Genomic DNA, 62,984 nt, shown 5'->3' with positions numbered 1-62,984 from the left:
GAAGTTGACATGAGGTTGTATAAAGCTATTGTAGATTTTGATGTGGTAGAAGCAGCAGCTGATCATATTAGTGATGATGATGGTTTAAATCCTTGCATGGATACCTATGAGAGCTCTGATGATGAGCGCTTGAGTGTCTTGAATAGTATGCTAAGAAAGTTCAAGGGTAAGGAAAGGAATAATGATGATGAGTCTCCATTTTATGTTGGTCAGTTAATACCATTAAAGGAAACATTGAATGAAATGGTAAAGAGTTATGCTATTCATGCTAGAAGAGATTTGTATATCAAGAAGAATGATCCTTTAAGGTTTAGGGTGATTTGTTTGGGGACCAATCCTAATTTGGTTGCTGGTGAAGGATGAAATGTGTTAAGTCAGGAAAAGTTGAAGGTAAAAAAAAAGGGAAATGAAACCCACTTGCCCTTGGACGCTGCACATCTCAAGACAATCTGTTGAGGATAATTGGTGTGTGAAGGCCATTCCTAGAAAACACGACTGCCTCAGAAGTAGAACAATTGGTTTGTACACAATGTCTACTATTGCCAAAGAGATTGAGGTTGAGCTACAAACCACCCCCAACTTATCTGCCAAGGAATTGAAGGCCAAATTCCAGCAGATGCATCAAGTACAACTTTCTGAATCGAATATGAGAAGAGCAAAGACAATAGCTTTGCAAAGGAAGGATGATGACCACACTAAACAATACACCCACCTCAGATCCTATATTGATGAGCTTCTTAAAGCAAACCCAGGTGGTACCATTAAATTAGATGTTGAACCATGTGCTAACCCTAACCTTAAAACAAGGCAATTTAGAAGGATATATGTGTGTTATCCTGCTTTGGTTAAAGGATTTAAATTGCTTGGTAGAGAACTTATTGGGTTGGATGGTTGTTTTATGAAAGGGAAATACCCCGGACAGATTTTGACTGCTGTCAGGACGGACGGTAACAATTACTTGTATCCTGTTGCCTTTGCAATAGTGGAAGCCGAATGCATAGACTCACGGAAATGGTTCTTAGATCTCCTTGGAGATGATCTTGACTTGCCTCATGATGCCAATTTTACTTTCATAAGTGACCGACAAAAGGTATGTACACGTAGGATATATTTGTAATAGGGTAACTCATGTACACTAATTATGGTGATTTGACTGTTATAGGGACTTATTCAAGTAGTTGAGAGTGTTTTCCCTAGGGCAGAGCATCGGTTTTGCTGTAGACACATCCATGAGAACTTGAGGCAAACCTGGAGGGGAGATTTGTATAAAGGCTTGTTTTATAGGGCAACATCGGCCACTTCTGTCCCTTACTTCAACATGGCAATGGAGGAGATTAAGAAAACAAATCTTGATATGTTTCTCTGGCTTAGTGAGATCCCGGCAGCTAGATGGTCAAGATCACATTTTTCAGGAAGGGCAAAAAGTGATATGTTGCTGAACAACCTTTGTGAATCTTTCAACGAGCAACTTGTTGGAGCAAGAGACAAGCCGATCATTACATACTTGGAGTATATTAGAGAGTATTTGACCATGAGGATTGTGACTGTGAAGAAGATGCAAGCCACTGCAAGGGGCCATTAACACCGCAAGCAACAATAGCATGGGATGAAATCCAAACAGAAGCAAGCAAATTGACGGTTATGATGGTTGATGATGTGACTTACCAGGTATGAAAATTTGCATGACTATGATATTACAATCAATCTTTTGTTAATATGCAAATATGTTCATAGGTTAAAAGTCTGAGAAGCCAATGTGTGGTGAATGTGGGGGATAGAACTTGCACGTGCAGGAGATGGGACTTGACAGGTATGCCATGCAAACATGCCGTGGCAACCCTATATAACATGATAGAAAACAACATGTATGTCGGTCCATTGGAGAAGTGGGTTGACGAAGCTTACTGGTTAGACACTTGGAAGAAGGTGTATAATCACCAAATCAGGCCCATACCAGGCCCTGATATGTGGACACCCTCAAATTGCCCAACAATAATAACTCCTCCTAAACATCATACTCAGATTGGCAGATCGAAGAAGAGCAGGAAGAAGGCACTAGGTGAGAAGAAGAAATTGGCAGCTAACAAGAAGAGGAAGAGGAAGATTGAAGAGGTTCAGGAAGTGTTTTCTGCAGGAGGAAGACTTACCAGGTTGGGGCATGAAAAAAGTTGTGGAAGATGTGGAGGTTACGGACACAACATCAGAACTTGCAGGGAACCAATTCAACAATAATGATGTCAACCATAAAGTTGTGTTTGAGTTAGATTGATGGTGTGTGTTTGAGACTATTTAAGACTTTTGTTTTGAACTTACTGGTACCATGTCATGGTTTGTGTTTGAAACAATTTAAGACTTGTAGCATGTGTGTTTGATTTGGGACATGATGGTTTGTATGCTATGTTTGATTTGGGACATGATGGTTTGTATGCACTTTTGTCTTGGTCAAACTGCACTTTCTCAATTTCATCGTTCCCTAACTCAACATTCTCAGTTTCATCATGGCTGCAACATGACTGATAATGTGGAACACAAATTTAAAGTAAATAGATGAAACAAGAAGCTCTAAAATTTAAGATAAACTTAAATAACAACAACAAAGATTACATTATCCCATACTACAAAGACAGTGTTAACAGCTAATCAATAAAAACACACATAAACGAAGAACAAAAACCAACTAATTCCTAGCAACATCTTCAAGCTTGTTACTTCTTTGGTTTTCATTCTTGCAAAATCATCTTTTTTGTTCATCATCTTCACCATTGCTTGAATTACCTTTTCACAACTTGGGCATGTGGGATCATCAGCCCATTTTAGCCATCCACAACTCCCCTTCTGTAACGGACTAAATATATCAACAAACAAACAACCCTAATTCGATTCACAATTCACAGATTACCCCTAAAATTGACCTAAGCAACACGACAGACCAAATCATCATCGATTAACAGAGTAGAACCCTAATTCGTGAGTAATTAAAACTTACACAGCACAAGAATCGACGCCCCGGGTTTGCATCGGTCCTGGATATCCGGTAACATGTCGCGGCACCACATGAACATCTCACACAAACCTCATCTGCACGGCAAGGCTTGGAATGTGAACCCGAGGAGAATTGACTTGACTTGGATTGAGACATCCGTCAATCGGGTCGCCCGATAATGCCGTTCAATTACAGGTTGAGATAATCGCCGGAGATGGTAACATAAATGGAAAGAGGGTAGATCGAGTAGTTATAAACGAATCAGGGGTAATAAAGTAATTTCCTTTTTTTTAACGGGTCAACGACGGGTCAACTGACGGTAGGAGTCAGAGGAACCCGCCGGAGAAACACAGGGGCCCAAACTTCGCAAAATCTTTTTCAGGGGTAAACCAATAGAATGTGGATATAAACCAGGGAGACAAAATGCAGATTTCTCTATATCTATATATATAATCTGTTGAACATTATTAGCCCGTATTTATTGTTTGTTTGGTTGTTGATTTCGAGTCGATGTTGTTGATAAGGCAATGATGATAATGTAACTGAGCTGATCGTCTACCATTGCACGCCTCCGATTCAGAACTCTTGGTGGTGTTGGAGTCACGATGGCTCGAACTCACCGGCAACGCGGGTCAAAATACTTGTTTTAATAAAAAAGAACTAAAACTTAAATTACCTTTAGGCCATAAACAGGTTGTAACAAATTATTTTATTACATAATCAGAAGTGTTGATTGTATTGCGTATGCAAAAGTCAAACTTTTACAAAATTAAATTTGTTGATCGATAAAATAACTCATTCAATCAGGATGTTGATTTAATTTTGGTCAAATAATATGTGTATTTTTTTTTTCAGGTAAGCTAGACCAAACTTTCTATTATATAATAGTTTATATTCAAACCTTGATTAATCTTTTTGTAGATTCCTCAAGGATGTTTTGCATGCCCGCCTAACAATACATCGCAATATTGAATTCACATCCTTTGTGCCTGATTAGTTTGTTCAATTTAAAACAAACACGTTATAAAATTTTGAAGGTAAAGTTAGATTTTATTTATCTCATTTTCTTGACGTCGACCGATACTAATTTCACATTAAAAATTGTTGCTACCGTTCTTACCTTACACACTATATATTTTTATTGGACTCCCGTTACACGAAAAAAAAACTTAACTGTTAAAATTTTTGAATTTCAAACCGATGCTTTAAACTTTTCGATCGAAAGAAGGGTACATGTCGATTGATTAAACTTACTTGAAAACGGTGGCTCCAAATGACAACACAATGCTTCAATTCAGATGTTTAAACTTCCAATTAACAAAAATCAAGCCATTTAGAACACCGTTTTAAGATAAGATAAGTTTTACGTTAATCGACTCGCATCCATCCTCATTCCGATCAAAAATCATAAAACATCATTTTGAATTTCGGAAAAAACTTAACGAAGTAAGTTTTTTTTACAAGAGTTCATTAATAACAAATAGTGTGAAAGGTGATACATGAGTCAGCAATTTTACGAGACGAGATTATTATCGACCAACTTAAAAAAAGTTGGATTAATAAAATCTAAGTTTTCCTACATCCTTAAGACTTTTGCCCCAAACTTTCTATATGTATTTTCTTGTCCTCAACTTTATATACAAACTTTATTTTATTAGACTTTTGCTACAAAAGTTTTACATATATATTTTTTGGCCCTTCAACTTTGGTAATAAAACTTGTATCACAAACTTTTACCTTAACAAATCGAAACGATACATACCGATCGACTTCCTGCCGTAGAAACACTTGCTTACTATTTACAGCTGTAGATTTACTTTACTCAAATTTTATAAATTATAAATTTCTAGAAATACTTTAGTTTTCTTAAAAAGAAAGATATTGAGAAACAAAAAAAAGTCAAAAGTGAGTATTTGGATCGAAAACCTTAACGTAGATGAGACTCAGTCGCCCAACCAACCCACGCCCACTTTAAACCTGATCTAAACCCTTCACGATTCATTTCATTTTATTTCAACAAAATAATAATAATATCAATCATCATGTCTTTGAGATCATCGATCTGTTTGACAGTAGCAGCAACCCTAGCTCTCGTCTTCTTATTCTCTCCGGCCGTTGCCGACGTCGTCGTTTTAACCGAAGATAACTTCGAGAAGGAAGTCGGTCAAGATCGCGGCGCTCTCGTCGAGTTCTACGCGCCTTGGTAATTATTATTATTATTATTGTTATTATTATTATTATTATTATTAACTGTTTGTTCAATCGATCTGATTAGTTGATTTTCTTAATGATTAATTCAGTTTGTGATTAGGTTTCTAGTGTTTATTCAGCTGTTTGAAGTGCGTTTGTTGATGAAATTAGCTTCTGGTGTCTAGTTTTGAATCCTGTTAGCTGTATTATAATCGATCTGATTAGTTGAGTTGAGTTGTTCATTGTCGTTGAGATTTAGGTGTTACCGATTACTGATTAATTAGGTTTGTGATTCGGTTTCTAATGTTTATGCAGCTATTTGTAGTGTGCTTGATGATGAAATTAGCTTCTAGTGTCTAGTTTTGATTTTGAATCCTGTTAACTGTATTTTAATCGATCTGATTATTATTTGAATCATTTATAAACGTTGCGATTTAGACGTCACAGATTCACAGCTCTTTGATGTGTTTTTTATGATGAAGTTTGCTTCTGGTGCCTATTTTATTTCTCAATTATATTAACTGTATTTTAATTGATCTGATTATTAGTTGAATAATTTATTATCGTTGAAGTTTAGATGTCATTGATTCGCCGGCTAGCAGCGTTGTTTTATTGTTTTACTGATTTTGTTTCTGGTAAATCAAGTATGTGATTCGGTTTCTAGTGCTTATACAGATCTTTGAAGTGTTTTTTGATGATAAAATTCGTTTCTGGTGTCTAGTTTTCATTTCTGTTAACTGTGTTAATCGTTCTGATTAGTTGAATCGTTTATCATTGTTGAGATTTAGATGTCACCGATTTACTGGTTAGCGGTGTTGTTTTAGTGTTTTACTAATTTGTTTCGGGTAAATTAGCTTTGTGATTCGGTTTCTAGTGTTTTTACAGCCTTTGAAGTGTTTTTTGATGATCAGATTTGATTCTGGTGTCTATTTTGCATACACTATTTAGGTGAATGGTTGATTTTATTCCTTTTTTGTGTTGTCGATGTGTTTGGTCTAGATCTGTGTTAGGTTGGAGTGATCTGAGATGTGGTTGGTGGGTAGGTCGGCTGATCCATGTTAGTTGTTTGATTTGTGCTGGCAAGTTACCTAATTTCTTCTTTTGGAAGTTTAAATGAAATTCATATAAAACAATAATTAGGTAACTTTAGTAGTTATGTTTCTCTGTTTCATCATGAGCTTGTTTCACAGCTTAAGATGTGCTGTTTCTTGATGTATATATTTGATTTCGTTTTTAATTACACGTGGTTAATTTTGTACGTCTGCAAAAGTCTCAGTTGCCGAATTTAAATGGAAACTCAAATTAAACTTCATGGATAGAGGGTTATATAGCTTAATGTATTGTTGCATGGGTATAGAGTTAGACAGTTTTTTTCATAAGTTAAATGTACTGTAGTTTCGGTAATGTTCTTTTTGTGTCTTCATCATGTGTTGTATAGTCTTGGAAAGCTTTAGAAGATCTCACTAATCTTAAATACCGAGTGAAGCTTACATGGTTACGTGTAGAGTGTAGACATGTTGTTTGTAAATGATTTTGAGTTTCCTTCCTTGAAATGCTTGCTAAAATATTCATATCCTAGTATGCGAAGACATTGGATTTTGACTTGTTTTATGTGGCAGGTGTGGGCACTGTAAAAAGCTTGCCCCTGAATATGAAAAACTTGGCGCGAGCTTCAAAAAATCAAAATCCGTTTTGATTGGAAAGGTAACACACTTTAAGGCTCTTGTATATCTTTGGAAGATAGGTTTTTCATGATTTTAATTTTCTCACTGCAAGAGTTTGCTCTTTCATTGCTTTCTTCTCCTGTTATAAATTGAGAACATATGTATATCTCACTCTGTGCCCCGAGGCACATATGTTTTTTACTTTACTCGAAAAAAGACCTTCAATCCTGTTTGCAATATTAAAATTTGGTATTAAAACATATTTTGTTATTTATCTGCTTTTTGTGGTGCTTGTTTTAGAGAGAAATTGTTTTTAATCTTATAATCAGCTTGATTAATCTCAATTACTGATTTTGAATCTCAACTGCTATAGATACCATGATTAGTTAACATTAGGAATTTGTTGGGAAGAGATGTTTTTGATTGTTTTTCAATCTAGATGGTCTATTTTTCTTATGGCTAGTGATGCTATTTTATCTTTACTGTTTGTGTTGGCAGGTGGACTGTGATGACCATAAAAGTGTTTGTACCAAATATGGTGTTTCTGGTTACCCCACCATCCAGTGGTTTCCTAAGGGATCTTTGGAACCCAAAAAGTAAGTATTATTGCTATGTTGTTCTTTTGTGCATTATACTCAGACCTTCATTCTGTTGTTCACTAATAGTTAGTTATCATCAATCTTCATGCGCTCTTGACCTTCCAATATTTTAAATACAACTTTTTTGGTTTATTAACACAAGTGTCAAATCTTTCCTTAGGTATGAAGGTGCTCGCACAGCTGATGCACTTGTTGAGTTTGTAAATCTTGAAGGAGGTAGTTACTCACATTAGTCATTTTATTGTTGATTTTCTTTCTTTCCCCTTTTTCTCAGTTTGTAGATTTGTTCTCTGGGTACACATTTGAAGTTAATTGTGTTTAACATCACAATATTGTTTCATCTTCAGGGACCAATGTAAAGATAGCTTCAGTTCCCTCAAGTGTGGTGGTGCTAAATTCTGACAACTTTAATGAAATTGTATTGGATGGCAAAAAGGATGTGTTGGTGGAGTTCTATGCACCCTGGTCAGTCGTGTTTGGTTTTGGTTTACATTTATTTTCTATTATATTCCTGAATCTTAAATAAATACACATGAGCTAATACGGTATTGAAACTTCTTAGTGTCATTCTAATCTGTTTATTTTTTATTGCTGACTTGCATTTTCCAATTTTGTCCTCTGTTGCAGGTGTGGTCATTGCAAGAGCCTTGCTCCTGTATGCATCCGATCTCTTAATAATTAATATTAATTTGTTCACTGGACCCTAGTTATACAAAATCAGTATACTAATTATCCTTTATTTTTGTCAGACGTACGAAAGCCTTGCAGCTGCATTCAAAAGTGAAGAAGATGTAGTTATTGCCAATCTTGATGCTGACAATTACAAAGATTTAGGAGAAAAGTAAGTGACAAGATTATAATGGCTCTGTGTAGACATAAAAGTTATGCTTTATGATTGAGAAATTTAATTGGATTTTATAGGTATGGTGTGAGTGGGTTCCCAACCATAAAGTTCTTCCCAAAGATCAACAAAGATGGCGAAGACTATGAAGGCGGACGCGATATTGATAGCTTTGTGACATTCTTTAATGAAAAGTGTGGTACCAGTCGTGACGCAAAGGGGCAGCTCACATCCACCGTTAGTACCTAATCTTTAACTTTAACCAGGAAATGAGCAATTTCATACCCGTAAAACTTGCAATATTATCATATTTACCCAACCAAAAGTTTAAAATGTCAAATATGCCCTTTGAAGCACTGTGCATTTTCATTAAAAACATTTTATATAAAGACATTTATGCCCTTCTCTTTTTTGTTACACTTCAAACTCTAATAACCTAACTCCTTGCATAAGAGAAGGTATTGATGTCGAAAATATGAAAAAGGGTATATGTGGTATTATGAATTTGATTTTTGTTTTTGTTTACTTCTAGTTTTGTTATTGTAGGCTGGGTTAATCGAAGAATTGAATACCTTAGTGAAGGAGTTTGTAGCTGCTGGTAGTGATGAAAAGGAAGTGCTATACGCCAAGATTGAGGAGGAAGTTGGAAAGCTCACGGGTTCTTCTGCTAGGTTATCTTCTTTATTTGGCTTGTTGGATACCTTATTTTGACTGTTTCACGTGGAATACTTTTTCACACTTGGTTTTTTAATGGAACTTTAGATATGGCAAGATATATGTGAAAGCCGCCAAGACTAGCCTAAGCAAAGGTGCTGATTATGCAAAGAACGAGATCCAACGTCTAGAACGTATTCTTGCCAAGGTAAATTCGATACGTCTCCCCTCAGCCATTCAATATTTAATTGCTACTTTTTAAAAACATTTCACCGTCTGATTGTTTTTTCCATCTATTTCCGCAGTCCAATAGCCCTTCAAAGGCTGACGAGTTCACCCTCAAGAAGAACATCCTTTCGGCTTTTGCGTGATGATCGATACGAATCGTTGTCTACTATGAGTTATCAGAGAGATGTTTGATCGTTTTTCTTTTTGGTATTTGGACATGGTAACGTAGGGGGGGGGAGATTATGGGGCCATTCTGTAGTACCACCAGTAATGTTAGAATTTAATCTTTTTAATACAACTTACAGGAACCGTACATTTGGTGCTATTTCACGACTGTTTTAAATTTAATGTATTTTGCATTTCAATCACTTTTTTTCTCATGATATGATTTGTCATTCGTGCATGTATAATAAATAATCCATGTGGTGGTTTAACGTTACCTTGTTTGAGTTCTAGATGTAATAGGGAATTTTACGAGCATAAAAGTCGACACTAATAATCCACTGAATTATATTAATAAACTCAGTTGTTTATTTGAACTTAATATATTATTGGCTACATTGTCGAATGCAGGCTACATCCTCTATCAGGATGATACCGGTAACGATCTGTCATTATTTTGAAAATGGAAAATTTCTGTACTGGTACGGTAATGATATTGGTACCGGTATTGTGGTACGGTACCAGTATTTCGTGTACAATTCAGAAAATACAAATACCGGAAACTCAAAACTTGATACCGATTTGATACCGACGATGTCAAATCGGTACCGAATATGATGCCGGTATGCTCATCCCTACAATCATGAAAGTTGTCACTTCAAAGTTCAAACCTTCAACCACTGCCTTAATCTACTTGCTTTTAGGTGAACCATTTTTGACAATCGTAACACCTTGTTTTCGAGTTTCATTTAAAAAAAAAAGAAAATAACGGAAAGGAATTAAGAGAAGAAAAAAAATTAATATTATTTTGTGTTTTCTAGTTTAATGAAAAGAAAAAGGAAAGTAAAATAAATATTTTATGTGTTCTATAGTTGGGAGAAAAAAATAGTTATAAATTTACCATTATATCCTCATATATAAAATTAAAGTAAAAAAATATATATTACTTTCTGTTCTCTATTACTCGTTTCTCTACGTGTGGTTATGCATTCCAACTTTTGTAATCTCCACAATAAGTCACAAACAAATAGGGATCAAAACTTTAATTTCTTATATCAGAGATCAAATATGTATATAAACTAGCTTTTGAACCCGTGTATTATACGGGATTTGTTAAATAATAAAATTAATAAGGTTCGTTATTTAAAAGAAATAAACAAAAATTAAAGCTAAAAATAAGATAAAATATATAGCACAAACAATAGAAGTTTAGAATCTCAAATTTACAAATCCGAAAAAATCTCTATATATACAACATTTGTCATAATTGTTTTGACCTACTAACCATTGATAGCTATGATGAATGAGATGAAAGATTAGAGAATTAGAAGATAAATTATAACTCATTTTTCAAAATTGTTTTGACCTATGACCCGTGGATATGTAAGATAAATAAGATAAAAAATTAAAGAATTATTATAACCCATTTTTCAAAATTATTTTGATCAGTAACTCATGGATAGCTTGGATGAATGAGGTGAGAGATTAGAGAGTTAGAAAGAAAATTATAACTTATTTGTCAAATTGTTTTTACCCAATAACCTATGGATATATAGGATGAATGAGAAAATTGATTAGATCAAGAATGAATGTGATATTGTCACATCATCCTCATTATTTTTTTTATTAGTATAGTTAGATAGATTAGATATGCCAAATAAATAATCCATGTAGTTAATTATCACTTACAAATTAATGCACACTAAGCCATTATATATGCAGATAAAGCCCCTAGCACGTTAAATGATGACCATTTATAATAAAGTCTATATGTGTTTTGAAGTGATAATGTTTAAAGAGACATGCTTTTAACTAATTAACAGTTATGCGTGGAATAAGCGAGGTTTTATGTTTAATTATGTAGAGAAACTAGTTATGTTAAAAAGAAGTATAAAAATGTTTTAGAGATTGAAAAGGACAAAGTGAGGTGAGAAGGAAACGTGGGATTGTCAGGGATTCTTTCACCTTAAGATGAAGAGAAAACCAATAAATCAATAATTCCTCTGTCATATTTTTACTAAGGCTGCCACTCTGCATTTCCCATGTGACTTTGTGTTTATTTCTTATTTTATTCATGTGTCTCATATACAAGATCGTTACATCGAGTTTTTTTGGCATAACTGATCTATTTTCGTTGTAATCATGCCTTGATAACATGTGTTAAGAGTAAAAATATTTATGAATTCGTAATTTGTTAACTCTATTGTTATTCTTTGTGTATGGTTTATTATTTTATTTTATCTTGTTCTACAAAAGTTTACGCAAATAATTTCAGGAACTAAGAATAGTCAAACTTCAATTTCACTGTAAACTTTCTTTTTTTAGATTAGATGAGTTTGAAGATCTTAATATTTTCAAGAGAGTATATCAAAATGGTTTTCTCTTTCTTAATAACATACTTAAATAGAAAAATATTAACACCCCCCCCCCCCTCCCCAACAGAAAAAAAAAAGAAGAGAAGTTCATTGCCTCACTCAACTAAAATAAACATCGCCGAAAACAATCAACCATATCGTGCCACATACAGAAACGTGGCTATGTAGCTAATGTTGAGCCATCGCAGATAAACATGAATAAAGGACCACCAAAGAGCCAACTAAAAACAACCTCGCGGAAAGCGAGCACAATGCTAGCCCACGAAACTTATATACAGTTGGCCTGTTCTCAAGCCAATAACAAACAATTGCAGGTGACGATGATTACTTGTTGGTTGCCACCTTACTCACTCAATAAAGACTATCACGTGTTCTGGCCTTTGTTGGAGCCAATATGCCGATATCTCATCTTGAAGTTGGCTTATTTGTCGAGTTCAATTATTTAATGAGTACTTAAATATGTAGGCTGTTGAAAAGTCGGTGCTCCCTGATAGGCTCAATAATGTGTTATCATGGATAAACATTGGCTAAATTGGTAACTTAAAAAAACGAGTAAAACCGTTGACTAATGTACAACTGATGTTCCCTAAATTTCACTAATGTTTGCCACGTCTAAAATTGTAGATTAAGGTAAAGACGTTGATCATATCGAATCATATGTCAATGGTAACGTTGTTATATTTTTATGTCTCGGGTATATATATCCAACTGTCTCCCACTAGCACAACATTCAACATATATCAACGTAGGCGGTGGTGAACGTCAAAGCGTCTAGCAATATTTTACTATCCCAATGACTTAAGATGATACGAATCCGGTTATTTAGATAATTCGTGAAAATAGGAGTAATGTAGCAGTTTAATAACTTTTAATTAGGATTAGTATTCGTAACATGTTTCTTGTTTATTTTCAGATGTCAATGTTTAAGTTAATTGAAATTAGGATTTTTTAACAGTTTTTAAAGAATTATCATCTTGAATCGGCTAATCATCTTTATTAGGCTGAGGGGTGTGGGGGGCTCTAACGGGGGCGCGAGTGGGGGCTCCAGCCAATAATATTGTGACGTGTGGCAGAGAGAGAAACTGGATAAGATGGGTGTTGGAGCCCCCGCTGGAGCCCCTGGCCCTGGTGTGGAGGGGCGCGAGCAGGGCTCCAGCGGGTTTTTTTTTTATTTTTTTATAAATATATTCAAAAAACGTATTATTAAAAAAACTCATAAATTATTAAAAAAAACACACATTAAAAAAAACACATTAATATCTAAAAATAAAATAAAAATTAAAGTACTAAAAAAACATTATTCTTATTCTTCGGCTTGGTCTTCTTCGATCAACCTCTTTCGGATACGTTCCTTTTGCTTTTCCATCAGCATTTGATCGACCGGATTTAGGTTACTGAAGTCTCTTGTAAGGAAGTCCAAATCTCTCATTCGGCTTTTTTCCTTTTTGTCATTAGAGACCACCTCCATGGTTTTGTTGAATTTATTGAGGGATTCAACTAGATCGACGATGTTTACGGCTCCCCCCTCAGCCGGTTTTTTCCCCATGGCGTCCCGTCCCAATGGCCGCCTCCGCGGCGGTGAAGACGTTTCCTCCCCCGCAATGTTTAGGTCGAATCCAACGCGGCAATCCGACGCGGCAGAAGTGCTATACGCTCCAGACGAACTAGTTTTAGTCCGTTTCGGCCCTACTTCCGCATCATGGTCGGGCGCCACCAGCTCAACCCACTTGGCACACCTTTTCAACCTCTCCCACAACTTTACATCGTCCCACGTCTTCACCGTCCCATACCTCCGCAGACACTCCTGCTTCCACTCTTCGACAGTGAAATTGTAAACCGCCAAATCATCACTGCCACTTGGTCTCATACGACCGGCGTTCCTGTTGAAAAGATTAGTAAACAAGCCGACAAATTTTCTGATTTCGGACCACCGACCCGAAATCATATCGGCGTTCCGCTCTGTACTCCCAACGAGCGAATAGAACGTCTCCCTAACCTTTTGTCCAAAAGACCTTGCTCTTTTGGTAGTCGGCTGCAAAATGCATAAATAAATTTGTAAGTCATTTAACTTTTTTATTTAACTTTTTTATTAAAAATCATTTTTAAAAACGTTAAAACAATTACCGCAACGCCGATCCTCAGAAATGACTATCCAAGACCGACACAGGGCTTCCTTCTCATCCGATGACCACGGACTGGTTTTCCGTTTCGTCCTCGGAGTCGAAGCCGAACCCGACCCGTCCGTTGCAACTTGTTTTTTCCGGTGGACGCGTCTCCTTGCTCCCGTAGCATCACCTTGTGATTCTTGTGTCTCCGGAACAACAAAGTTAGGAGATGGTTGTATGTTGGATGGTTGAAAGCCGGATGTTTCTTGCGACCCCGAAAAAAACATCGATTGGTCTGGTGACGACCATAAATCGTCGTAACTATAACCTGAATCTAGGTTTGGGTACCAATTTCCAGCCATGTTTTAAAAAAAAGGTTTGGAAGATGGGTTGATTTTGGGTTTTTTTTGAAGTTGTGGTAATTGTTTTATGTGATTTTGGGTGTGGTATGTGATTTTGGGTGTGGTAATTGGTTTAGATTTATATATAGGAAAAACAGATTTTTTTTTAATAAAATTAAAGAGCCCAACGTCTCTTTTATTCATCCCAACGGCTCCTTCACGCACCCCAATGCTCCTTTACGCCACCTTTCTCCCGCTACCGGCCTTGCGCCTGCTTTGAATTCCGCGCTCGCGCCCCTCTCGCGCCCCTCTCGCGCCTTGGTGGTGTGGTGCTCGCGCCCCGGGGCGCGAGCGGATGGGCTCTCGCGCCCCCGCTGAAGCCCCACACCCCTCAGCAATGTGGGTTTCCTGTTTCTAACATAAGACATTTGATAGAACCATCTAATATATGACTTCTGCATATAGGCAATGGTATACTATTGATAAAGCTAATAAGCTATCGATTGATTGAAAGGAAAACACACATTATTCAAAGGAAAATCCCTGGTTACTTTGTCCATTACATCAACAGACTATCAAACTTGATACTTCCATAAATATTCAAATTGATAATAACCATCTTGTCATACTATTTGTTACAAGTTACAAATAAATCTACGCTGAAGATTTCTAAAAACCTTTTTTATATATATAAATTGTTGTTTTCTTTTATTTCCATTAAAAATACTTTCAGGAAAACCCACATACAAATCTACTCACATATGAGTTATGACAACCATGAAAGAGTTGATGTTGTACTTGCACAGTTGTACTGTAGTCTGTATGTATGTATTTTTACCAAGTATGTAAAAAGAAAATGAGATTGAGTTTATACTATTTAAAGAAAATAAAACATAAAGTTATGAGTTAGGCTGAGGGGTGTGGGGGGCGCGAGAGGGGGCGCGAGAGGGGGCGCCATCCAATAATATTGTGACGTGTGGCAGAGAGAGAAAGTTGAAAAGATGGGTGTTGGTAATGGTGATAGCGCCCCGCGGCATGGTGTGGAGGGGCGCGAGAGGGGGCGCGAGAGGGGGCGCGAGAGGTTTATTTTTTTATTTTTTTATAAATGTATTAAAAAAACGTATTATTAAAAAAACAAGTAATTATTTAAACAAACACACATTAATTAAAAAAACACATTAATATATAAAAAAAATTAAAGTACTAAAAAAAACATTATTCTTATTCTTCGGCTTCGTCTTCTTCGATCAACCTCTTCCGGATACGTTCTTTTTGTTTTTCCATCAGCATTTGGTCGATCGGATTTAGGTGGCTGAAGTCTCTTGCAAGGAAGTCCAAATCTTTCATTCTTTTTTTTTCCTTTTTGTCAACAGAGACCCCCTCCAAGGTTTTGTTGAATTTATTGAGGGATTCAATAAGATCGTTGATGTTTACGGCTTCCCCCTCAGCCGGTTTTTTCCCCCTGGCGTCCCTTCCCAATGGCCGCCTCCTCGGCGGTGAAGGCGTTTCCTCCCCCGCAACGTTTAGGTCGAATCCAACCCGGCAATCCGACCTGGCGGAAGTGCTGTACGCTCCAGACGAACTAGTTTTAGTCCGTTTCGGCCCTACTTCCGCATCAAGGTCCGGCGTCACCAGCTCAACCCACTTGGAACACCTTCTCAACATCTCCCACTCCTTTACACCGTCCCACGTCTTCACCGTCCCATACCTCCGCAGGCACTCCTGCTTCCACTCTTCGACAGTGAAATTATAGACCGCCAAATCGTCACTGCCACTTGGTCTCATACGACCGGCGTTCCTGTTGAACAGATTAGTAAACAAGCCGACAAATTTTCTGATTTCGGTCCACCGACCCGAAATCATATCGGGGTTCCGCTCTGTACTCCCAACGAGCGAATAGAACGTCTCCCTAACCTTTGCCCAAAAGACCTTGCTCTTTTGGTAGTCGGCTGCAAAATGCATAAATAAATTTGTAAGTCTTTTAACTTTTTTATTTAACTTTTTTTAAAAATCATTTTTAATAACGTTAAAACAATTACCGCAACGCCGATCCTCAGAAATGGCTATCCAAGCCCGACACAGGGCTTCCTTCTCATCCGATGACCACGGAGTGATTTTCCGTTTCGCCCTTCCAGTCGAAGCCGAACCCTCCCCCGCAACTTGTTTTTTCCGGTGGACGCGTCTTCTTTGTCCCGCAGCTTCACCTTCTGGTTCTGGTTCTTGTGTCTCCGGAACTACAAAGTTAGGAGACGGTTGCATGTTGGATGGTTGAAAGCCGGTTGATTGTTGCGACCCCGAATAAAACATCGGTTGTTCCGGTGCCGACCATAAATCGTCGTAACCGTAATCCGAATCTAGGTTTGGGTACCAATTTCCAGACATGTTTTTAAAAAAAGGCTTCGAAGATATGACGATTTTCGGTTTTGGGTGTGGTGTGTGAGAATTCTTTTGGGTGTGATATGTGTTATGTATGTGAATATGTATATGTAAATATGTATGTGATATATATAGAGTATATTTAAGTAATAAATTTTTTTTTTTTTTTTTATTCCAACGGCCAAACACCCCCAACGGCTATATTCACGTTTCCCAACCTTCTCTCACGAGCGCAACCTCCCCAGCGCCTGCCTCGGATTCCGCTCTCGCGCCCCTCTCACGCCCCTTTCGCGCCCCGGTGGTGTGGCTCTCGCGCCCCGGGGCGCTATCGCATGCATTCTCGCGCCACTCCTAGCGCTGCGCACCCCTCGGCCTTATATTCACGTAAGGCAACACACTTTGAGAATCCATCCAGATCTGCAACATAGGATTCGCTAGTCATATTAACTTACTTAAATCTTTTTCTGTCTGGGGCTTCTACTCACTCTTAATAATAATAATAATAATAATAATAATAATAATAATAATAATAATAATATATCCATCTAAACTCTTCAGAGATAATGAATGGAAGGATAGTGGTGCTTCTGAACCTACATAAACACCTTCTTCCACCACCACCACCACTAAACAAAAACACAATGGAAGACACAGAAGAAAGCTGCAGCAGTAACAATGGCAGCACAAAGCCTGACATTCATACCACTGCTTCCACTCCATCCAGTCCCGGCCGTGAACCACTCTACTCTCACGCTGGATTCTTCTACAGTGCTCCCTCTAGTCCAATGCACCACATGCTAACCTCCGCTTCATTTACTCCACTAGAAGACGCCGGCGGCTCATTCGAGTTTGAGTTATCCGGCGAGCCAGCTCCATTGGAATCCATGACGTCAGCTGACGAGCTCTTCTTAAACGGCCAGATCCGGCCGATGAAGCTCTCTTCTCACCTTCAACGTCACCAGGATGGATCTCCGTTAACCGATAATGCCGAACACGAGGTCGTATTGGAAGATAATACGGATCGTAAGTTCGGTAGAGGTAGAGCTAATTTTCCGGCACGAGATCGCCGGAGAAAAGCCAGATCTATGTCGCCGTTAAGAAGCAACACCGCGTTTCAATGGCTGGAGGATTTTAAATTCAACGACGGAAGTGAATTGATGGAAGTTAACGAAAGTAAAGCCGAAGAAGATAAACGAAGAGAAGATAACGGAAATGATAACGATAACGATAACGAAACGCCGTCGTCTGGCGCGTCGTCACGGTCATCCTCCGTCGGCCGGAGCTCGAAACGGTGGATATTCCTGAAGGAATTATTATACAGAAGCAAAAGCGAAGGACGAAATAGTACTAATAATACTAACAGTAACCGTAACCTAAAGTTTTGGTCTACATTATCGTTTAACTCTAATTCAAGCAATAAAAACCAGAAATCGGTAGATTCACTGACCTCGAAGGCGGATGAAGCGGTGGTTGATGCAGCGGCAGCGGCGGCTAAATCGACTGGGAAGAAGGCGGTGAACGGATTAGGATTGAATCGGAAGCGAGTAGGACGGTCTGCGTCTGCACATGAAGTGCATTATACTAGAAATAGAGCTCAAGCGGAGGAGATGAGGAAGAAGACGTACCTGCCGTATAGGCAAGGGTTGTTGGGATGCTTAGGGTTTAGTTCGAAGAGTTATGGCGCCATGAATGGATTTGCGAGGGCTTTGAATCCAGTTTCGTCTCGGTAACGGATGGATTTGAGTTGGTGTTGCGACTTGTTGTAATCAATGTTAAGCTATATGTACATAGTTATAATTAATTACCTCTCATTGTTATTAGTTTGAGTGGATACGTTAATCGTTGATTGTAGCTTGTGTAGAAGACGTTATTCGGTTCTTGGTTATACACGATCCGCAGTTGTGTATCATCTTTTTGCTTATGTAGGCATTGGAGTTCATTTCATCTTTTTGATGTTAGTTAAACGGTAAGTAGTCAATACCTACACGGCTTTGAGTTATGCGTCCGATCAGTTTAAACTCAATACACGTTTCGGCCATGACAACTGATGCTTCATGATATCAAACATATTTAAGTGTGCTATGAGAGTTGCAGACACAAGTTGCATATCAGAAAAACTTTCCTTCATTATGAAAGATTGGTTTTAGATTGTGATGCTTGAAGACTAGTTAGAGAGCTTCCGAAGCAATATCGAACGTTGAAGTAATTTCGAAGGTGTTTCTCTTCATATCATTAGTTTTGTGGTTGGATCGTAATGTTTGTGTTAATTACAAGTAATCGCGTGAGTGCTCATTGGCGGTATGAACTATCACTTTGTTAAAATCAGGTTGCATTGGTAAACGATTGGTGTTTTACCCTTGCTGCATGTTAGAGTTGGCCAGAATGTAGTTATGATTTATGTGCATATCTTTCTGTTCATCTCAAAGGCTATATACCAAATACATTTCTAATCAATAGAGTGAATCAATTAAAGTAAGATGTGTTGGTCTATATTACTGTTAATTTGAGATCAACATCTCAAAGCCTTTAAAAACAAGCCACCACTCGAGTCTGTACACTAGAATTCTTTTATGCACAAATGTAGATATGTGATATCACAAAGTGTAGCATCCAATGAAAGTATGAGACTTTTACGCTTCACAAACTCTTTTAACACCCATCGATAATGGTGAATTGTCTTCCCAAGATGGCGGAAGATAAAGCCTCTGTCCCTTCATTGAGTGTAGGTGGTGACTTGGTGCCATATGTCTCCTATGCCACCTTCTCAATGATGCTGATAGGAATTATGATGTAGTATTAGTCTAAATATCATTTGTCTATTTTAGGAGGGGTTAAGTGCTACTTATATTTCTATAAATAGGTATTGATAGCTAATAGGGAGAGGAGGTTATGTTTATGTTGAATATGGCTTTGTCATGGCTCCTGCTTATGCGGTGAGATAGGGGTAGGCCCGGAATCTATTGTAACTTTTCTTTACATTTTCCTTAATACAATCGGTCATCCTTTTTATCCCTATTATCTTCTCTATTATCCAATCTTCACATATATCAAACCTTATCAGATGCCTTCCCCAGAGTCGACGGAATAACAAGCTCAGAAACGTAATCCCCCCCCCCCCCCCTATATTAACTGAATCGACTGTTTAAGATCACAAAATTTATGTTGGAGAATATGAATTGCCTTGTAAAAATCATTTTCCTCTATATGAACAAAACGTGGAATTTAGCAACAAAACTCAAATGAGTATGAACTAGATACACAAAAATGTCGACAATACATGAGCTTAAGTCGTATTGTCGTGTATTACAATGATTCCACATAAAAAGGACATCATTCTGAATTCTGATGTTATGTGAGGATGATACTTTTGACTCCTCAACATGTATAAAAAACATTTATATACACGTAATAATGCTAATATAATTTGATATTGCGTGCAAAAGTAATACGTGATATCACGTGTATCACATGACTAGAGGGTGATTTTTATACGATGATTACACTAACACTTCCAAATATAAAGCTACATTTGTAATTTTCTTCTTTTATGTGATTTCTTTAAATGATATATTATTGTTTTTTTTAATAAAAAGATGAAAAACAGAATTCCACGGATAAAAACACATTTATGTTGGTGTAAAACCTCTAAAACATTGGTCTAGTGAGTTATTTATTGATGACAATAATAATAAACCAAAATATTTCATTTGAGATAATTAGTTTGTCGGGCATTCATTAATCGAAGTAATATAGTTTGAAGTTATTTTTTCAACTTACGTAGATAAAGGTGTTTTGTCATTTGTGGATTCAAATGCCCTTCATCAATGGTATATCATGAGTAAGATTAACAGGGTTTGCCGTTCTCAGCTCATGGTCCAGCAATGTGTGATAGACATCCCTCATGTGTCACCCGTCAATGAGCGCATTTTTTTTATCCAAATCGACAAGTAAATTTCAGGGGTTAACCATTTACCCATCTACAAAATACGGGCATCCTCAAATAGCATACTGTCACTCCTAGTGAAAATTTACCAGTTATAAACAGATAAAAAAAATTATGAAAAAAAGTTTTGATTTATCAAATAAAACATTTTGACTGAGTGAACTCAATTTTATTAAATATAAATAAATCTACTAAATAACACCCGATCACTTGTAGTAACCGTACAAGTCTATTAAACATTGTCTTTTTATAGTTCTTATTTCAAAGCTTACGAATTAGGTTATGCTTTAATAATATGGTTTTCAAAAACATATTAACACATTAATTTTTTTTAAAATAAAACTTGTTAAACAGCAATTGGCCTAGTCCTTTATACGATGCATCTTGAGCCATAAGAGAAGCCTTTGGACTTTTATATTTCAACTTATTTATAAGCAAAGCTCAAGTCTACATAAGCCAATGTGTCCTGCAACGTTTGCATGTCATTCAAATTTCTGTCCAGCCACCTTTCGATTGTGCCGGCAAGTGCCGGAGAATTAGGATTAGGCTTCATGCAGTTTAGTGGGTAGCGAAATAAACTTATATTTAAACCAATGGGAACCTAGTGCCAGAAAACTCAAAGCATTGCTAACCAACGATATCAGCTTTCAAGACTTCATGACAGGAAGCCAACAGAAACGATATTTGAACCCGGGCCTCTGCCAAAGGAGAATCAGGTACTTGCCATCACACCACTCAGTAAAAAGGTAAAACTAAGCTTAACCACCATAACCAACCATTCAAATCATCCCATTATGTACAAATCTAAATCCCATAACATTTCTAGACTTCTACCACTTAAAACCTTTTCTAAAACAGTTATCTTTTTACCTAACTCTGATCTGGTTTATGAGATTCTCTGATTCCCGTGTTACAACCTTTCACCTTCTTTTTGATCTTTGCCGGGTCACCTCCATGAGAAATCTGTATTTTGACATGAAAACATACATCTTCTGTTAATAATACATTCTGTAACATACATCAAACCTCCAAAACCATTACATTTAAAACACAGTTTACTTACAATATGGGATTTCCATTCCATTTGGGTGTTTTCACTTGAAACACCGGTCGATTGTGATTGGCTGCGAACATGCCAGAATATGCGGATAAGCACTGCAGCATCAAGAGCAGCATATTCTAGCTGCATATGTATTCAATTTAATAAAACCTGTGTCAGTTTTACTTTAATGTATAGAAATGGGAGGAAAATACTAACATAAATTAGAAAAAGAAAATTATGAACCTGATTGCGGGTCAAGGGTCGTTCTTCCCAATTACTGTTTCTTCGTGTCTTGTTCAAACCAACACCCAATACTTCCTTTTTAAGATTTATAGTCAACAAAAAGGGAAAGAAACGTGTTTAAGTAATAACTTCATATTAAAGATACTAATACTACACGTATGGTTTTATTCGGTTATTTACCTTGGTCAGACCTGACAGGCCACCGCGAGGCTCTTTGAATACGTTCTGAATATCCAATAGCATTTCAAAGTGCTTAAAGCAATCAAAATCTTCATATGATTGGGCCAGTTGTTTCATGTCACATTGAAAATTATAACCTGTATAATAAACAAAAAAGAATCTTTTAAATGGGTCCACATGAGTTGTATTTTATCTCCGGTCAAGCAAACAAAATTAAGCTAAAAGAGGAATAATAGGTCAAAATGGGTTGAAAGTCACAAAGTCTATTTTTGTGCATATAACCTTCTAATAATTTGTTCAAATATTTAGATTATTACTAAAAATAACTAACGCATTTATAATTTATAAAATGGACACAAAAGTGTTGCAAGTCAACCCAATCTAATAAAGGCAAGCGAGGTGCATTAAACCGAAAGAATCAATCCATAACCCAACAAAAAACCGAACCGGAAAAACCAAACCCAAACAAAAACTGACGATTTGGATGGTGGTTTCGTAAGAACCGAATTTTTGGTTCAGTTTTGGTTTTCCATGTAATTAAAACCAAACAAAATCAAACCGAATTTAAGAATTTTCATTTTCTATTTTGAATGTCAAGTAACAAATTCACTTAAATAGTGTTATTCAAATACTTTAGCCTAAATATATATCATTTGTTAACACAAAGATTTAGGCCAAAAAATTTTTTGGCCAAAAATTTCAAGCCCAGAATAGAACTCTAAAACCAAGAAAACTGAAACCGAACGATTTCAAAAACTCAAAAACCAAATTTCCGGTTACTAGAATCCGTTTCGACTCATACCCAGACACACGCATCTTGCACCCTCTAGTGATGATTATTATGTGTGTATAATGTGTATCATACCAAGTTTCAAGATTCGAGGGGAATGAAAAATACGGATTAGACAGCTGTCAAGAACCGCAGGAGCTTCATTCGACAACTTAATCAAGTCAATGACGAAAACCTTCTTCTCAGTAGCAATCTGCATGATGGAAACCTGTAACATAAACAAACGACGAAAATAATATATAAAAATTCATACACGAATTGAAGTAGTTAATGTATTATGTATAAGTATCTTAGAAGTAAACTCTATCATATTACTAGTCTAATCATACACTTCATGTATCTTAGCATATAGTTAACCAATGGTTAATACCATAATTAAGTGAATCTGCTTAATAAAATATCATCAATGTAAATGGATTTAATTACCTTGTTACTCTTACTGCCCTTCTCATAATTAGGCTTCCATTCACAATCAAGACCAATAACTTTGCATTCCTCAATATGACATGTTGCTTCATGCAGACCAACAAGCTCATCGACCCAAATGATGTCATCAATTGCCAACTCATCAAGATGCAGATACCGAATATGTGGAAGGCTTGCTTCAGTTTCTGTGCAGCATCAAAAAACACTAAATAAAAAGAGCAATTTGTTCCAAAGTTTATTGATTACTGCATATATATAAGCTATCATACCCTTCGCTTTTACGAAACCTGTTAACGAGTATCTTTCACACAGTTCATCAACTTTCTCTGAGTAACCAGCTTCCATTGCCAAATACACCTGAAAAAGATCATTATTAGGCATGTAAACGAACAAAACATTCATGAACCGTTCAGTGAGAAGCCAAGAAGTTCGTTTATATTTGTTTATTTAACAAACGAACATGAACACACGTACCGTTCGTTCATTTATGTTCATAAATATTCTTACATTCATATAAATTCATTTGTGTTCCTTAGTTTACATTTGTTTATGTTAAAATTTTGGCCCATTACAACTTAGACTAGTTTTAATAACTTTCGAGGCTCAACACCCTGTCCTTCACATTACTTATAACTGGGTTTAGCTCAGTTATTTCGTTCGTTTATACTGTTAACGAACACACATAAACCGAACATGTTCATTTTCTTAACAAACAAACATGAACAAAAACCCCCCGCTTATTTGTTAACGAACAAACACGAACATGCTTCATTCGTGTTCGTTCGGTTCATTTACAAGCCGATTATTTTTTAGAATCCTAGAGTGGACCAAAAAACACTATTGTTACCTTTATAACATAACATTTATTGCTTGTTTTTCATGAAAATTAATCAAAGAAAATGTCAAATACTTGAAGTCAACTTACCATATATTCAAGAAGTTGCCTATCAGATTTTGCCCTCATTTCTGCAATGTCCCAACATCCTTTTTCTGCTAGCTTCTTAAGAGAGCTGCAAATATGACTGAATACATTGATTACGTGATAAATCAAAAAAATTAACAAATTAAGTAATTAAAATGATTCACACAAATAAAGTACTACCTTTCTTTGCCCATTTTATATACTTCAGGAAACTCGTCACGCAAATTATTTTTCTTTATAAGTTCATAAGCTTGTTTTAGAAGCTTCCGGTCAACATAACCGCGAATCAGCACACACAGCATTGGCTTCCCCATAAATGCAGCCCATTTTTCAGCTGCTCGATACTCTTGTTTTTCCAACATTTCATGAACAAACGACTCTTCAGAGTGACGAATTGATAGATGTTCTAGAAGAGTGACAGCTGCCATATACGATTGAGATACTAGAAGCTTTGAGATAAACTGGTCAATGAAGGATTTTGCTATATCTTCAAAGCTATCATTCTCTGTATCCAAATGAAACAACACCTCATTGATGTCTGCAAGTCGGATGCCAAAAATTTCAAGCATTTTCACAAGTATTCTGTCATCATGGATTTTAGTACCACGAACAGCAATTACAAATAATTTGGAAGTGAGAAACTTTGCTTCTTGTAAATCTTCCTGTGTGGTCCCCGTTTTTAAAAGACGGCGTAGAGCAGCGATCACCAAGTGACTAAAACCTTCACAGTGTGATTCAAATATAGGCAGTAAAGAGAGACAACGGGCCACAAACACTGCGGGTCCCGGTTTTGGCTTGTTGTGTAAAGCTTGATGGACTTGATGTTGAAGAGCAAAAAACTTTGCAGTTGCCTTGCATGTGCCTGTTATATATAATATCTAAGTATTAAACGTCTTTAGAAGAAACTGAGATAATATAGAAAAGATGAAAATGGGAGCTAAGAAAGCTTTGACTGATGACCAAATACCTGAAATACCCCTTACTATGACAAAGCTAAGAAAGCTTGTGTACAAAAGTGATCCAAAATGCATCTTGTAGTTGCATTTCTTTACAACACAAATAGCAATTGCTGCATTTTCTAATAGGCCTGTAAACGAACTGCACGTTCAGTGAGCAGTCCGTGAACCGTTCGGCAAGAAGTTTGTTTATGTTCGTTTATTTAATAAACAAACGAACATGAACAAAAAATTTACCCATTTAGTTAAGCGAATGAACATGAGCACGTGTCCTATTCTTCATTTAAATATGTTTATGTTCGTTCATATTTGTTCATTAGTTTACATGTGTTAGTTTGTTTACATTCATTATATGTTCACTTATTGTTATTTGTGCCTATTACAACTTTGTATGGATATAATAACTTTTGAAGCCCAGAACAATTTTATTCACGTTAATTTTAACTAGTTTTAGATTAGTTACTTTTTTCATCCATGCTCATTTATGTTCGTTCGTTTATACTGTTAACGAACGAACATAAACGAGCACGGTCGCGTTCATTTTCTTAACAAACAAACACGAACATGCTCTTTTCGTGTTCATTCGGTTCTTTTACAATCCTATTTTCTAAACAAAGAGAGTGATCAGTAACAAGACAAATACATATAAAAAGTGTAGTAACACGGATTACTTATTTTCACATTTACAACCACTTCTTCATATGAACATTTTCATATTTCAAACTTCAAAGCTCTGCTATATAATATTTTTAAGATAACAAGTCTAACTGTGAATTTAGAGGGTCTAAATGTCTAATAAATGTCTAAGAGAGATCATCATGCAAAAATCAGATCTCTAACAAATTATTAACCGAGTGAATAACTTTACCGTAAACATAACACTCTTTCAGAAGATACAAAAACACCAGTGGAGAAACATTTGTAAGATCAGAATACGAGTGCAGGGACATGGTCCATTCTTGGTGAGTCATATTAGCACCAGATAACTTGGTAGCTGTCTCCTCAACTCCCATGATTAAATCTACAAAATTTAAAAAAATGTCATACATGAGAGTAAACACATGAAACATATCACACAATGGTTCCCCAATTCGGTAAATAGTGTTTACCATTACAAATTCACAATCACAATAATAACCGATGAGTACAACACTAACAATAGTTTACTTACATATATCCAAAATCCAGCAGAATTACACATTATCTCCTAACAAACAATTTCATATTCAGTATTACAATTGTTCATACAAGCATAACCTAAAACAATAATCAGTTAAAACCTAATAAACAGTACACGAATCCATTTCACTATTCCATCAACAAATAATCAGCTAAAACCTAATAACCGAACGAAAACTAAGCAATTACACAGCATTGATTCGCATTTTAAGCAACAAAAACTAAACAATTTCAACAATACGATTGGCATTGAAAGAGTAATAATTAACAAGCTTACATAATTTGTTCGCTAAACCGGAACACAAGTGTGTGTGAATTTGAGAGAAGAGTGTTCAATCGATGGAGTCCATAGCTTGAGAATGAATGATATTATTATTGTGTGTTTATGAAATGAAAGGATGGATATGGGTATAGGTATGGCCCACTTGATATCGTTTACCAGAAATGGCAACACGACACCATGTCCTTCCCACTCGTCGTTCCCGTGAACAGGGCCAAATTTAATGAATATTAATTAATTTTTTTATTTTTACATCACCAGGGTCCAAAAGGTTATGCATAGTAATGTATCGACTTTAAATGGGCAGGGGTATGTCTTTAGCAGGTTAGGGTTTGCAATTCAGAAAGGGGTGGCGGCGCAGCTTGTTGCCCGCCTACCTGCTATATTGATGTAATATCTATGTTTCTATATATTGTAGTTGTTTAAAAAAAATATATATTCTAATCCAACAACTATAAATAAATATTAAGTTTTTTACTAAATTTCGGGTTGAACCATAAACACGTTTAGCTAAATGGACGGGTTTATTCAACCGACAGATTGGCCTATTTAATAAGTTTTCTTATATACATTTTTAAATATTTCTTTGTTTTTAGTAGGATTGAGTTTGATATCAAAAAGAGATTACAATGCAGCTTACATGTCACTTCATTGTAAATTATTTGGATGTTTTTTAAGATAAATAAAGAAGAAAATGCAGAAAATAAAACCAATGTATATAGTGCTTGGATTTATCATGTTGACACATAAAAATATTAGAAAATAATGATAGACATAATGCTTAATAATTTACTTTATAGTTGATATTTTGGTTATAGTATGAAGATAATGGTTAAGATTTGTGATTATTGAGGTCTCGAGTTTGAAACCTGATTTAATGAAGTTTTCCACAATATTGGGTTTTCTATTTGATGGTGTTTTTTGGTGATTCAAGTCTGAAGCGTCAAAATCAATATGTACAGTTGACATTTCGTCTCAGAAAGACTCACTCGGGTATTACGGGTAGTTCTAAACGATGTTAAAAGAAGTAGTTTTATAACTATTTATAATTTTTTTCATAAATTTTTAGCTTTAAAGTAGTAATATAAAAGGTAAGATAAATTTGTGTTACTTATAATAAAGACGTATGGTATGTATGTAATGTTCGGAATTAACATAATCTAGTTTGATTTTTGGTTCGTATCATGTTAAAGTAATGTAATTGGCTCTAAAAAGATAAGGCCGGAGATATTTTAGATGTGATATTTTTTGAAATCATAATGATTAGGTTTGAATATTATGAAGTTTTGACACATTTTTGATTATATACGAAATTAACTGATTAATAAATTGTTTTCCAAAAGAAAATATGGGTATCTTTATGAAACGAGAGACGAGTTTTTTTATCCTTGCATATGTTTTGTGTAGTGTCGTAACTAGGAAGTCCTTTTTTTCTACATGGAAAGCATATTTAAGCGGAGATGCAATTGTATAATTAGCATTTATAATGGCATATGTACGTATGTATCACGTTATAATTAACATGTGAATAATTACGTAACGTGTATGCTATAACAGTACGCAATATATTGCAACACTTTTCAATGTTTTTATTTTACGAAAATCTCAATTTTTTAAAAACATAAAAAAACAACTCTATAGGGTAAAGTTAAAATACAAAGGACAACAAAAATGAGAATGGTGAGAAGGAATTCAGTCCATTTATCTTATATTTGAATGACTGAGATTAATTTAATAAATAAAAATTGATGAAAAGGGCATTAAGGTAATAACTCACATTTGTTGACTTTCTCTCTCCACATGCAACGCACATGTCATTCCCCCCATCATTTTAAAATGTCCATAACTTTTTCATACGACATTATTTTTTTAAAAAAAAATCACCATAATAATAAGCGTTTTTATCTTTAATATGAGTACCATATTGTTATATAAAAATAAAAAAAAATAATGGGTTTTTTAATTGTGTTTTTTGTTGTTAATTGTGTCATTGTGTAATATGTTGTTTCCATTGTGTTTTACATTTCAAGTCATTGTGTTATATATATTCACCATTGTGTGTTACGTTTTAGGCCATTGTGTTATACGCATTCGCCATTGTGTCTTACGTTTTAGGTCATTGTTTTATATGTATTCACCATTGTGTTTTACGTTTCAAGTTATTGTGTAACATGTATTAATGGCGAAAAAAGACACAATGATGTGCGAAAAGACACAATGGCGAGAAAAGACACAATGGTGTGCGAAAAGACACAATGACGAAAAAAGACACAATGATAAGCGAAAAGACACAATGGTGTGCGAAAAGACACAATGAAGAAATAAGACACAATGACGAAAAAAGACACAATGATAAACGAAAAGACACAATGGTGTGCGAAAAGACACAATGAAGAAAAAATACAATGACGAAAAAAGACACAATGATAAGCGAAAAGACACAATGGTGTGCGAAAAGCAATGGTGTGTGAAAAGACACAATGACGAAAAAAGACACAATGATAAGCGAAAAAGACACAATGATGTGCGAAATGACACAATGACGAAAAAAGACACAATGATAAGCGAAAAAACACAATGGTGTGCGAAAAAAGACACAATTATAAGCGAAAAGACACAATGGTGTGTGAAAAGACACAATGACGAAAAAAGACACAATTATAAGCGAAAAGACACAATGGTGTGCGAAAAGACACAATGATAAGCGAAAAAGACACAATGATGTGCGAAAAGACACAATAACGTGATTTTTGTTTTAAATTTTATATAACAAAATCATACTCATATTAAAGATAAAAAAACGCTTGTTATTATGATGATTTTTTTTTTAAATATCATACGAAAAAGTTATAGACGTTCTAAAATGATGGGGGACATGTGTCATGCATGTGGAGAGATAAAATATGTACAATTATCTCTATACCCTTTTCCTTTTCGTCCACACTTGACACATGTCAATTATTTATGGCTTCTTACAATTCTCATTTTTGTTACCCTTTGTAGAATAACTTGACCCAAACTTTATATCATACTATTATATTCAAATTAAAGATTAGAGTAAGTTCCAACTTTTAAACCTTGTAGCATGTTTAACTATTTTAGTCCTGTAAGGAAACCTTTAACGCCATGTATCTATATAAGGTTTAACTTTTATAAGATGGATAACATGCTTTCGGGAAATCAAATCGGGTTGATTCAGGTAAATTGGTAGCATAGCTGCAAGTGGCTCGGGTTGGATTTTCAAGTTAAAAACTGGGTTCCCGAACAAAATGATGAAGTTAAAGATGAACAATGAAAAAGTATATTTGGGTTGCAATTTGTGATTGGTTTCTTTCGGGAACATCGCTACAACCCATTCTGGTAAAGTGAGATGCCATTACATTGTTGATTGGTTAATTAAAAAGTATGTTTGGGTATTTTGTGCTCTTTCCCCCTTAACCCTATGTGGTGTCAACCTCATCCATTTTTTATGTTACCTATTGTTTTATCTCGCGCGTTGCGCCGAGACAGGTTGGTAAAACTCGGGCGGTGGTAAAATCTAAGTATTGTTGGTTCTAAGCGTTGAGGTGGTAAGCCAACGCAAACTCGGTCGGTTTCAGTCACGTGCGTTATTGTACCGGAACGAAAAACAAAAAAAAAACAAAATATAAAAATCAAGATGGACCAGTGGGGGTGGCATCAGTCGGTAAAACTCGAGTGTTGGTAGAACCCGGCTGTTGTCAATCCCCGACATTGAGACGATGAGTCTACGCAAATTCAGTCGGGTTCCGTCACGTTCGTTACGGTTTCAAAACTAAAACAAAATCGAACATTCGGTCGGCTTTCATTACGTTCATTACGGTATTGGAACTAAAATAAAACGCGGCGAGTCTAGGCGAATTTGATTGGTTTCCGTCATATTCGATGTCGTTACCAGTACTCACTCACTCCTATGTTACGATACCAGAACTATAACCAAAATTAGATAACAAAAGAAATTGACGTTCAATTAGTTATCATTATGTTTGTTATAATACTGGAACTAAATATACCAGTGGTTCTGTCACATGGCCTAATCAGGGCTATATGACACCAATTTTTATTTTTACTCTATATAGATAATTAGAAATTTAGAAGGGTAATTTAATTATTTTATACCTTTTATCCGGTGAATTCCTTAACAGGTGGACCGCTAGGGGCTTCGTCCGTCCGGACTAGTGGTCGGCTCGGGCTACCTTTAGCCAATGAAATCAGAATTCAACAGTAGTAGTAGTAGTAATAATAATAATAATAAAAATAATATTAATATTATTATGTAGAGAAAATATTATTATGGTGTGTGACTAAAATAAGGTAAATAAAAGCTCTAAGGATACCTTTCTTCCTAAAAATCCTTAACTTTAATTCTACTTCTCCAATAATTCCTATCCTCAACCATGTCCTCGGAGAGATTTAGGTCTATCAAATCATGCTTAATCCTCTCATCCCAAGTCAATTTAGGTCGTCCTCTACCCCTTCTCCCCTCTATAGTAATCTTTTTATTTTCATATATTGTTCACAATAAAATGACACTATGTTAGGCTGTTTGGTAACCTCTTAACAGTGATTAAGATTTAAAGGCTACCTGGTCCGTAACCTCTTAATTGTTAAGAGGTAACCTTAAGTCTGAATGGTTAAGAGGCTACCTCTTTATGGTTACCTCTTAACCATTCAGACTTAAGGCTACCTCTTAACCATTAAGAGGCTATGAGCCATTAAGATGTAGACATGTAGTCTCTTAATGACTGTTAAGAGGCTACCAAACAGCCTCTTAATTGAAACAGGTCTCAAATCTTTTTAAAACAAGCAACAAACTGAAATATGCCTAATTATTTTATGTTAGATGCATGTCATGAAAATTTGCGGCTAGCAACTGACAATATCACTCTAATGAATGACTGATTTTACAAACCAACTAGTAATTTGACCCCCGCGTTGCGGGGGCAGGGGCAGACGATTGAATGTCTTATAGAGTTTGTGACAAAGCAAAACCACTGAAGAATGTTGATGACATATAATTTTTATATTTCTAGAGTTGGTACAAATGTACAATGGTTTAGAATATCAAAATTTACATCACTATTGTCGACTATATGGTAGTAGTTTGTGCATGCATTTGTGGGATTGCTTTTCCATTTGACGTTTTCGGATCACATGCACCACCAGAAGGACTTTCAAAGCAATTATGCTGCTGTCCACAAAATTATAACATGTTAAGGCATAAAAGTACATATAACTTTAAAGTATGTTAGTTTAAATTGCTTATCTAGCATCAAAGAATGCAATAAAAGATAAACACAAATTATGTTTAACTTAAAAATCTTCATTTTTACTTTTTTATTAAACCTGTTGTCATTTTTAAGCATAGTCAATTATCGAAACCGACCCGGAACCACCCAACCCGGACTTGATTACCCGGCCAGAACCAAAGCAACCCAAATACCATGTAAACAAAACCCAAATTATCCAACATACTTGAACCCAATTAAATGTAAATTAAACTACCCAAACCTGACCCAGCGTAGTCCCAAACCCGATTCGAGTCAGTTTCAGTTACCGATTATAGTTAAGAACGACACCGGGTTAAATAAATAAGAAATAAAAGAAACTCGTAACTCGAGTTCGGGATCCATTTAGGTAATCGATTACGGTAAAGAAAATATTAAATGTAAATACAAACTCATCTTTATTCTCAGGTTTCGATTTTCACAGTTTAGGTTGTTCGGGTATTATTTAATCAGCTTCAGACGTAGGTCGGGTCCAGGTAAGTGAAATTTTTTTCTCGTGTTTCTTGTGGCTTCATGTTGGGTTCAGTAATTGAGTTTGGGTCGGGCAGGTCAAGCACTGAGCCCAACCCATCTAAACAAACATAAGCAAAAACTCAAACAAAAAGAATGTTTACAGTTAAGGATAAAACAAAATTCATAAGATTGGAATTGAGAAGTGTTACAAATAGAAAGAAAATACCTTAATTTTTAGCAACATTGCAGTCGTCCTCTTGATGCCTACACAAAAAGAAGATTATAATCAGCTTACAGCCTTAAAAACTAAAAATTGATCTAAAAATGATGTAAAGTTTTCCATTTTTCTTACCATCTCCAGATGATCCAACAAAGGATTATTAGCTATGATCAGCTGCATCAAGATTTGGTAGAAATTCTTCTTTGCAAACTATACAGATATTATCCAATTCAATAACCAAAAGTTGAACATTACAATAAATAAACTATAAACTATAAAATTAGATTCTTACGTCTTAAGCACAATTAGTACCCAAGTAATGTATGACAAATCACTATAACCATAACCAAAAATTTAAATTCATACCTTAGTAACTCTATGATATAAATATGGATCGAACTCATGAGTAAAACTCTCACGCTTGATAAATGTTTTAGTATGAGCAGTAATCAATCCAGATTTATACAATCTAACCTTATAAAAGTTTCCACAGTTTCTGACTTCCTGTTACTTCAACATTTGCTTGTTGAGTAGCAGCCATCTGACCTGTTATAACTGCAAGAACTGATACAAATTCAGGTTTGAAATGGTGAACAAAGTAATGGCATTTAATGTAAAGAAAATACAAAAATAGAGGTATCAATTCATAATTTACAAATAATACATCATTGATAGGTACCCACACTTAGTGCTCTACTGATAAAGTTAATTTATTTTCTATTCCCAGCTCCAATTGGACATTTGCAAGACTTCAACTTCCAACTTGTAGACTTTCTGTTTCCATCTAGTAGCTTCAACTGTCCTCGGTGTAAGGCTAAGCACAAATTGATTGCCAAATATATAATTTACAAATAATAGATCATTGATAGGGGTTATGTTCGATTGAAGCAAGCTATGATCAGTCAAGCCAGTTACAATCGTTCAAACCATCAAAAATAGAAACAAAAAAGGCTCAGCCAACATAACTGGCCATAGTCACAACTTTAAATAGTCTTAGTGAAAATCAAAAGCATAATGTTAAAAGGCATATAGAAATTCCAACACACAATAATAATGAGGTAGCCAGCGCAGACAAAGAAACTGCACATAATCATTGTTTTTTCAAGCGCGTCTGATTGTAGGAGAATGGTGAAGCAACATACCGCTACCACCATAGCCACCTAGGGTTTCGAAATCGAACCCGGCAACGGTAAACGATGAAAAAACCACACCACCGCCACCAAGGGTTCGGAAATTGAACCCGGCAACAGTGAGCGATTAATCACAGAGTGAGCAGAGTAACTAAAGAATCATGGCCACCGCTTCAGAGAAATCAGAGAGATAGAGAGGAGAAAATATGGTTGCAATACCTTACCTTTAGCCAAGGGCCGCGTGCTGGTGTCCGACGTTAGTTAGTTGGCCGTTCAAAAAAAATAAAATAAAATCTGTGTATGCAATTTGTGAAAGAGAAAATACTAACGGATTTGTCTTAATTCTCTTAAAAAGAACCAAAGTGGTAACCTTTTGAAAACAAAAGGTAACAACATTGATAGCAACAACGTTTTAGGGACCTCGAATTCAAATTTGATTTAATTTATCTTTGGTATTGACATTGTACCAAATATATTCAGTACATGTACCGGTATTTTGTTTATTGAGATTTTTGATATCGATATTGATACTGAGCTCATCCCTTACGAGAGTTGTCCAGGTTGTAATGTGAAACGAAATGAACGAATACAAACTGAATGTCCGAGTTGCCCATCAAAGAGCTTGGTTTTGCATGTGCCGTGGCGTTATGAGTTGGTGGGTAATATATGTTATTATCTTTATCTTTTTTAAAAAGCATATTGACATGTGTTTGGTTCGTTTTTTAAATCATTTAATTATACCAACAGACAAAGAATACACAGAAATTGAAGTCGTGCTATGCAAAAAACCATCTCAACATGTGTTTTGTTCATTTGTAGTTTTATTATTTAACTACAAAAAGGTTAAAATGTTTTTTTTTCCTTTTGTGATATAACTAAAACTTGTTATTTTAAAATACAACTAATTAAAAATTAAGTTAATATCAAATTCAACAATTAAAAAGTTATTTGGCTAAATTGCTAAAAGAAAGTTACTTAGAAATCACTCAATAAGAGAAAGGATATTAAAAAAACCTTAAACTAAAACATGAAATAAAAGTTTAGGTTAAATATTTAAAGAAAATAAATAAAATAACATCTAAAAAGTTATGAGAAGTCATGTTGTAATAAATTTGAGTTAAGTAATAAAAATATAAATTCCTTTCAAATGAATTAAATAATAAAAAGGAAGAAAGATGGTGTACAAAAATTGCATAAATAGTCATTAGAGGTAAAATATGTGAAGTGTCTTATTTAACAGAAAAAATAAATAGGATTAGCATTAGCCATTAGGGATGGAAAAGTTATAGAATTTTAATTTTAGAACATGATATTAAGGTACTTCGTTCTCGAGTTAATCTATTATAATTGAAATAATATAGTTTAATCAATTATGTTATTATATAACTTGTAGATAAAAGGGTATAATAGTAAAAGTGTAACATTCTTTCCTTTCATCTCCACTCGAGAACACATAGAATGTTTAATTTTTCTTTCTTTTCCTTTTCTTTTCATTTAACTCGGGAACACGGAATAAAATCATATGTTTTTCTTTCCTTTCTTTTCTATCCTCATTACCCTTTCTTTCTTTTCTCCCTTTAAATGAATCTCTGGAACATAGTGTTAGTGTAAAGCTATTGTGTATTAATATGATATAGTTTACTTATTTGGTGTTTTTTTTTGCAATCATATAGTTGATTCGTCATCTATTATTATTTTTTAAGAATGAAAATAAAAATCTCAAATTAATAGCGATGAAGCTAGGTTAAAGGAACTAAAATTATTGACCTAAATAAAATAAAATAAAATAAAATTTATTGTCAGACGCGAACTTGTTCGTCATGTTAGTCACTTGAAATTAATATGCATTTAAATATTATTACAGGGTGCATTAATAACTATAATGTTTAAATACCTCGCGATTTAGAGCTTGGTTGATACTTCGTTCAAAAGAAACACTATTTTGCAATTGCTTCGGTTTGTAAATGAGCTAGAGGTTGAGGCGTTCGGCAAAAATTGTCTAGCTTAACTTAACCATAACTTTAATATTTTGTAGTACAAATAAAAAACGTTTAATCTTTTATTTAAGTTCAACTCTATATCATTTTAGCCTTTTGTTTTTTTGTTTTGTTTTGTTTGAAAATAACCATTTTAACTATTTGTATTTTACTTAATTTTAAAAAGTTTGAAACATAGCGCGACATATTAATATTGTCCAGTTCATTACATAAAGCCTACTTTGAATATTAATCGCAAACCAAATCGTTTGCTATAGTTTGTACGTTTTAAAGCCGACCGACCTACTTTTATTAAAACTCCGATCATGAAACAAACTCATGACCAGTTTAAACAATTTTATAACTTTTTTTAACGAAAAATGTTATTCCTACTCTGCTTTACACTAATAAATCTAAACTACCAGTTTACTTGTAACCAACTTTTTAAAAGACGTGTACCTCTCTAGCTCTCTACCAAGTAAGCTAGTCCAACGTTAACAACAATTTTATTATTTTAAACCAAACCATAAACAAAACCAACTCGTATTGAACTCATGTTAATGTTTGAGTTGATGGACCCTATAAATTAATATGGACCTTTATTTAGTAAAGACGCGGTAATTAACAAAACAACCAAAATACGAAAATATTGAAAGTCAACACATATTCTTTCTTCCACGCGTCATTGTAACTTCCTCTAATCTTCCACGTAATTAATCCCATGAACCCCCTACGCGTATTCTCTTCTCTATCTCACACACTCATGTCCTACGACAAACAATTACTTGTCGTTGTTTGTGGGCCCAACTAAACCTCTTCATTCCAATTTTTAAACTACCAATAAGCATACATTATATATATCTATATCGTGCCACTAAGACCAAATACGTCACATTAAATAAAACAGGGCTAAAAACTAACAATGACGTGAAATTAAATCTATAAATGCTAATGATATTGTTACAAATTGTGTATATAAAAGGTATGGATTATAATTTGGTGATTTATTATTAGCTAGTGACATGTGTAGACTGCAGAGACATTGATTTTGGTTAAGATATTGTGATAGTGACTACATGTTTAATGTTTTATATTATATGACAAAACCATTAACCACACCCACATTCTAGGTACATAAATTACTTGGAACTTTCAAATAACCTTCCAATCAACTCTCTCTATATATAAGATCACCCATATAATGGTAGTTTACAGTTACATTGATTAGATTTCTAGTTTTAAATATTTATTTATTGGTTTTTGATGGGACCGAAACGGGTATATAGGGATGACGATGAGGTAGGCGATGGCTCGGGTCCTTCGAATCAAGAACCCGAGGGAAGTGGATCTTCCAAGTGAGTTAACTTTATGTTTTTTGTTTACTATTTGGAAATTGTAGTTGTTTGTGAATGTTGATGGTTTGTGCATTGTTTGTTTCGTTTTCAGCAATGCGAGAAACGTGCTGCAGCGATATTCATTTGAAGATCCAACACCAATGTTGGAACCATTAATTCGTCAAGTGGTACTATCATGTGTTTCTTATCATGTCATAATTTGTTATATGTTTGGGTATTGTTTGTTAATAAATGCTTGCATGGTTTCTGTTAGGTGCGAGATGAAATCGAGTGCGCATTTGCAAAGTTCTTTAGCAGATCACCAAGGTTGTATCTTGTTGTATCTTGTCACATATCCATCTCATTTTCATGTATTTAAACTTTATCATATATATATATGTTTATATATTTATATGTTTATTCTTCTTTTTATTACAGATCACCTTCTGATGAACTTCAATCGCGTATTACAACGTCGTTGCAGCTTCGTTTTCAGTCTAAACTTCTTCCTACATATTTCACTGGCAGTAGGATAGAATCAGAGGACACTAGTGCCATCAAGCTAGTGTTATTTGACGCTAATCTTAACAAGATTGTATCAAATGGACCTTTATCTTCAACAAAGATAATGATCATGCCTCTTGATGGTGATTTTGCTGCTGATGATCATGAAGATTGGTCTGAGAGTTATTTTGATGACAAAGTCATAAGTACAAGAGAAGGCAAAAGGCCGTTGCTAACCGGGAGTTCGGTAGTTAGTCTAAAAGAAGGTGTTGCAGAGTTAGGTGATGTAGTTTTTACTGACAATTCGAGTTGGAGAAGAAGCCGGAAGTTTAGGATCGGGGCAAAGGCTCTAAATGCAACGGGTGGCGAGAGAATTAGAGAGGCGAGAAGTGAAGCGTTTGTGGTGAAAGATCAGAGAGGAGAATGTATGTTTCCCTTTTTATTTTCAAACAAGCAAATGCACCGAGGCGGAAAGCGAATTTAACTCTGTTTTTTTTTTTTTACTTTTTTTATTTAGCATACAAAAAGCTCCATCCTCCATCCTTGAATGATGACGTGTGGCGGTTGGAAAAGATAGCGAAAGATGGTGTTTTGCATACGCGATTGACATCACAGAAAATATCCACCTTGAAACATTTCCTACAAGTGTATACTACTAATGAGTCTTCGCTATGCACAGTAAGAGACTCTTAAGTTAATTATATCTTATCTTTTATTAACTTGTCATGTTTGAATCATTAAAAATCTGATGTGGATGATGTAGTTACTTGGTGGGCCCAATAACAATATATGGAAGGCGATAATCAAACACGCGAAAGAATGCGTTTTAGATGACAAGGTGTACATGTACAGCTGCATTGATGGATTCGGGCTTTTGTTTAATTCCATTTTGGAAATTGTTGGTGCAACTTTTGATGGTGAGAATTATCTGCCCATGAATCAACTTGATGATTTTCAGAAGGTAAAATGTATTTTGAAATCTTGTTAAAATCCATTATGTAGCATTCAACTGATGGTTTTTTAATTTTGATATGTTTTTCAGTCTATGGTGGAAGGATTAAAATGTCAGTTTTACAAGGATTTGGATGGAATGATACCGATTGATGATCTGTCATCGGTTGCAACCCCGGTGCTAGGACCCAATCTTCATGGTGATTTTCTTAGAATTGATATTTAGGCATGCAAGATGTTAATATCTCATTGATAATAATAATAATAATAATAATAATAATAATAATTTGAATAAGAATATTACTTTATATTACTGCTTCTGTTTCACAAATTGATTGTTAGTGAACTTCCAAGATGTCAGGTGTAAACGAGCCGAGCCCGACCCCCCAATTAGGCCTGAGCTCGGCTCGTTTGTTTTATGGGGCTCGAGCTCGTTTCCAGCTCTTTCTATAAAGCTAGAGCTCAGGTCGTGAGTAGTTTTTTCAAGCTTAAACTCGGCTCATTTATTAAATAAATTAAAAAGTTTTTAATTATGTTTTAATTCTAAGTTTTATATAAATGATATATGTTAACTGAATTTCATCTAAATTAGGCTCGTTAATGCTTGTGAGTCGGCTTGAGCTCGATAACTGAAACTCGGGCCCGTTTATTAAACAAGCGTATTTTAAGGCTCGAGCTTGACCTGGTTTAAGCTCGGTTCTTTTCGAGCTTTTAACAAGCCAATATGGAGTGGCTTACAGGTCGGCTTGGTACCTGTTTTGACCCGTCAAAGATAAACATAACGTGAATAGCATGCTTTCATTGGGAATCTTTAGATTCTGTTATTATTGTGAGTTATGTTTGCTGCTTATAGAGCCTTAATTTTTTACAGATGAATTGCAAATGCAGATTTCACATCCATATAATAGTAGATTGAATAATACGAGTCAACTGGGAGTTATTGTTGGGTATAATGGTTTTGATCATCATTTTCATGGTGGGATATCATCATGGCAAGCAGATGGACAAAACAATCAAACTATAAGTTTTGCTTCCTCTGACTCGGACATCTGCAACGGATCAGGATCAGCATCTGGATCTCCAAGGGGAAGGTGGTGCAAGATTTGGGCTGCGATGAAATGGGTCTCGGTTTTGAAAGATGTAGCTGCCAAAGGAATGGTCGAATTTGACCCGTTATCTGATTTCTGGGCTTGAAGTTGGTGGTACTTAACTATACATAATATATAGTTGCTTTGCTTTGTTTAGTTTTAGTTTGTTGTGTTATGAAGTGAAAAAGTTTCACTGAAGTTATAGTGTGTGGCTGGTTGTTCGCGATCGCCCTACGTCCAAGTGTAAGTGTATTTGTGAGTTGAGTCGAACAAAGGAAAGTTAGCGTACCAATTGAATTAGTCAGCATTCCTTATTGCAAGTTGAATCAGTAACTTAGTAAGCCCAAAACGCATATCATACAAAAAAATGAGATGCGTTTTGAGGTTGTATTGCTTAAAGTTTCTTGAGAATATTTATAAATTTCTTATAACTAGTACAAAGTACGAAGTTATGCTACATTCAGGTATGCAAACGAGCCACACGTTGGGAATCGTTCAAAGGGGATTTTGTTTATGCAATAAATGATGTAACAAACAAACGAACATAAACAAAAGTTTTTGTTCATCCAGTTAAATGAATGAGCGCGAACATATGTCTCGTTCGTTCATATATGTTTGCGAACATTCATTTTAATTCACTAAATTAAATTTGTAAATGCTCTTTGTTAGTTAGGCTCGCTTAAATTAAGTTTGATTTAATGAAAGTAAAATATCATCCCTTAGCTTAGTATAGTTTAATTATTCAGCAAATTAACGTTCATATCTATTTTTCATAAAGAGAAAAGATAACAAACACGAACACTCATATTTTTAAAAACAAACTTACAAACATGAACATTTGTTGCATTATGGGAAACTTGTTTTTAAAATATGAGGATCTGAAACTCCTTGGAAGTGCTAAATTTGGAATTTTGTTGTTAAAAAAGGATTTATCTTAAATTTCATGCAGATAACAAAATAAAATAAGACATAAAAACAAGTAATGAATAGATGCAAAAGAAGGGAAATATTCTCTAAATCCCAAATAAAATCTCCAAAAGAGGGTCCCATATTACTTTTCCCTAATTCATGAACATTGCAGTGATATTCATTGTAAACAAAAACCTCAAATCACTCCATAAACTTCAACCATACTACAATAGTAAATCTCATAAAAACAGATAGATGCCCGCAAACACTACTTCCTCATCACAAACCGCCCCGACTTCAACAAACCTGAAAAAGTAAAAGTTTATGCATATAAAATTTCGACCATGACATCAAAGTTGATACAAACCTTAACCCAAAACATTGGAAATACCTTACCTTATATCAGTTGAAGCTGAACCCACCATTAGGAACCGAAACATTACCAGCACCAAAATCAAAACCAGGCTGAGCGGTTTCGCCAGGTGGCATTACATCTTCCTCTTCCTCCACCCAATACGTTTCAAGAATCTTAACGGCTTTCTCATAAATCTCATTGTTATCATGACTTTGTAGATTCTCAATTTTCTCCAACCCTTCGGCGTCATCAATCATTTGCGCAAAAATATTTGAATCTCCAGATCTTCCCAAATTCTTATCAGCTTCACCCACTTTAAGAATATTCTCAAGCCCCTCTAGACAAACTGTCACAATTCTAGGGTCCGGACACACAAGCAGATCACATAACGGTCTGATACACCCTTGATCAACAAGATACCTGCAATTATTTTATCAACATTAATAAGTAGGAGCTTTAACAGAACAAACCAAACTATATAATATATAATAACTTTTATTTACAGGGACTTCAATGTGCAAAAGTTATTGAGACTTTCGTAAGAGAAAACTGAACGTATGTGGGTTTTTATGGTATTTGCCTAAATACTAATATACGGATTTACAAGAAAAGTTGAGCCTGATCCAAGCTTGAGCTCAACAACATATTATTGAGCTTAGATCTCATGAATCAAACAAGTATAGCTCAAGCTTAGGTGGGCTCAGGCTTGACACGTTTACACAATAATAAGATAAAAACAAAGGCAAAACGACCGGTCTTACTTAATTTGATCATGGCTTCCACCAGAGGTAGCATTTGAGATGGCCCACGCAGCCTCCTTCTTGATGTCAAATTCGGCATTTTGAAGTAACTGAACAAGGGGCCCAAAGATATTTGCTTCAATTACAGTCTGCAAAATCATAACAAACAAAATTAATCGATGAGTTAATACTCTGATATAGTCCAATTAAGAAAAAGAAAAACAAATCCAATTCAAAAATTTTACCTGAATCTGCTCCTTGTTGCCAGCTGTAATGTTTGATATGGTCCAGCATGCTTCCTTCTTAATGCTCTTTTTGTGATTATTGGTCAACAAGTTCAGAAGACTGGGCAAAGCTTGATTGTTGATGATATACTGCAACACATTCAAACACAAAATTGAATTAATTATAACCAAAGCAAATACATCATGCAATAATAATAATGTAAGACAGGTACCTGAGTTTGAATATCATCACCCGTAACAATGTTGCCAACTGTACGGAGAGCAGGGATGAGTACTGAAGGTGACGGATGACTGAAACAACCAAACAATCCAAATTGCATAACATCATAAGCAAAACAACTTAAAATATATCATAATTCAAATACTCACCTGAGTAACTCAACCAATCTGGGACAAACATTCGCTTCAATTACTGCTTGGATTTTATCATTTGTACCATCTGAAAGATACGAAAGCGCCCAACACGCATCAGTCAAAACTTCTTCATCGTTTGAATGAATGAGTTGTTGAAGAGCTGGAAGCGCAGGCCTTGTCTGTTGAAACAAGGAAATTATTAACAAACAAAATTAGCAAATAATAAAAGACAGTTATCAGTCACAAACCTGATCAAACGAAGGTTGTGGTTTGCCTCTACAGAAATTAGATAGTGTCCAGGTGGCATTTCGCAGCATAGACAGCTTAGCGTTCTGGTTGAATTGAGCCAACAAAGCAGCCAAAGCACCTTGACCGAGTACAAGGTCACGACATTTAGGAGAATCACCAGCAACATTACCAAGAGCCCATACAGCCTACACATATAGAAACAAAAGTGTCATGAAACTGTATACGAACAAAACAAACATTAGCATGCACACGGACACGAATAGGAGTATCTTGTTAGTGTTTGTTTGTTTAAAAAACATATGTATTCATGTTCATTTATGTTCGTTCGTTTACAGTATATAAACAAACAATCACGAACATAACTAAAGTACTGAACACAGATGAACAAACATGACCAAGCTAAAACCTATAAAAGAAAACGTAAGCTAAAACCAATGAAAGCAAATGTAAGCAACAATGTGTCAACTCTAAATTGTAACGAGCTTGAAAAATTTTAAATACATATTAACAAACGTAAGCAAACTAACTAGACACATGTTCATCTTCTTTCGTTTATTCAAATAAATGACCTTCCCACGTAGCGGCCCTCAAACAGTTCACTGAGCGCAAGACTAATATATGCTTAACAGACTGCTTTATGACTCAAATAAAATGCATAAAATACCAGAACACACCTGCTCACGAACATCATCACTAGGAGATGCAAGAAGTTTAACAAATATAGGAACTGCACCATGATCAATCACCACTTTTGTGTGCTCAGATGTCCCCGAAGCAATATTAGTCAAAGCCCAAGCTGCCTCAAACTATAACATATGGAAAATATGAAGTATATACAAATTACAACACATATAAACTTATATCTTCAATATATTAAATGAAGCAAGAAAAATAGATATTACATAATGTTTCATCTCACCTGTAGTTGAGGGAAAACTTCCCTCATAAGAAACTCAACAAAACGAGGAACAACACCGGCTTGAATAACTTCTTCAATAGGCGGGCTGCGTTCTGGTTGAAAAACATATCTCAAATTAGACATGTGTTACATTAACAGTTAATATAACAAAAATTGATAAATACTTCAAAACGCATGACATACCTATTGATAATAGTTTACGAAACTGGGTAGTAGCCTCTAGTTGCATATTACTATCTTCTGAGAAAACCCCTGCAACCATTGCAGGTAGGTTTTCTAACTGCAATAAGCAGCATTACAATTAAAGACAATTTTTGTATAAAAAATTCTTGTGTTCTTCAATAAAACAACAATTATTAGTACAACACGTATTTCTAACAAAAAAACTGTCTCGTTGCATATCCATTATTCCTAACAACAGTCATACCAGTATACTGTAAAAATACAGCGGATACACTGAAAACAAAAACTTAATATTTCTCCTTTCAAAAATATAAGAGCTAACTAAATGGCATTCATGTTTCTCACAACGTGTGAGACATTTCTGCATCACGAAAAACTAATAAATCACACATGGCTGATTTTAAACACCACTTTCAACAACAAAACTCAAAACGGGATTTCATTCAGGGATTACAACATAAAACCATTGTAGAATCAGAAACCATGCTAAGCTATGATATATAGCTAAAACTGAAACAGAGCATACAACCATAGCCAATTGACAAAATATCAACATTTCAATTTTCAAACTTCAAAGCCCTCATTGATCAATTTACATCCAAACCTACATAAACATCAAACCCTAAAAACTCAGACATAACACTATAGATGAAAACCCAATCAAATACACAGAGCATGCAATCATTATTAATCCACAACATATCCTCATTTCACACTTCAAACATCACCAAAATTAGCAATGATCAACCTGCAGGTAAACCTATATAAAAAAAACCCTAAAATCCAAACACAACACATCACAGCACATTAAAACCTAATCAAATACAAATACTAATTAACAAACTATCCACATTTCACACTTCACCTAAATTAGCAACGATCTAGCCACAATTAAACCTACATAAACAACAAATCCTAAAATCCAAACACATCACATCACATTAAAGCCTAATCAAATACAAATACTAATTAACAAAATATCCACATTTCACACATCAAACTTCACCAAAATTAGCAACAATCAAGCTACAATTAGACCTATACAAACAACAAACCCTAAAACTCAAACACAACACAACAAAACGACGTCGTAACAATCTTATACCTTCTTCTCAGTAACGGAAGCAGACTGAGCCGGCAGAGGAAACTGCGTGCCAGCGAGTCCTTCACGTCGCTTCTTCTGCAAACTCTCTTCTCTCCGATTCTTACGGATCTCAACCATGTTGTCTTCTCTCCTCCGGCGGCCCTCGTCGGCGTCAACCGCCACCTTGTAGCGGTTACGGCGGTGCTCCGTACGCTCGCTAGGCCTCAACGACATGGTTGATTGATAGTAACGGAAACCCTAGAGTGAGTGGAGGTTGGTTTATATAACACACTGACTCCACTTGTGTGTTGATGAATGAAATGTTGATGGAGGAGTGAGTATTATTATATAGGACTGTGAGAGATGGACGGGCCAAACACTTCCACTCAACTCAAATAGGGTTTTAGGGTTTCTTCCTTCTTTTTAAATTTCTTTCCCTTTTTTCATGAAAATTCAAATTACGGGGTGATTCAATGGTTAAAAGCTATCGCTATTTGACCTAACCTGGCTGTACAGAGCTATAAAGCGTCTCCAAATTATCTACAGTTTCGGGGAAAACTCACCCGCTCACTAGTGGTAAAAACCTGGACGCACTCATAATCAAAATGGAGATTACAAAGAATATGTATTTCTTCATTAAGCCATCAATGTCCCCTCCAAAATATTATATGTGAGGATTGAACTTGAGTCTCCATTGAAAAACTCAAGCTTCTTACCAGTACAACACTTGAAAAATGGTATTCATGTTTGTGTTGATTTCCAACTTTTTGTAATGTTTTTTATTTAAAACATTGAGTTATATAGTTCTTATATATATATATATATATATATATATATAAGAGTTGTAAATAATTTGTATATTTTATCACGTATTTAATTTTATTATCTTTACGTTTTGTCACTGGTCTATAAAGGATAACTACACCGAGGTCTTGATTATTATTGTGCAACTAAACATGAAAGAGTGGTTAATTACATACAAAATTCAAAATAAAGTTATCATGATTGGTAGTATGAGGAGGTTGGTTGTTAATTTAGGTCCATTTGTGGCCAAATTAGTAACGGGCTTATCAGTTAGAGATTGGTTTTATGTTCATTAGGAAATCATGGTGAGGTTGAAAAAAATGGTAACTAATTCTAATAACTTTTAGCGTTTCAAAAATAAATTAGTTAAATAATATAACAAGTGAGAAAAATATAAAAAATAAAACATAACAGTGAATGGTGTTCACAAATTGTCATGGGTAAAGTGGAATTTGATTTTAGCTAGAAACATATATATGTGGGTTACATGTTGGTAGCCTTTGGAGTTTTAAAGTGAAACGAAGATTTGTGTAGGGAGAAAAAGATTAATGATCAATTGTTATATTCGTTATTCATGAGATAAAGGTTGGTGTGTTCGATGGTCAAATGAGTGGATTCGTGGGTAGGGTCTGAAACCGTATTGTCAAATATAGCAAGATCTTAAGCAATAAAGGTATTTTGTCAAGGTCAACCTTGAAGAAAAAAAGTATGGAATGAAGCGGATAAAGTGTTTTAGACGAAGACTTGGATGGATGATGATCCTTCAATAATAGTCAAATTCTCTAGATTGTTCCATCTAAACTATGACAAACATCTATGTTGGATCATAGAAGTGAGTCAGGTTGGTCTCGGGCTTGGATGCGTTCAGTTAGAGGTGGCAAATAATCGACCCAACTGAGTTGCATGCTTTCAATCATGAATGGCATTACCCTCAATTCAGATTGACCCAATTAGAAAGCATAAATATGCAATGACGCTATCGGATTACCCGCAAGAGACTAGGGATAGTCAATATAATTTATTACTGCGGGATTACCTATTCTTATGAAACATCTTCTACATAAACTTAACTTGATTGATTGGGGGTACTAACCCCCCCCCCCCCTTTTGTGTCATGCCTTGTTTGTAATGGCGTATATGAGACATTGGAGCACTTGTTTGGAGGTACTAACATCGCCTACTCTTCATGGCTTTCTATTTTAAAATGTTGGATATCTGAGCTTCTAGTTTTTTTTACCCATTAGGATTTGATTAAGTGGATGAATTATTTAACGCTGTCTCAAAAGAAGAAATAAGTGATTCATGTTTCCAGTTTGTCTACTTTGTGCATTATTTGGAAATATCGCAATGACACGATATTTGATCACGATGCTCAAAGAAAACGTTGCATTTATATTTTATTTTCATTAATCCTAATTGTGGTTTGTTAATAGAAATACGAAGGTGAGTGGGGGCGGTTGCAAAATTTGTTTCTTGCCATATAATATTTGTTTGCATTATTTCTAGTGTCTTGTTAGTTTGCTTTATAAACCCGTCGTACTTAAAAAACGGAAAAAATAACGAAAGAAAAAAAAACTAAAAAAACAAACAAAACTAAAAGGAAAAGAAAACCAAAGTGAACCTAAGCAAAGTCGGAGTCGAACCCGACACCTTGTTCATAAAAATGGAAAATTTGTGATGTGCGGAGTGATTTGAGTTCAATGAACCCTCTTCGGTACCAGCTATCTCGAGCCAGCATCGTCCCCTCTACGTGTGCATGCCTAATATCCACTCTTTCAGTAACCAATCTCATCCAAGACCACATTCGCAATGGTAACATCAAACATGCACGCCAACTGTTCGACCAAAATCCCGGGTCCTGTGACACCATTACCTGGAATTCCATGATCACAGGCTACATTAATAACAACCAAATGCAGTCTGCCCATAACCTGTTCGATCAAATGCCTGTGAGAGACGTCGTTTCATGGAACGCCATGTTGTCGGGTTTTAGCAAGACCAAAGACCCACACAAACTCTACCAGCTCTTCCTGCAAATGATCAGAGCCGGCGAAACCCCCAACCAGGTCACATTTTCAACCGTGATCACCGGGCTTATGAACACGCTTAGTGTCTTGGTTCCGCAGCTTCATGGTCTTGTAATCCACTTAGGCCTTCATTTCAATGTCTTTGTGGGGTCTGCATTGATGCGGGGCTATACCTATTTAACTGATCGCGAGTCGTTACATCGCGTGTTTAATGATGTTGTTATGAAAGATGTTAGCACATGGAACGCTTTGGTTGTCGGTTACATGGAATTGGGCCTCACAGTTGAAGCACAAATAGCGTTTGACCAAATGCCCGAGGTCAACGTCATTTCTTGGACCACCTTAGTCAATGGGTACATAAAAAACCGAAAGATTGATCAAGCACGGTTAATCTTCGACAACATGCCATACAAGAACGTGGTGACATGGACCGCGATGATAAAAGGGTATGTGCAGTATAATAACCACATGGACGCGATACACTTGTTTATCTTGATGCTTAAATCAGGCACGCGCCCTAACCATTTTACCTTTTCTACCCTCCTAGATGCGTGTGCGGGTTGCTCGACGTTTCTCCTTGGGAACCAGCTGCATTCATGTGTTTTGAAAATGGGTTTGGGTCGTGAAGTGGTTGTATTGACCGCGCTTGTTGACATGTACATGAAATGTAGTGGCATTGAAGCAGCATTGCGTGTTTTTGAGTTTATGGAAACGAAGAACACGGTGTCGTGGAATTCTGTGATTGGAGGGTGTGCGAGGCACGGATTGGGAAAACGGGCGTTGTGTGAGTTTGAGAAGATGATAGAGAGTGGAGCCAAACCCGATGATGTCACGTACGTTAATTTACTATCGGCTTGTGTGCATGGAGGACTCGTTAAAGAAGGCGAATGGCATTTTAACTCAATGGGAATATATGGAGTTAAAGCAGAGATGAAGCATTATAGTTGTATGGTGGATTTATATGGGAAATCAGGTGAGCTTGAGAAAGCAGAGAAACTGGTTAAAGAGATGCCTTTTGAACCTGATGTGGGTGTGTGGGGTGCGTTGGTTAGTGCTTGTGGTTTGCACTCGCATTATGAGTTAACACATGTGCTGGAGAATCTGGCACGCGATCATCCCACTATTTACTCGATGCTAGTGAAGCTACATGGTGAAAAGGGTGAGTGGAGTCGGGCGATTGAGATGAGAAACAAGATGATGGAAAGCGGTGCTAGAAAGCAAAAGGCCGGCAGTAGGACCGATTAACCGAGTTTAAACCCTCTGATTGTTATATATTTGTAGTTAGATTTTATTAATTAAAACGTAACTCAAATGTATCATACACATTTTCCCCTCTCGCGGTTAATGACAATTATAGCCCTCACCGAAAAAAATACGAGGGAAAATTTTAAATTCTGTGTGGGCCCGTTCTATGCATCTGGCGCGCTGATGATGTTTAGTGTTGAAAGATGCGTATCATTAGAAGATAATCTCCTTGAGGATTAATAGAAGCAACATTACTAAGCACATGATTACAAGTACTGAAGCACACATCACCATTCCCCCTTGTTTCTGATTTCTCTCTGCCTGCAAATATCAAACCACCCAATTTACCAGTTTTTGTATAAATTGGTTTCAACTGCAAGCTACAATTAGATGAAATAATAATAAGATTGACGAAAGTGCAACCTTTTGCAGTTGTTTAAGGCCTTTATCCACAGTCACTGCAACATTTTGTACATTGTAGTCTATTCTGTCAATAATAGTTCCCTGCTTGTGAATTTAACATCAGTTAACAAACAGATAAGTTATAACGAGTTATATAAAATGCGTATCGTGTGTTGACCTGGTCAATTACAAGAACCGACAGATCCTTCATGACTTGTGCCAGCTCATTGACCGATTCTGCAACCTTCAGAGGTTAATGAGATCAGTATAGAGGCGATCTTATATTTATTAGTAAGAAACTGTTGATGGACCAACCTGTTGAATCTCTCTTTCCCTTTCAACAGTCAAAGCCTCACTTTTCTTCAACTTGGCCATTTGATGTTTATTAAAACTCTGTCAAGATGATAATCCGAAATTAACTAAAAGTATTGAAACTTAAACAGCTTAATATGAATCATAGTATCATACCATGCCATCAAAACCATCATCATCCTCCCTCAAAGAACGCGTTCCGTTTAAATTCATTTCTAAATCAACACCATCTGAACCCTGACAAAGACGGTTCATGAATATTACACACGCATAATCCATAAGAATTAATAATATTCACATATATAACATTCATCATAGCATACCTCCTTTTGCTGCTGAAGGCGTTTGAGATAATTAGATTGCTTCTTTCTGAGTTCCATTGAAAGACTTTGAAGATCAGTGGCTAGAGACCGCTGCACGTTTTTCCTGATGGTTGAATCTTCAAAAGGCCCGCCAGCAGATAGTTTCCTTAACCGTTTTTCTGATCTCTTTATAAGATCAGTTACTTCATAGGTGAGTGACTCAATTCTGTGCTGATCTTCTTTACCATCACCAAATGAGGGCATCAAAGCCTTGGCATGAGCTTTTGCAAGCTGTGCCATTTTATCGCGTGCACGTTGAATGTATGATGATATTTCTTCAGATACATCCACCCAAGCAGGAGGAAGACCCACTGTTTGTGTTCCTACACTGCAAAAGAACAAACTTCACTACCTGTATAATCTTAGTTTACTACTATCATTATTATTACTTTATGGTTGCTGCTTCGATTTCCTTTGACACATTTTTACTATTTAGATTACTATATCACGTCAAAAATAGTTTTGGAGCCGAGGATCTCACTGGTACTGGCAACAACCTCCTTGAAACAGAGAAAAGCCTCATCTCATCCCACCTCCCATACTAATCAATAACTTAGCTATGAGCGAGATTTTACTGTGTAGGTCCCAAAACGACCACTCGAACGGATTTTGCACTTGATACATATTTCGAGACGGATGCGGTAAATCAAACGACCCACCCAAGGTGAGCTCCCCTTGGGTGGATGATTTACACCTTACAAAACACACACGCATACAAATGACAAATAAAATCATATATATAAACAAACAACTAACATTCTAGAAGATATTCTCCCGTTGAAGCTAAACGTGAGCACCGAAGCTCTCGTCTCGTATCCGAATTTCCCGCTCACTTTAATTATTTATACGCGTTTCATCATTTGATATCGCAAGTCACTAAAATTGTACTTACAATCACCCCCTTGGTACACACTTTCATACTAACCATAAAAACTAATAACACCTTCTTTACATTTAGTTTTGCATAGATGTTCAAATATGATGCAACTTCAACAAAATAGTTATATAAAAATACATTTTTGCCTTTTTTTTGTATCTAATTAACAATTGTATTCTTGTATAATACTATATCTTGTTCTTGAAGATACATTGACAGAACATATACAAAAGACACACAAATCAATCAGAATATACAATATCTGTGTGATTTACTCAAACTACTGTCTTCTAATCTTCTACTTAATAGTTAGTTTCCCATAGAGTGCATGCATGTCTAAATATTAATATTTGAAAAGTGGTTTACATTTACATACATTACACTATAAAGAAAGAAGGGAGATGGACGTACGTGGAGGTTCCAGGATCGTTTGTGCTAACAGGAGCATAAGATCGAGTTTGCTTGAACGGTGTAGCGTTAGACATTTCGATAACCGGACCACCACCACCGGAGCTAGCAGCTGCATGGGAACGACCGGACGTCGGAGCCCTAACGCTCTTCAACGCGTCTCTGTATCTCCAAAATATAAATGTTCTGTTACGTGTAGCCATTTGAAGGACAATATATCTATTACCGGTTCAATGCATGCAATGAATGAACCATTTTTAAAGATCAATCGATTAACATTAATATATTGCTTATTAGCTATCAGGAACGAAGATCTGCTTGTGACGTTAATATCCGAGTTCCGCACTGATGGGAAAAGTAACAATTATTTTTTTATTTTTAGTTTTAATTTTAATCATTTATCATTTGTATTTTTATTTTCATATTCAATCAATCAATTGATCATACCCCAGTGAAATCCCACCAGTAGCATAGCTATAAGTAGGGTCTGGGGAGGGTGGGATGTAGGCACACCGTACCTCTATACACATGGATAAAGAGGTGGCTTCCAGAGAGACCCTCAGCTCTAAAGTACATATGTATGAAGCAGTAGTAGTAGTAATAATAATAATAATAATAAAAATAATAATAATATTAATATTATTTATGTAGAGAAAATATTATTATGGTGTGTGACTAAAATAAGGTAAATAAAAGCTCTAAGGATACCTTTCTTCCTAAAAATCCTTAACTTTAATTCTACTTCTCCAATAATTCCTATCCTCAACCATGTCCTCGGAGAGATTTAGGTCTATCAAATCATGCTTAATCCTCTCATCCCAAGTCAATTTAGGTCGTCCTCTACCCCTTCTCCCCTCTATAATAATCTTTTTATTTTCATATATTGTTCACAATAAAATGACACTATGTTAGGCTGTTTGGTAACCTCTTAACAGTGATTAAGATTTAAAGGCTACCTGGTCCGTAACCTCTTAATTGTTAAGAGGTAACCTTAAGTCTGAATGGTTAAGAGGCTACCTCTTTATGGTTACCTCTTAACCATTCAGACTTAAGGCTACCTCTTAACCATTAAGAGGCTATGAGCCATTAAGATGTAGACATGTAGTCTCTTAATGACTGTTAAGAGGCTACCAAACAGCCTCTTAATTGAAACAGGTCTCAAATCTTTTTAAAACAAGCAACAAACTGAAATATGCCTAATTATTTTATGTTAGATGCATGTCATGAAAATTTGCGGCTAGCAACTGACAATATCACTCTAATGAATGACTGATTTTACAAACCAACTAGTAATTTGACCCCCGCGTTGCGGGGGCAGGGGCAGACGATTGAATGTCTTATAGAGTTTGTGACAAAGCAAAACCACTGAAGAATGTTGATGACATATAATTTTTATATTTCTAGAGTTGGTACAAATGTACAATGGTTTAGAATATCAAAATTTACATCACTATTGTCGACTATATGGTAGTAGTTTGTGCATGCATTTGTGGGATTGCTTTTCCATTTGACGTTTTCGGATCACATGCACCACCAGAAGGACTTTCAAAGCAATTATGCTGCTGTCCACAAAATTATAACATGTTAAGGCATAAAAGTACATATAACTTTAAAGTATGTTAGTTTAAATTGCTTATCTAGCATCAAAGAATGCAATAAAAGATAAACACAAATTATGTTTAACTTAAAAATCTTCATTTTTACTTTTTTATTAAACCTGTTGTCATTTTTAAGCATAGTCAATTATCGAAACCGACCCGGAACCACCCAACCCGGACTTGATTACCCGGCCAGAACCAAAGCAACCCAAATACCATGTAAACAAAACCCAAATTATCCAACATACTTGAACCAATTAAATGTAAATTAAACTACCCAAACCTGACCCAGCGTAGTCCTAAACCCGATTCGAGTCAGTTTCAGTTACCGATTATAGTTAAGAACGACACCGGGTTAAATAAATAAGAAATAAAAGAAACTCGTAACTCGAGTTCGGGATCCATTTAGGTAATCGATTACGGTAAAGAAAATATTAAATGTAAATACAAACTCATCTTTATTCTCAGGTTTCGATTTTCACAGTTTAGGTTGTTCGGGTATTATTTAATCAGCTTCAGACGTAGGTCGGGTCCAGGTAAGTGAAATTTTTTTCTCGTGTTTCTTGTGGCTTCATGTTGGGTTCAGTAATTGAGTTTGGGTCGGGCAGGTCAAGCACTGAGCCCAACCCATCTAAACAAACATAAGCAAAAACTCAACCAAAAAGAACGTTTACAGTTAAGGATAAAACAAAATTCATAAGATTGGAATTGAGAAGTGTTACAAATAGAAAGAAAATACCTTAATTTTTAGCAACATTGCAGTCATCCTCTTGATGCCTACACAAAAAGAAGATTATAATCAGCTTACAGCCTTAAAAACTAAAAATTGATCTAAAAATGATGTAAAGTTTTCCATTTTTCTTACCATCTCCAGATGATCCAACAAAGGATTATTAGCTATGATCAGCTGCATCAAGATTTGGTAGAAATTCTTCTTTGCAAACTATACAGATATTATCCAATTCAATAACCAAAAGTTGAACATTACAATAAATAAACTATAAACTATAAAATTAGATTCTTACGTCTTAAGCACAATTAGTACCCAAGTAATGTATGACAAATCACTATAACCATAACCAAAAATTTAAATTCATACCTTAGTAACTCTATGATATAAATATGGATCGAACTCGTGAGTAAAACTCTCACGCTTGATAAATGTTTTAGTATGAGCAGTAATCAATCCAGATTTATACAATCTAACCTTATAAAAGTTTCCACAGTTTCTGACTTCCTGTTACTTCAACATTTGCTTGTTGAGTAGCAGCCATCCGACCTGTTATAACTGCAAGAACTGATACAAATTCAGGTTTGAAATGGTGAACAAAGTGATGGCATTTAATGTAAAGAAAATACAAAAATAGAGGTATCAATTCATAATTTACAAATAATACATCATTGATAGGTACCCACACTTAGTGCTCTACTGATAAAGTTAATTTATTTTCTATTCCCAGCTCCAATTGGACATTTGCAAGACTTCAACTTCCAACTTGTAGACTTTCTGTTTCCATCTAGTAGCTTCAACTGTCCTCGGTGTAAGGCTAAGCACAAATTGATTGCCAAATATATAATTTACAAATAATAGATCATTGATAGGGGTTATGTTCGATTGAAGCAAGCTATGATCAGTCAAGCCAGTTACAATCGTTCAAACCATCAAAAATAGAAACAAAAAAGGCTCAGCCAACATAACTGGCCATAGTCACAACTTTAAATAGTCTTAGTGAAAATCAAAAGCATAATGTTAAAAGGCATATAGAAATTCCAACACACAATAATAATGAGGTAGCCAGCGCAGACAAAGAAACTGCACATAATCATTGTTTTTTCAAGCGCGTCTGATTGTAACAGGATGGTGAAGCAACATACCGCTACCACCATAGCCACCTAGGGTTTCGAAATCGAACCCGGCAACGGTAAACGATGAAAAAACCACACCACCGCCACCAAGGGTTCGGAAATTGAACCCGGCAACAGTGAGCGATTAATCAGAGAGTGAGCAGAGTAACTAAAGAATCATGGCCACCGCTTCAGAGAAATCAGAGAGATAGAGAGGAGAAACTATGGTTGCAATACCTTACTAGAGAGAGAGAGATGGAGGCATTGATGATATCGAAGGATCTTGGAGCTGGAAGAAAACGATTGGAAGAGAAAACGGTGAGTGGGATACAATTTCAACTGCATGATGTACAACTTTCAATGCTTAAGTTCACTTGAAATTGTATATATAAATTTTTTTTTTTTTTTTTGTTAATTGGAAATATATTAAATGATACTTAAGATTTAAATATAATTTACTATAAAACGATTACAATAAAGTGGCAGGCAAACGGGCAACAAGCTGCGCCGCAACCCCTTTTGAACAGCAAAGCCAATCCTGCTAAAAACGAAGCTTTGAGACCTAGAAGCTGAAGAGGTTCCGTGTACGACGCGCTGAACCCTACTCAAAAATTTCACAGCCTCTGGAGCCAGAAAACCAAATGTATCAAAGGCAAATGGTAGAAAGACATGTTGATTATCTAAACAAGCTTTCTCGTGTTTAACAACTTTGCCTGATTCAGCCTTCAACGCAGCCTGACCCACAACAAACCCACGGTCCCTGAGCCCAACAAGAGGAGACACTCCTGTAAGATCCACACAGGCGTGTTTCCCCCCTGCCCACCCGAACACAAGAATATCAGCTGGTCGTAAAGTAGACCTCCCTTCAATAGGATCCGTGAGAAAGTTAACAGGGGCCTCTTTTTTAGCAGAAATCCCTGCCCATTTAAGAATATCACACAGAACATCCCTAACCAGATCATGTCTGTATTTAAAGCCAGACAATTCTTTGCAATGCACCGCATGGTCACCAAAAGAATCCAAACAGACCTTGCGACAAATTGGGCAAGGTTCATCCGTCGGGAACATAGGGATCATTAACCGGTACTTAAGGATAGCCCGATACTCCAAACCCGACATACGTTGGCCTAATCCTTCAATGGGGACAGCCGTTAGAAAATCCTGAGCCCGAGGAGCCCGAAGGCATTCAAACACCGCCTTTTGGCGAGGGGATAAATCAAACTTCACTTCTAAACTCTTGACGATTCCACTAAATAAGGCACTCGCCACAACATGTTGGGCTTTAGGGGGGGCGGTGTCCTTATTAGAGAACCCGCTAAGATCAAAATCTGGAAGTGAAGTACGTAAACGATCCATCGCACACCCATAATCAGAGTCCAACCTATGAATATCAACCCCGAAGAATATGGTCTTGCAAACACCACGACTGTGCTCTCGAAGCCACAAAAGCATATGTAGATACATCCTCGGCCGAATAGAGACCCAACCCCCCATAACGGATCGGAAGTGACGCCAACCTCCATTGGAGATCCCCAAAGAACGGACCTCCACAAACCACGATGTCCTCAATCGCCCTTCGAAGACCATTATCAAATATAGAAACAGCTTCCCCCACATACATAGGTTGGCATGTTCTCAAACCGAACAAAAGCTTGGCGACTCCCATACATGAGCGAAGCAAAAGAAGCTCGCATTGAGGATCCCGAAGTCTTGGGAGACAGCTCATCAGTTCCACAGCGCTAGATGCCCTTTTCATAGCCAAACTGCTGATAAACCCCGCATCCTGGCTTACAGCACCACCAAGGAGTTTCACGCCAAGCACCGGCCTTCCAATCCCGCAAGGGAACAACCCCTCCTGTGCCTTCACCCCATTGCATGTTGGCCAAAATAACTCTGTTTTCTTAACGTTTAATTCAAGACCCAAACGAGGCCCCTCAGACCTGATAATATCTAATGCTTTGGCTACCTCTCTAGTATCCCCGATAATCGTGCCATCATCCAAGTACCAAGCATGAAAGAGAAGCTTGCACCGATCTCTGATTTGGTGAACAAGTGGGTGCAAAGCTAAGGCAAAAAGGAGAGGCCCAAGAGGGTCCCCCTGTTGAACCCCAGTGGTGGATTTAATGAAAGTATCACCCACATATAACCTAGCCGACTGCCCATATAAAAAATCCACCCAAAGAGAAATGGAAGGACATCGACTCCGAACCTCATGTAGAAGGGTCGTCCTATCTACTAAGTTGAAGGCATTGGAGAAATCAACAGTAAGCATAGCCAATGACCTATCCGAATGAAACTGATTTAGAAACCTGTTCGCGCTATGAAGCACGGCCTCTGCCCCACTGGGGACTCCCACCCCAAATTGAAAGTCACCGAGGTATTTAACCATCTCCTTCCCGACACCCCTCATAGCCACCTTAGAGACCAACCGCCTCCAAATGGCCCCAACGGCAATAGGTCTAATCCCATTGTCCGGTTTAAGCAACGGCGTAAGTGGGGCAGACGCAACAAACTCTGCCAACACCTTAGGACACCTTCCCCCCAAAAATAAATTAACCACCGCAGAGATAGCCTTGAGCAAACCATCCGCAATCGGAGACCCCTCTCCGCACAACGCATCTAAAATGTGTTGGGCTCGCAAACCGTCCCGCCCACACGAAGTCCCTTTAGGGAAAGACTTAATGCACCCAAGCACACTATCAACGTCCACGACAAGGGGAGACTCAGAAAGCAAGGAAGCAGGCATAATCGGAGGTGCCATGATGGGATGCTTAGACAACAAAGCGTTCAAAGTATCCTTACCGAAAGGTGCAACCCCTGAAGAGCATAATACCTTGACCGCAGCAGTGAAATGCCCGTCCGCAACTTTTCGCAAACATTGTTTAACATTGGCGCCCAACCCGGCGTTGTCAGACTCGGGTACAAACGCATCACCACCCGGGGCATCTCCTAGGGGTTGGTTAAAAAGCGATATAAGGAGCTCAAAGAAACCGTCACGGTCACCCCAAGCGGATAGCGACCGTTGAATAATTCGGCATTGCTCAGACTTTCTATTGCCAGACCTGCGTTGCTGACGATTAGAAGGTCTGAAAACTCGTAAGGTGCAACGTGGTAACAACAACAGTTTCACCCACGCCTCAACAGACTCTGGCATAGCCGCCACCTTACCCAGAGCACCCACTAAGGCTTGGGAAAAAGCCATACGACAACTATGAGGAATGTTTTTAACAGTCGTAATAGGAAGAGTGAAGACACGCTCAAGGAGAGCTACATCCACCTCCACCCTTCCCACCGCGACAACTTCCCTCCCAACATGTGGCTTCGCAATCCCCACTATATATTCAAATTAGAATTGATGATTGTGATTTTAAAGTAGTACGTTCTTGATATGGCTAGATCACCATCGATATCGTTTATTTAACACAATGGAATCATACCAATGTATATGTATGTATTATTTACTATGTGCGCGTTCAGGGGTTATGAAATGGTTTCGCGTGTGCATTAAATTCCATCAATAAAAATGTATGTTTTATTGATCATACATGATAATGAGAAGGTAAATTATGAAAGTCTTCTCACATACGATACGATTGTAACATCTTACTTCTAGAATGTACCAATATATAGTTTAAAATTATTGAAGTGGAATAGGTCGTAATTCTTTTCTTTCAAGAAGCAACCTATTAAATAGTTTAGAAATGTTATTTTAAACTTAAAATAGTTACTATAAACATTTTATAGTAATGCTAATTGATATATAACTTGTCAGATACACTTTTTCATGATAACTTGAGTCTTTCAAAAGGTTTTTTTAATCTCATTAAAAACTTTCACTCGTAAAATCTATCCTGCAGACTCGATCGTCATGACTCATGAGCATCTTGATATCTCGACCCAAACTGAAGTTCAAACCATCCTATTCTTCCCCTTGTATATACTTGAAAATTTTATAGTTAACACCATCTTTAATCTTTAAATATTATTAAAGCAATACAATGTAGACACATGGCCTTCAAATAGGTTGTCTACATGTGCAATCCAGTCATCAAACTACCATTTTCAGGAGCTCTAATATTGTGCCATGTGTCATGTTGACCAAACACCAAAATACTTATTTAAACCTTAATATTTTTCATCAAAATCATTTTAATCTCTCTTTCTCTCTCTCTCGGCTTACTATCTCCACCATCCATCATCTTCTATATTCCGGTAATGTAAATCGAGATTAATCGTTTTCCGGTAATGTTATATATTATACTCTAATGACCAACAATGTTATTTGATTTTCCGGCAAGGTAATATCTTTTTCCGGTAAGGTTTTCCGATATGGTTTATATTTATTTTAATTGTTACATGATTTTGTAATAATCTCTTTAGGTTGTATATCAAAATCCAAGTTTGAATTGATATTTTGAAGTTTTTACGATTTTCCGGTAAGGTTTTCCGGTAAGATTTTTATATATTATACTCTAATGGCCAACAATGTTATATGATTTTCCGGCAATGTTATATATTTTTCCGGCAACATCATATTTTCTTCCGGTTATTGTAGATCTAACCTTTTTATCTTTGTTTTCATTGTTAACTGATTTTTTTTAAATCAGTTTAGGTTCTAAATCATAAACGGCGATGAAGCTAATATTTCTACGTTTTTACGTTTTTCCAGTAAGTTTTTCCGTTCATGTGTTATACCTATAACAATGGTTGTTTTATATTTATTTGAAGTTTTATATTTTTCCTATTTTTTTCTTTCACATGGTGTTCTTCTAGGTTCTAAATAAAAAGTTTCATCCATGGACGTTATCATTCGTCTTTTCTGGTAAGGCCAATAATAAATTGTAAATCAGTGGTTTAACATTCCATAACATGTAGCATTAACGCGATTAATTTATTTTTAATTTCTAAAACGATTACAATTTCGAATTTTAAATTCCAAATTTAAGTTTTGTAAATGGTAAGTCAATATTCCATAAAGTCTAAACTTACCATCATTACAATTTATTATTTTCTAAAACGATTTGATTTAAAAAGTTTAAATTTCCAAATTTAAATTAAAGTTGATTTTTTTATTTAATTGCTAGTCAAACGTTTAGGTTGGTAAGTTAAACGATTTGATTTAAAAAGTTTAAATTTCCAAACGATTTGATTTAAAAAGTTTAAATTTCCAAATTTAAATTAAAGTTGATTTTTTTTTATTTAATTGCTGGTCAAACGTTTAAGTTAGTAAGTTAAACGATTTGATTTAAAAAGTTTAAATTTCCAAATTTAAATTAAAGTTAATTTTTTTATTTAATTGCTGGTCAAATGTTTAAGTTGGTAAGTTAAATGATTTGATTTAAAAAGTTTAAATTTCCAAACGATTTGATTTAAAAAGTTTAAATTTCCAAATTTAAATTAAAGTTAATTTTTTTATTTAATTGCTGGTCAAACGTTTAAGTTGGTAAGTTAAACGATTTTATTTAAAAAGTTTAAATTTCCAAATTTAAATTAAAGTTGATTTTTTATTTAATTGTTGGTCAAACGTTTAAGTTGGTCAAACCATTTTAGATTGTCTGGTCAAACATTAAAGTTGAATTTAACTTTTACTTGAACTTTTTAAATGGCCGATTAAACAAGCATTCATAATGTCTAAAATTACCATCACTAAAATTTATTATTTCTAAAACGATGTAATTTAAAATTTCTAAATTTCTAAATTTAAATTAAAGTTGAATTTTATGAATTACTGGGTAAATATTTCATAGCATGTAACATTACTACGATTAAAATTTATTATTTGTAAAAAGAATATTAATATTTAATTTTCTCATTTCAGGTTATGTTTCCAACTTGATATAGTTAATTTCATGGGTTGAAGATTTGTTGATAAGATATCTTATTTTTTGTTTAATATTGATGTATATTTTTGTTATTATTCATGTATTTATGTATTTTTCACAATTCATATAATTTATTTGATTTTTATATAATCAATCATATATAGTTGTTGGTTTTGTCCATTTAATATATTTTAATCAGAACCGATGTATTAAAGAAAATTTTATTTTTGTATCTTATATTTATCTATTTATTGATCTCTATAATTTATAATAATTATTATAATTTTAGTAATTTTGTTATTATTAATTCATTACCTTTTCTAATTAGTTGTTACATCTTATTTTGACAGAAATAATAACATTTACACCTTACCAATTTTATATTTCAATATATTTGAATTAAAACATTATTATGTTATTATATTGTAAGATACATTATATTTTCTATATATAACCAATTACGTTATATATAGAAAACCCAATAAATAAGTTATAAAGTTTTCATGATTTTAATTACAAGATATTTAAACTTATTTTTAATTCGGAAATTGACCAATTTTTCAACAAATTTTTAAAGGTTTTATTTAATACTCTCAATAATTTTAAACTCATTTCAAAATCTTTCCATAATTTTTTTAAGTTTTCAAAGTAACCGATTTGATTTTCATATTTGTAGTTATTTCTAAATTAATTAGTCATATTAGTAAAATAAGAACATGTTTGATTTTAATATTTGTGATTCGGCATTAACTAGAATAAGTTATCATTTTAATATTCAAAAAACTGATTGTCAAACTAAAAATACTTGCCATAATTGTAATGCAATCTTACTTTAATTTACGTGAATATTAATTATTAACTAATATAAATTAATAACCGTGTTATTTTAGAACACAATATTCAAATTGACATAATTTCTAATAATCAATACTTAATATATCATAATTTAAATAACCGTTTTATCATCATTTATAAATATAATTCGTCACATATGATTTAGTGAATATTATTAAACATGACAACTTTTCATAATTTATTAATATTATTATTCCCATGAATCAATATATTTCAAATTATTTATATCTTTACATAGAAGACCAAATTCAAACTTAAAACTACAAATAAAAACTCCTTTTTAATTAACATATTTAAACTCTTTTTAAATTCGGAAATTGACCAATCTTTCAACAAATTTTTAAAGGTTTTAATACTCTCCATAATTTTAAACTCATTTCAAAATCTTTCCATAACTTTTTGAAGTTTTCAAATTAACCGATTTAATTTTCATTTTTGTAATTATTTCTGAATTAATTAGTCATATTAGTAAAATTAAAACCGATTTGATTTTAATTTTTGTGATTTGGAATTAACTAGAATAAGTTATCATTTTAATATTCAAAAAACTGATTGTCAAACTAAAATACTTACCATAATTGTAATTTAATCTTACTTTAATTTACGTGAATATTAATTATTATTATCAACTAATACTAAAATAATAACCGCGTTATTTTAGAACACAATATTTAAATTGACATAATTTCTAATAATTAATCCTTAATATATCATAAATTAAATAACCGTTTTATCATCATTTATAAATATTATTGGGCACATATGATTTAGTGAATATTATTAAAAATGACAACTTTTCATAGAATATTAAGGTCACTTTCTATTTCAAAAATTAAATTAATCACATATTAATTTCTTATTGTTATTATTTATAGTATATTCAATTGATTATGAGATTCCACACCCGAAACATAAGTTTTTTTTTATATTCACCGTTTTAAATTTGGTTATGTATGTTCAATATTTTTTTTTGAATCTGTGTTCACAAAATATTAATGTCACTAAATTTCTCAATAATATATAATAAACACGTATTATATTTTTATCCATTTTAACTAAAAGGTTTTTTAAACATAATATAAATCTTCTAATTATAACATCCAAACAATTTGATAGTCTAAGTCTTCATAATGTTTTCAAAGAATATTAAAAATATTTGATAATTTATTTCCTATATGTTTATATTTTGTTTTCATTGATTTTGCATCATATTTTTTCACCTTTAATTATTTTCAAAGTCAACATAAAATTTTTTAATCTTTCCAAAGTTATTTGAAAATTCATTTATTGTAAAATGTTATCAAGTTTTCCAATTTTAACAAAATATCAATGTCAGTGATCATTTAAAAGTTTTTTGCAAGATTGGTAAAAAATCAAACAAAATTTCATAATTTTTTAAAGTTGACTAATTCCAATTTTTTTATATTTTGTAACTATTTTGAAAATATTTCAAAACAGGTTGTTTTAGAAAAGTATAAAATTTGTTAGGTATAAAATGACGACCAAAAAAGGTTTTTATATTTCAATATATTTAGTGACAAGTTATTCAACCCGCGTGTCACGCGAGCCTATACCCTAGTTTGCGAATATAGTCACACACTACCTTGGGGGCATAGATGTTTCATGTTTGTGACTCATTGATACCAAAATAAATCATCGCAAAACAATTTGTTGGAAGTATAATGGTTAAACTTTAATTAATATTATTATACTATATAATGTTATATAGTTGTTCATTATTGATTATTATATGTCATTAATGTACATATCTCTAAACACTAATGGATCATCTTAAGTCATAACAATTTAACACAACTAATACATAGATCAAATGGTCATTGCATATCAATGTTCGTTTAAATTTTATTTTAAAGCTATTACACATGAAACCGCTTCAAAAATATGATAAACCGCTTCATATAGTATGTGCATCATGACAATATAATTT

The 62,984-nt window shown here is 35.1% G+C and overlaps 8 protein-coding genes across 10 annotated transcripts; 5 read left to right on the top strand and 3 right to left on the bottom strand.

Moving 5' to 3' along the window:
* The first annotated feature begins 529 nt into the window (after positions 1–529).
* Positions 530–1,582, top strand: LOC143632720 (uncharacterized). The gene is made up of 2 exons (XM_077101158.1): positions 530–1,090; positions 1,163–1,582. The coding sequence occupies exons 1-2, from the start codon at positions 530–532 to the stop codon at positions 1,580–1,582; spliced, it is 981 nt and encodes a 326-aa protein (XP_076957273.1).
* Positions 1,583–4,929: 3,347 nt separating this feature from the next.
* Positions 4,930–9,542, top strand: LOC143633964 (putative protein disulfide-isomerase A6). The gene is made up of 11 exons (XM_077102169.1): positions 4,930–5,186; positions 6,793–6,877; positions 7,336–7,433; positions 7,597–7,652; positions 7,784–7,901; positions 8,064–8,091; positions 8,186–8,277; positions 8,358–8,514; positions 8,824–8,948; positions 9,040–9,139; positions 9,237–9,542. The coding sequence occupies exons 1-11, from the start codon at positions 5,026–5,028 to the stop codon at positions 9,300–9,302; spliced, it is 1,086 nt and encodes a 361-aa protein (XP_076958284.1). The 5' UTR covers positions 4,930–5,025; the 3' UTR covers positions 9,303–9,542.
* A 7,617-nt stretch (positions 9,543–17,159) lies between these two features.
* Positions 17,160–18,272, top strand: LOC143632705 (uncharacterized). The gene has a single exon (XM_077101150.1). It carries the CDS (start codon positions 17,160–17,162, stop codon positions 18,246–18,248), a length of 1,089 nt encoding a protein of 362 aa, XP_076957265.1. The 3' UTR covers positions 18,249–18,272.
* A 2,928-nt stretch (positions 18,273–21,200) lies between these two features.
* LOC143633947 (uncharacterized) lies at positions 21,201–26,598 on the bottom strand. 2 transcript variants are annotated; one of them, XM_077102155.1, is made up of 11 exons: positions 26,477–26,598; positions 25,889–26,041; positions 24,245–24,926; positions 24,068–24,164; positions 23,412–23,499; positions 23,143–23,327; positions 22,792–22,924; positions 21,927–22,063; positions 21,747–21,821; positions 21,525–21,644; positions 21,201–21,424 (listed from the first exon to the last, which is right to left on the bottom strand). In XM_077102155.1, the coding sequence occupies exons 2-11, from the start codon at positions 26,031–26,033 to the stop codon at positions 21,332–21,334; spliced, it is 1,755 nt and encodes a 584-aa protein (XP_076958270.1). In that variant the 5' UTR covers positions 26,034–26,041; positions 26,477–26,598; the 3' UTR covers positions 21,201–21,331. The 2 variants fall into 2 exon arrangements, with proteins under 2 accessions (XP_076958270.1, XP_076958276.1); XM_077102161.1 differs by having other exon boundaries at positions 24,068–24,152.
* A 10,374-nt stretch (positions 26,599–36,972) lies between these two features.
* Positions 36,973–39,804, top strand: LOC143631215 (calmodulin-binding protein 60 B-like). Its single transcript, XM_077100046.1, has 5 exons — positions 36,973–37,827; positions 37,920–38,080; positions 38,166–38,363; positions 38,445–38,553; positions 39,225–39,804. Exons 1-5 carry the CDS (start codon positions 37,296–37,298, stop codon positions 39,545–39,547), a joined length of 1,323 nt encoding a protein of 440 aa, XP_076956161.1. The 5' UTR covers positions 36,973–37,295; the 3' UTR covers positions 39,548–39,804.
* A 624-nt stretch (positions 39,805–40,428) lies between these two features.
* LOC143633934 (importin subunit alpha-1a-like) lies at positions 40,429–44,843 on the bottom strand. 2 transcript variants are annotated; one of them, XM_077102144.1, is made up of 11 exons: positions 44,501–44,843; positions 43,396–43,492; positions 43,213–43,304; positions 42,968–43,099; positions 42,293–42,478; positions 42,060–42,223; positions 41,903–41,981; positions 41,691–41,819; positions 41,467–41,594; positions 40,742–41,125; positions 40,429–40,656 (listed from the first exon to the last, which is right to left on the bottom strand). In XM_077102144.1, the coding sequence occupies exons 1-10, from the start codon at positions 44,711–44,713 to the stop codon at positions 40,753–40,755; spliced, it is 1,593 nt and encodes a 530-aa protein (XP_076958259.1). In that variant the 5' UTR covers positions 44,714–44,843; the 3' UTR covers positions 40,429–40,656; positions 40,742–40,752. The 2 variants fall into 2 exon arrangements, with proteins under 2 accessions (XP_076958259.1, XP_076958265.1); XM_077102150.1 differs by having other exon boundaries at positions 40,747–41,125.
* A 1,954-nt stretch (positions 44,844–46,797) lies between these two features.
* Positions 46,798–48,704, top strand: LOC143631202 (putative pentatricopeptide repeat-containing protein At1g56570). Its single transcript, XM_077100037.1, has one exon. The coding sequence runs from the start codon at positions 46,984–46,986 to the stop codon at positions 48,553–48,555; it is 1,572 nt and encodes a 523-aa protein (XP_076956152.1). The 5' UTR covers positions 46,798–46,983; the 3' UTR covers positions 48,556–48,704.
* A 63-nt stretch (positions 48,705–48,767) lies between these two features.
* Positions 48,768–51,140, bottom strand: LOC143633926 (tlg2p-like protein a). Its single transcript, XM_077102136.1, has 7 exons — positions 50,920–51,140; positions 49,593–49,959; positions 49,426–49,506; positions 49,273–49,350; positions 49,136–49,201; positions 48,979–49,059; positions 48,768–48,876 (listed from the first exon to the last, which is right to left on the bottom strand). The coding sequence occupies exons 1-7, from the start codon at positions 51,117–51,119 to the stop codon at positions 48,769–48,771; spliced, it is 981 nt and encodes a 326-aa protein (XP_076958251.1). The 5' UTR covers positions 51,120–51,140; the 3' UTR covers position 48,768.
* Positions 51,141–62,984: the final 11,844 nt, after the last annotated feature.

The sequence above is a fragment of the Bidens hawaiensis genome, unplaced genomic scaffold, assembly GCF_021521415.1.
Source record: "Bidens hawaiensis isolate Kalapana, Puna unplaced genomic scaffold, B.hawaiensis_p1.1 tig00000512_1, whole genome shotgun sequence".
Lineage (NCBI taxonomy): Eukaryota > Viridiplantae > Streptophyta > Magnoliopsida > Asterales > Asteraceae > Bidens > Bidens hawaiensis.
The sequence above is the reverse complement of the archived record's forward strand: the minus strand, read 5'-3'. Positions and strand labels throughout refer to the sequence as shown.

Excerpts from the sequence above, each read along its gene's own strand:
- LOC143632720 (XM_077101158.1), top strand. The coding sequence starts at position 530 with ATGTCTACTATTGCCAAAGAGATTGAGGTTGAGCTACAAACCACCCCC. Across the intron at positions 1,091-1,162 it reads TCATAAGTGACCGACAAAAG|GGACTTATTCAAGTAGTTGA; the intron begins GTATGTACACGT and ends TGACTGTTATAG.
- LOC143633964 (XM_077102169.1), top strand. The coding sequence starts at position 5,026 with ATGTCTTTGAGATCATCGATCTGTTTGACAGTAGCAGCAACCCTAGCT. Across the intron at positions 5,187-6,792 it reads GTCGAGTTCTACGCGCCTTG|GTGTGGGCACTGTAAAAAGC; the intron begins GTAATTATTATT and ends TTTATGTGGCAG. Across the intron at positions 7,653-7,783 it reads GTTTGTAAATCTTGAAGGAG|GGACCAATGTAAAGATAGCT; the intron begins GTAGTTACTCAC and ends TTTCATCTTCAG.
- LOC143632705 (XM_077101150.1), top strand. The coding sequence starts at position 17,160 with ATGGAAGACACAGAAGAAAGCTGCAGCAGTAACAATGGCAGCACAAAG.
- LOC143633947 (XM_077102155.1), bottom strand. The coding sequence starts at position 26,033 with ATGGGAGTTGAGGAGACAGCTACCAAGTTATCTGGTGCTAATATGACT. Across the intron at positions 24,927-25,888 it reads GAAAGAGTGTTATGTTTACG|GCACATGCAAGGCAACTGCA; the intron begins GTAAAGTTATTC and ends TATATATAACAG. Across the intron at positions 22,925-23,142 it reads AGGGCAGTAAGAGTAACAAG|GTTTCCATCATGCAGATTGC; the intron begins GTAATTAAATCC and ends TTTATGTTACAG.
- LOC143631215 (XM_077100046.1), top strand. The coding sequence starts at position 37,296 with ATGTTTATATATTTATATGTTTATTCTTCTTTTTATTACAGATCACCT. Across the intron at positions 37,828-37,919 it reads GAAAGATCAGAGAGGAGAAT|CATACAAAAAGCTCCATCCT; the intron begins GTATGTTTCCCT and ends TTTTTTATTTAG. Across the intron at positions 38,364-38,444 it reads AACTTGATGATTTTCAGAAG|TCTATGGTGGAAGGATTAAA; the intron begins GTAAAATGTATT and ends TATGTTTTTCAG.
- LOC143633934 (XM_077102144.1), bottom strand. The coding sequence starts at position 44,713 with ATGTCGTTGAGGCCTAGCGAGCGTACGGAGCACCGCCGTAACCGCTAC. Across the intron at positions 43,305-43,395 it reads TCGTAAACTATTATCAATAG|AACGCAGCCCGCCTATTGAA; the intron begins GTATGTCATGCG and ends TTTTTCAACCAG. Across the intron at positions 41,595-41,690 it reads GCAACAAGGAGCAGATTCAG|ACTGTAATTGAAGCAAATAT; the intron begins GTAAAATTTTTG and ends ATGATTTTGCAG.
- LOC143631202 (XM_077100037.1), top strand. The coding sequence starts at position 46,984 with ATGAACCCTCTTCGGTACCAGCTATCTCGAGCCAGCATCGTCCCCTCT.
- LOC143633926 (XM_077102136.1), bottom strand. The coding sequence starts at position 51,119 with ATGGCTACACGTAACAGAACATTTATATTTTGGAGATACAGAGACGCG. Across the intron at positions 49,507-49,592 it reads GCCTTCAGCAGCAAAAGGAG|GGTTCAGATGGTGTTGATTT; the intron begins GTATGCTATGAT and ends CGTCTTTGTCAG. Across the intron at positions 49,060-49,135 it reads CGGTTCTTGTAATTGACCAG|GGAACTATTATTGACAGAAT; the intron begins GTCAACACACGA and ends ATTCACAAGCAG.